This window comes from Triticum urartu, chromosome 5A (genome assembly GCF_056163025.1).
Source record: "Triticum urartu cultivar PI428250 chromosome 5A, HENAU_Tu73, whole genome shotgun sequence".
Classification (NCBI taxonomy): Eukaryota; Viridiplantae; Streptophyta; class Magnoliopsida; order Poales; family Poaceae; genus Triticum; species Triticum urartu.
In genome coordinates, this window is record NC_141877.1 from 129688659 (window position 1) to 129760747 (window position 72089).

General features: G+C 45.9%; 1 protein-coding gene and 2 long non-coding RNA genes across 4 annotated transcripts; all 3 read right to left on the reverse strand.

Annotated features, from left to right (window-relative positions):
* Window positions 1–18583: 18583 nt before the first annotated feature.
* LOC147970563 (uncharacterized) lies at window positions 18584–22049 on the reverse strand. The gene is made up of 2 exons (XR_015604101.1): window positions 21724–22049; window positions 18584–19054 (listed from the first exon to the last, which is right to left on the reverse strand). It is a non-coding gene; the product is annotated as an uncharacterized LOC147970563 (long non-coding RNA).
* A 4735-nt stretch (window positions 22050–26784) lies between these two features.
* On the reverse strand, window positions 26785–30065 carry LOC147970564 (uncharacterized). Of its 2 annotated transcripts, none has more exons than XR_015604102.1 (2): window positions 29684–30065; window positions 26785–27085 (listed from the first exon to the last, which is right to left on the reverse strand). It is a non-coding gene; the product is annotated as an uncharacterized LOC147970564 (long non-coding RNA). The 2 variants fall into 2 exon arrangements; XR_015604103.1 differs by having other exon boundaries at window positions 26785–28414.
* Window positions 30066–33289: 3224 nt separating this feature from the next.
* LOC147970565 (uncharacterized) lies at window positions 33290–34071 on the reverse strand. The gene is made up of 2 exons (XM_087523489.1): window positions 33906–34071; window positions 33290–33828 (listed from the first exon to the last, which is right to left on the reverse strand). Exons 1-2 carry the CDS (start codon window positions 34069–34071, stop codon window positions 33290–33292), a joined length of 705 nt encoding a protein of 234 aa, XP_087379615.1.
* Window positions 34072–72089: the final 38018 nt, after the last annotated feature.

Genomic DNA, 72089 nt, shown 5'->3' on the forward strand with positions numbered 1-72089 from the left:
CGAAACGGACCTCCTACAGTCGAAACGGGGGTCCTGTTCATCGGGAGGGGTGTGGCGTACCGCAAAACGGGACTCCACGGGATACTGTTCATCTCCACCGTCGACCTCCTCCAGCCTCCACGGGCTACCGTCGACCTCCTCCAGCCTCCACGGGCTCCTGTTCATCCAGCCTCCACCGCGCACTACTCCACCGGCTACTGTTCAACCACCCCTCCACGGGCACCCCTCCACCGTCTACTGTTCATCCAGCCCTCCACACCACGGGGTCATGTTCAACCACCCCTCCACGGGCACCCCTCCACTGTCTACTATTCATCCAGCCCTCGACCACACCACGGGGTCTTGTTCATCCAGAGGCAACGCCACCGCTCACTGTTCATCCAACCCCCCCCCCCCCGCAACGCTCACTGTTCATCCCAGAGGCAGCATCGTCGATCGGCTTCAGTTAGCAGCAGTAGCGAAGGAATCGCTCGATCGGGTTCAGTTAACAGTCATCGATTGATCGCTCAGGTTCAGTAACGCGTAGCCTGCAGTGCAATCGCTTGGGTTCAGTTAGAGCCCAACGCCTCGCTCGGGTTCAGTTAGAGCCAACGCCTCGCACACACACGCGTACGTGTACAAGAGAAACACGCATCGCTCGACCCCTGACCTCCCACCGTAACCGGGAACTCCCTGAAATTTTCCTCCCCCTCGCTTCTACCACGGTTTTTTTCATCATGGACGGCCCAAAGAATGTCATGCAGCTGCGTCTCCGGCCTGCCCAGGACAAAAAGCCCATTTTTTGTCATGATTTTTTGTCATAGAAGTAGGAGCCCGCCACATCTATGATGATACCGGGTTTTTCACAATTATCGTCATAGAAGGGTCATATGTATGACAGAAAAAATTCGTTCGGCCCAAAATGTCACGGATGTGTCTTTTTTGTAGTGAGAATTATGTGATGGACAAGACCCATCCGTTAGCTTAGCATTATGATCGTTTAGTTTTATTGCTATTTCTTTCTTCATGACTTATACATGTTCCTCTGACTATGACATTATGTAACTCCCGAACACCGAAGGAACACTTTGTGTGCTATGAAATGTCACAACGTAACTGGGTGATTATAAAGATGCTCTACATGTGTCACCAATGGTGTTTTTTGAGTTGGCATAGATCAAGATTAGGATTTGTCACTCTGAGTATCGGAGAGGTATCTCTGGGCCCTCTAGGTAATGCACATCACTATAAGCCTTGCAAGCAATGTGACTAATGAGTTAGTTACATGATGATGCATTACGGAATGAGTAAAGAGACTTGCCGGTAACGAGATTGAACTAGGTATGAAGATACCGATGATCGAATCTCGGGCAAGTAACATACTGATGACAAAGGGAATAGTGTATGTTGTTATGTAGTTTGACTGATAAAGATCTTTGTAGAATATGTAGGAGCCAATATGAGCATCCAGGTTACGCTATTGGTTATTGACCGAAGATATGTCTCGCTCATGTCTACATAGTTCTCGAACCCGTAGGGTCTGCACGCTTAACGTTCGATAACGATTTGTATTATGAGTTATGTGTTTTTGGTAACCAAAGTTTGTTTGGAGTCCCGGATGAGATCACGGACATGACGAGGAGTCTTAGAATGGTCGAGAGGTAAATATTCATATATTGGAAGGTTGTATTCGGACATCAGAATGGTTCTGAGTGATTCGGGTATTTTACCGGAGTACCGAGGGGTTACTGGAACCCCTCGGGGAAGTAATTGGGCCTTATTGGGCCATAAGGGAGAAGAGGAGGAAGGCCAAGGGAGGAGCCCCCCCCCCATGGAGTCCGAATTGGACTAGGGGAGGCGGCGACGCCCCCCTTGCCCTTTCCTACTCCCTCTCCATTTCCCTTTTTCGCCCTCTGAAAAAGGAAAGGGGAATCCTACTAGGACTTGGGAGTCCTAGTAGGAATCCCCACACTTGGCGCACCCCTAGGGGGCTGGCCTCCTCCCTCTCCTCCTTTATATACGGGGGCACAGGCACCCCAAAGGACATCAATTGTTCCTCAGCCGTGTGCGGTGCCCCCCTCCACATTTTACCACCTCGGTCATATTGTCGTGGTGCTTAGGCGAAGCCCTACGCGGATCACATCACCAACACCGTCGCCACGTTGTCGTGCTGACGGAACTCTCCCTCGATCCTCTACTGTATCAAGAGCCTGAGGGACGTCATTGTGCTGAACACGGAGGTGTCATACGTGCGGCACTTGGATCGGTTGGATCGTGAAGACGTTCGACTACATCAACCGCATTACTAAACGCTTCCGCTTTCGGTCTACGAGGGTACGTGGACACAATCTCCCGTCTCGTTGCTATGCATCTCCTAGATAGATCTTGCGTGATCATAGGATTTGTTTTTGAATTACTACGTTCCCCAACACCCGCGCCCCCGAGCGGCGGCTGTTGGTGTCAAAACCGATGGATCTCGGGTAGGGGGTCCTATTGGGGATATTACTACTGGACATAAACCGGCCAGGAGAGGCCGGGTTATCCCCATAATGATTATTTATTTAAAGCCCATGAAGACAAAGATGGTGGCACTTTATGAAGGCCCAAGGCCCAAAGGCGGGTTAAGGCCTGTAGACATAAACCGACATTGATATGTAACTTGTATTGTAAGATAGAAAGAGTAGAGACCGAGTCGGACACGTTTATGAGCCGGCCTCAGGATTCTGTAAACCGACGGGCGTCGACCTATGTATATAAAGGGGCGACCCGGCGGCGGTTTAGGGACAACAAACAAGAACTCGAGAACCAGACAAAGCAGATTCGCTCCCTGGTCATCGAAACCCAAGCAATACCATCACAACTGGACATAGGCTTTTACCTTCACCGTAAGTGGCCGAACCAGTATAAACTCTTTGTGTCCCTTGTCCTCTTTAACCCCTTTAAGCTAACTCGTTGTGATGGCTCCACGACTAAGTCCTTTCACGAGGACATCTGCCGTGACAAAACCACGACAGTTGGCGCCCACCGTGGGGCTATCGCACAATGGTTTCGAGTTCTTGAAGGGCGGCGTCGAAGGACTTAAGGGATACGTTGTGGGCCGGATGACCAAGAGTCTTCGCGGCAAGCTCTACATCAACGACGCAGGCTGGGGCCCCAAGGCCGGCTCGATCGAGTACGGGTACCAGGTCCCCTTTGGCGGAATACACGTCTTCATTGGCAAGATTGGCGAACCAAGCTCTGAGCCGGACATCTGCACCGACATCATCGAGACGGCTCAGCATGCGAGACCTGCTCGCGTTCAGCCTGCCGTGAAGCGTGCCTTCATGGGAGTCATCCACAAAGCACAATCGGAGGATAGATCGGCATCTGGTGGCCAAACCGTCGTTTACTCTGATGACGAGTCTTCAACCGGAGAAACCGAGTCACTATATCAGCTGCATGATGGTCGGATTAGAGGTAGTTTCAATGGCAATAGTATTCCGGACCTCCTTGAACCGCCGAGCCGAGTTGTGATCTTCATGGACGGTACACAATCGGTGCAGCACTCTTATACCATCACAGCAGTGATTTCCGATTTAGCAGCGGCAACACCAGCCAGAGTAGGGGCCTCTACACCGCCTCCCGCTCAGGTTCTATCCGATTTGTTCGACGCTTTGGCAACGTTGCTGGCAGCGGAGGTTGACGCAGTAAACCGGGATCAGCACAACGCGGAGATTGCAAAGGTGAAAGATCAGATAGCTCAAGCTAAGGTGGATCTGGCAGCGGAGAACACCAGGATGGCCGCTGAGCGGGCCGGATTAGAGGCACAGGCCTATCGGCTTATGCTGGACCAGAGTGCGTCAGATGACGTCATGAGAAGAAGGTACCGATCTCACCTGCCGTCGGTTTATGAAGGAAGAAACCTCTTTAACACACCGAGAGCAGGCACCAGCAACCAGCCAGTGGTAAATTGGGCGGAGGCACCTGGGACAGGGGCACCGGTTCAGCCGCGCGCGATGGATCCACCCCCTCAGCCTCATCAGAACAATGTCCCATCACAGCATGTCTCAACACCTCCAGGTCATTACTCTAACCCGTTGGATAATATCGTTGTCGCCGCTTCATGATTGGCAGCTCTCCCAATCGATGGTGAGTCCCCAGTAGCGGTTGAGACACGACGGGCCAGGGAACTCCTTCAGACGGCCTTGACTCGGCAGCAGGCTTATTCGTATATCTGTGAAAGGATTCATTCTACTCCTCGCTCGAGCCGGAGTTACAGCAGGCATATGGATGAACCGGCCGTATCAAGCAGTACGCGGCATCGTAATCTGCCTCGAGGCCATAACCCAGCGGGTGGCGGGGGTGATGCTCAGGATGTGGTGGATCGCGCTAGGGCACGTCGAGAGGCCTGATGACCCACAAGTATAGGGGATCTATCGTAGTCCTTTCGATAAGTAAGAGTGTCGAACCCAACAAGGAGCAGAAGGAAATGATAAGAGGTTTTCAGCAAGGTATTCTCTGCAAGTACTGAAATAAGTGGTAACAGATAGTTTTGTGACAAGATAAATTGTAATGAGCAACAAGTAACAAAAGTAAATAAAGTGCAGCAAGGTGGCCCAATCCTTTTTGTAGCAAAGACAAACCGGAGCAAACTCTTATAATAGGAAAAGCGCTCCCGAGGACACATGGGAATATCGTCAAGCTAGTTTTCATCACGTTCATATGATTCGCATTCAGTACTTCCATAATTTGATATGTGGGTGGACCGGTGCTTGGGTGCTGTTCTTACTTGAACAAGCATCCCACTTATGATTAACCTCTATTGCAAGCATCCGCAACTACAACAAAAGTATTAAGGTAAACCTAACCATAGCATGAAACATGTGGATCCAAATCAGCCCCTTACGAAGCAACGCATAAACTAGGGTTTAAGCTTCTATCACTCTAGCAACCCATCATCTACTTATTACTTCCCAATGCCTTCCTCTAGGCCCAAATAATGGTGAAGTGTTATGTAGTCGACGTTCACATAAAACCACTAGAGGCTAGACAACATACATCTTATCAAAATATCGAACGAATACCAAATTCACATGACTACTAATAGCAAGACTTCTCCCTTGTCCTCAGGAACAAATGTAACTACTCACAAAGCATATTCATGTTCATAATCAGAGGGGTAATAATATGCATATAGGATCTGAACATATGATCTTCCACCAAATAAACCAACTAGCATCAACTACAAGGAGTAATCAACACTAGTAACAACCTACTAGCACCAATCCCGGACTTTGAGACAAGAATTGGATACAAGAGATGAACTAGGGTTTGGAGATGACATGATGCTAGTAAAGATGTTGATGGAGATTTCCCTCTCCCGATGAGAGGAGCGTTGGTGATGACGATGGTGATGATTTCCCCCTCCCGGAGGGAAGTACCCCCGGCAGAACAGCTCTGCCAGAGCTCTAGATTGGTTCCGCCAAGGTTCCGCCTCGTGGCGGCGGAGTCTCGTGCCGAATAGTTCCTTTTGGTTTTTTCTAATCGAAAGACTTCATATAGCAGAAGATGGACGTCGGAGACCCACCAGGGGGCCCATGACGTAGGGGGGCGCACCCTAGGAGGGGGGGCGCGCCCCCCACCCTCGTGAGCAGGGTGTGGGCCCCCTGGCCTTCATCTTTGGTGAGGATTTTTCTTTATTTATTTTAAGATGTTCCGTGGAGTTTCAGGACTTTTGGAGTTGCGCAGAATAGGTCTCTAATATTTGCTCCTTTTCCAGCCCAGAATTCCAGCTGCCGGCATTCTCCCTCCTTATGTAAACCTTGTAAAATAAGAGAGAATAGCCATAAGTATTGTGACATAAAGTGAAATAACAGTCCATAATGCAATAAATATCGATATAAAAGCATGATGCAAAATGGACGTATCAACTCCCCCAAGCTTAGACCTCGCTTGTCCTCAAGCGAAAAGCCGATAACAATAAATATGTCCTCATGTTTGGAGGTAGAGGCGTCGATAAAAATAAAATACGGACATGAAGGCATCATGATTATTCTCATAACATCAACATGTATAGATTTTGTCATATGATTACTTATGTTCAAGTGATGATCTATTCACAATGCAAAAGTACAAATCATAAACCTTATTGGGCTCCGACAAACTATAATCTCAGTCATTGAAGCAATTGCAATTTATCATAACATCGGAAAGAGTCTATGTCGGAGCTAAAAAGCAAGTCCACATACTCAACTATCATTTAGTCGTTCATAATTGCTAACGCTCATGCAATACTTGTGGTTATGAAGTTTTAATCGGACACAGAGAAAGATAGGGGCTTATAGTTTTGCCCCACAACCTTTTACCTCAAGGGTAATGTCAACAATAATAATTCATGCTCCCCTATATCCAATTAGATATATATATATATATATATCATGTTCTTTCCAACATGTTGAGCTTGCCAGAGGATAAAATGAAAAAGGAAAGGTGAAGATCATCGTGACTCTTGCATAAGGTAGAAGATAATAATAAAAGATAGGCCCTTCGCAGTGGGAAGCAGAGGTTGCCATGCGCTTTTATGGTTGGATGCACAAAATCTCAATGCGAAAGAACGCCACTTCATGTTGCCCCTTGTGATATGAACCTTTATTATGCAGTCTGTCGCTTTTATTACTTCCACATCACAAGATCGTATAAAGCTTATTTCTCCCACACCAATCAATCATACATATTTAGAGCAATTTTTATTGCTTTGCACCGATGACAACTTACTTGAAGGATCTTACTCAATCCATAGGTAGATATGGTGGACTCTCATGGCAAAACTACTTTAAGGGTATTTGGAAGCACAAGTAGTATTTCTACTTGGTGCTGAGAATTTGGCTAGCATGAGGGGGAAAGGCAAGCTCAACAAGTTAGAGGATCCATGACAACATACTTTATCTCAGATATAAGAAAGACATAACTCATTACGTTGTCTTCCTTGTCCAACATCAACCCATTAGCATGTCATATTTTATTGAGTGCTCCCAATCATAAAAGATGTCAATGATAATATATCTATATGTGAAAACCTCTCTTTCCTTATTACTTCCTATTAATTGCAACAATGACCAAAGCTATGTCTGCCAACTCCCAACAACTTTTAATCATCATACTCTTTCTATGTGAAGTCATTACTCTCAATAAGATCAATATGAACTTTTTGTTTCTTTCTGTTCTTTTTCTCTTTCCTTTTATTCACCCAAGATCATTGCAAAATAATCAAGCCCTTGACTCAACACTAATCTTTATTATATATAGCTCACGGACTCGATTGCAAAGAGAGATCATAAAGCAAACTCAAAACTAGATCATGCCATAAACTTTATTCTACTAGATCAAGATACTACTAATAGGATCGAACTAAGAAAAAATGGTAAAGATAGGAGTTGTGATTGTGATACGATACCGGGGCACCTCCCCCAAGCTTGGCAGTTGCCAAGGGGAGTGCCCATACCCATGTGATTATATCTCCTTTATCGGTGAAGAAGGTGGAGGTGTTGTAGATGATGCGGGCCTTGTGTCCATCTTCCAAGGCATAGGTTCTCCATCATAGAAAGATGATCGAGTCTCCGGGATCCTCAAATCTGCAGCCAAACTCATCCTTTTGAATCTATATTCATACTCACAGTTTTGGTTTTGCAGGTCATAGATTTGGGCTTGGAGGTGCTCGATCTTCAACTTGTGGTTGCTAGTGAACTCCGCAATCATCATGTGGTTAGATTTGAGTCCACGTTCCACCATCCCTTGGCACTTGAAAACTTGTTGCTCCACTGCTTCGAGCCTCGTCTCCATGCTTCCGGTCCCCTTTGGTCCCTCTTCATCGCGGATGTGCAGCAACCCATCACGCAACTCAATGGTTTGAGGGTGTCACAGCACCTCCGTGAGGTAAGGGTTGATGACCTTCTCGAAGAACTTCTCCTTGGAGGCGCTTGGGGCTGTCATGATAACCTAGATCTGTCAGAAAAATAGCTCGAAACAAGAACAGAGGAGATTTGCGTGATACGGGAGTCAAAACCTTCTGGAGGTTATATAATGAATTTTTACCGACCAAAATACGTAACGTGCAAGAAAACGGAGTCCGGAAGGCACACAAGGTGCTCAGGAGGTAGGGGCGCGCCCAGAGGGGTAGGGCGCGCCCACCACCCTCATGGGGCCCTCGTGTCCTTCCCGGACTGCTACTTATTTTTCTATTTTTCTAAATATTCCAAAACGGAGAAATATTGCCTTAAAAATTGTTTTGGAGTCGGTTTACTTACGTACCACATACCTATTCCTTTTCGGAGTCTGAAACGGTCTGGAAGGTGTCCCTTATGTATTCCTCCGGGGTTACGGTTTCAATAATATTGGTTTCAATATTTATGGGATTACCTGAGATATAATGTTTGATTCTTTGACCGTTTACCACCTTCGGATTTGTGCCTTCGAAGTTGTTGATCTTTATGGCACCGGAACGATAGACCTCTTCGATAACATAGGGGCCTTCCCATTTAGAGAGAAGTTTTCCTGCAAAAAATCTTAAACGAGAGTTGTATAGCAATACATAATCACCTACATTAAACTCACGCTTTTGTATCCTTTTGTCATGCCATCTTTTAACTTTTTCTTTAAACAACTTGGAATTTTCATATGCTTGGGTTCTCCATTCATCAAGTGAGCTAATATCAAATAACCTCTTCTCACCGGCAAGTTTAAAATCATAGTTGAGCTCTTTAATAGCCCAATATGCCTTATGTTCTAGTTCGAGAGGTAAGTGACATGCTTTTCCATAAACCATTTTATACGGAGACATACCCATAGGATTTTTGTATGCAGTTCTATAAGCCCATAATGCATCATCAAGTTTCTTGGACCAATTCTTTCTAGACCTATTAACAGTCTTTTGCAAAATTAATTTGAGCTCTCTATTTCTCAACTCTACTTGACCACTAGACTGTGGGTGATAAGGAGATGCAATTCTATGATTAACATCATACTTATCAATAATTTTACGGAAAGCACCATGAATAAAGTGTGAACCACCATCAATCATTAAATATCTAGGGACTCCAAACCTCGAAAAAATAACTTCCTTAAGCATTTTAATAGAAGTGTTATGATCATCACTACTAGTTGGAATAGCTTCTACCCACTTAGTAACGTAATCAATAGCAACTAAAATATGTGTGTATCCATTAGAGGCAGGAAAAGGTCCCATATAATCAAAGCCCCAAACATCAAACGGTTCAATAACAAGAGAATAATTCATAGGCATTTCTTGAAGTCTACTAATATTACCAATTATTTGACATTCATCACAAGACAAGACAAACTTACGGGCATCCTTGAAGAGAGTAGGCCAATAAAAACCAGATTGCAATACCTTATGTGCAGTTCTATCTCCAGCGTGGTGTCCTCCATAAGCCTCGGAATGACACTTGCGTAGGATCTGTTCCCGTTCATGCTCAGGTACACAACGTCTAATAACACCATCTACTCCTTCTTTATAAAGATGTGGGTCATCCCAAAAGTAATGTCTCAAGTCATAGAAAAACTTTTTCTTTTGCTGGTATGTGAAGCTAGGTGGTATAAACTTAGCAACAATATAATTAGCATAATCAGCATACCATGGAGTACTACGAGAAGTACTTATAACATTTAATTGTTCATCAGGAAAGCTATCATTAATAGGTAGTGGGTCATCAAGAACATTTTCTAACCTAGACAAGTTGTCTGCAACGGGGTTCTCAGCTCCTTTCCTATCAACAATATGCAAATCAAATTCTTGTAGCAAGAGAACCCATCTAATAAGTCTAGGTTTAGCATATTTCTTTTCCATAAGATATTTAATAGCAGCATGATCAATGTGAATAGTTACTTTAGAATCAACAATATAAGGTCTGAACTTATCACTAGCAAATACAACTGCTAAAAGTTCTTTTTCAGTAGTAGCATAATTTCTTTGAGCATTATCTAGAGTCTTACTAGCATAATGAATAACATTTAATTTCTTATCAACTCTTTGCCCTAGAACAGCACCTACAGCATAATCACTAGCATCACACATAATTTCAAAGGGTAAATTCCAATCACGTGGCTGAACAACAGGTGCAGAGACTAATGATTTCTTAAGTATTTCAAATGCTTCTACACAATCATCATCAAAGACAAATGGTATATCTTTTTGCAATAAATTAGTCAGAGGCCGAGAAATTTTTGAGAAGTCCTTAATGAACCTCCTATAAAATCCGGCGTGACCAAGGAAACTTCTTATACCTTTGATGTCCTTGGGACATGGCATCTTTTCAATAGCATCGACCTTGGCTTTATCAACTTCAATACCTCTTTCAGAAACTTTATGCCCCAAGACAATACCTTCATTAACCATAAAGTGGCACTTTTCCCAATTCAAGACAAGATTAGTTTCTTCACATCTCTGCAAAACTCGATCAAGATTTCTCAAGCAATCATCAAAAGAGGAACCATAGACGGAAAAATCGTCCATGAAAACCTCAGAAATCTTTCCACAAAAGTCAGAGAATATAGCCATCATGCATCTTTGGAAGGTAGCAGGTGCATTACATAGACCAAAAGGCATACGTCTATAAGCAAAAGTACCAAAAGGGCATGTAAAAGTAGTCTTTGATTGATCTCTAGCCGACACAGGTATTTGAGAGAAACCAGAATAACCATCTAGAAAGCAATAGTGTGTATGTTTGCATAATCTTTCTAGCATTTGATCAATAAAAGGTAAGGGGTAATGATCTTTCTTAGTAGCTTTATTTAATTTACGAAAATCAATTACCATCCTATAACCTATAATAATTCTTTGTGGAATCAATTCATCTTTATCATTAGGAACAACAGTAATACCTCCCTTCTTAGGGACACAATGGACCGGACTTACCCACTGACTATCAGCAACGGGATAAATTATACCTGCCTCCAGAAGCTTGAGTATTTCTTTTCTTACCACTTCTTTCATTTTAGGATTCAAACGTCGTTGAGGATCACGAACTGGTTTGGCATCTGCTTCCAAATTTATTTTATGTTGACATAGAGTGGGACTAATGCCCTTAAGATCATCAAGAGTATATCCAATAGCAGCATGATGCTTCCTCGGAGTTTTCAATAATCTTTCTTCTTCATGCTCTGAAAGGTTAGCGCTAATAATAACAGGATATATCTTCTTTTCATCAAGATAAGCATATTTAAGATTATCAGGCAACGGTTTAAGCTCAAACACGGGATCACCCTTGGGTGGAGGAGGATCCCCTAAAATTTCAACAGGCAAACTGTGTTGCAGAATAGGTTCCTGTTTAAAGAATACTTCATCTATTTCCCTTCTTTCATTCATGAACATATCATTTTCATGGTCTAGCAAATAGTGTTCTAAAGGATCACTAGGAGGTACGGCAATAGAAGCAAGACCAATAATCTCATCCTTACTAGGTAATTCTTCCTCACGATGTTGTTCACTAAATTAAGAGAAATTAAACTCATGAACCATATCATCCAACCCAATAGTAACAACATTCTTTTCGCAATCTATCCTAGCATTAACAGTGTTCAAGAAGGGTCTACCAAATATAATGGGACAAAAGCTATCTTGTGGAGAAGTAAGAACAAGAAAATCAGCAGGATATTTAGTTTTCCCACACAAGACTTCAACATCTCTAAAAATTCTAATTGGTGAAATAGTATCTCTATTGGAAAGTTTAATTGTGACATCAATACCTTCTAACTCAGCAGGTGCAATTTCATTCTTAATTTTCGTATAAAGTATGCGGTATAACACTAGCACTCACACCCATATCACATAAGCCATGATAACAATTATCTCCTATTTTAACAGAAATAACAGGCACGCCTACCACAGGTCTATGTTTATCTTTAGCACAAGGTTTAGCAATTCTAGCAGTTTCACCTCCGAACTGAAAAACATGCCCATCAATATTATCAGACAAGAGATCTTTAACAATAGCAATATTAGGTTCTACTTTAACTTGCTCAGGGGGTGTATAAGTTCTAATATTGCTTTTACGAACAACAGTTGAAGCTTTAGCATGATCCTTTACTCTAACAAGGAAAGGTGGTTTCTCAACATAAGAAGTAGGAACAATAGGATCATTATAAGTGACAGTCTTTTCTTCAACTTTAATAGGTGCAGCTACTTTTACTTCTATGGGAGGATGATATTTAAACCACTTCTCCTTAGGGAGATCAACATAAGTAGCAAAAGATTCACAGAAAGAAGCTACTATCTCAGAGTCAAGTCCATATTTAGTGCTAAACTTACGGAAAATATCTGTGTCCATAAAAGATTTAACACAATCAAACTTAGGTGTCATACCTGACTCTTTACCTTCGTCGAGGTCCCAATCTTCAGAGTTGCATTTAATTCTATCCAATAAATTCCATCTGAATTCAATAGTCTTCATCATAAAAGAACCAGCACAAGAAGTATCGAGCATGGTTTGATTATTATGAGAAAGCCGAGCATAAAAACTTTGCATAATTATTTCTCTCGAGAGATCATGATTGGGGCATGAATATAACATTGATTTAAGCCTCCCCCAAGCTTGAGCGATGCTTTCTCCTTCGCGAGGCCAGAAATTATATATATAATTGCGATCACGATGAACAAGATGCATAGGGTAAAACTTTTGATGAAATTCCAATTTCAATATTTTATAGTTCCATGATCTCATATCATCACATAGCCTATACCATATCAATGCGTCTCCCTTCAAAGATAAAGGGAAGACCTTCTTCTTTGCAACATCATCGGGTACACCTGCAAGCTTAAATAATCCACAAACTTCATCCACATATATTAAGTGCTCATCAGGATGCTTTGTTCCATCTCCTGTAAAAGGGTTAGCTAACAGTTTTTCCATCATACCCGAAGGAAATTCAAAAGGAGTTTCATTTTAAATAGGTTCAGTAGGTTGAGGAGCAACTCTTTGCTCTACTGGACGGGGTGGAGATACCCCGAACAAGCCCCTCAGAGAATTACTTTCCATAGTAGCAAGTGATAGTAAATTTCAGCACACTATATAAATTTTTCCTTACCAAATTCCACCTACCAAAGGCGCTACACTCCCCGGCAACAGCGCCAGAAAAGAGTCTTGATGACCCACAAGTATAGGGGATCTGTCTAGTCCTTTCGATAAGTAAGAATGTCAAACCCAACAAGGAGCAGAAGGAAATGATAAGCGGTTTTCAGCAAGGTATTCTCTACAAGTACTAAAATAAGTGGTAATAGATAGTTTTGTGACAAGATAAATTGTAACGAGCAACAAGTAACAGAAGTAAATAAAGTGCAGCAAGGTGGCCCAATCCTTTTTGTAGCAAAGGACAAGCCGGAACAAACTCTTATAATAGGAAAAGCGCTCCCGAGGACACATGGGAATATCGTCAAGCTAGTTTTCATCACGTTCATATGATTCGCGTTCAGTACTTTGATAATTTGATATGTGGGTGGACCGGTGCTTGGGTGCTCTTCTTACTTGAACAAGCATCCCACTTATGATTAATCTCTATTGCAAGCATCCGCAACTACAACAAAAGTATTAAGGTAAACCTAACCATAGCATGAAACATGTGGATCCAAATCAGCCCCTTACGAAGGAACGCATAAACTAGGGTTTAAGCTTCTGTCACTCTAGCAACCCATCATCTACTTATTACTTCCCAATGCCTTCCTCTATGCCCAAATAATGGTGAAGTGTTATGTAGTCGATGTTCACATAACACCACTAGAGGCTAGACAACATACATCTTATCAAAATATCGAACGAATACCAAATTCACATGACTACTAATAGCAAGACTTCTCCCTTGTCCTCAGGAACAAACGTAACTACTCACAAACAATATTCATGTTCATAATCAGAAGGGTAATAATATGCATATAGGATCTGAACATATGATCTTCCACCAAATAAACCAACTAGCATCAACTACAAGGAGTAATCAACACTACTAGCAACCTACTAGCACCAATCCCGGACTTTGAGACAAGAATTGGATACAAGAGATGAACTAGGGTTTGGAGATGAGATGGTGCTGGTGAAGATGTTGATGGAGCCCTCTCCCGATGAGAGGAGCGTTGGTGATGACGATGGTAATGATTTCCCCCTCCCGGAGGGAAGTATCCCCGGCAGAACAGCTCTGCTGGAGCTCTAGATTGGTTCCGCCAAGGTTCCGCCTCGTGGCGGCGGAGTCTCATCCCGAAAAGTTCCTTCTGGTTTTTTTCTCATCGAAAGACTACATATAGCAGAAGATGGACGTCGGAGACCCACCAGGGGGCCCATGAGGTAGGGGGCGCGCCCCCCACCCTCGTGAGAAGGGTGTGGGCCCCTGGCCTTCATCTTTGGCGAGGATTTTTCTTTATTTATTTTAAGATGTTCCGTGGAGTTTCAGGGCTTTTGGAGTTGCGTAGAATAGGTCTCTAATATTTGCTCCTTTTCCAGCCCAGAATTCCAGCTACCGGCATTCTCCCTCCTTATGTAAACCTTGTAAAATAAGAGAGAATAGCCATAAGTATTGTGACATAAAGTGAAACAACAGTCCATAATGCAATAAATATCGATATAAAAGCATGATGCAAAATGGACGTATCAAGGCCGAGTTAGCGGCGCAGCATGAAGCTCGCCAACTTACTCCGGTTTGTCCAACAAAGTCGGTGGAACTAGGGGTTACCTCCAGTTCTTTGGGGGTACCGTGTCTCGTCCCAGCGCTACGCAACGTACGGCTGCCCAGGGATTTCAAAGGCCCGCGTAAGGTGCCTTATTACACCGCCGATTTATCCCCCGGGTCATGGGTTGAAAGCTATGAGATGGCAATGGAGATGCTGGATGTGGATGATGCGCCGTGTGCCAAATACTTTACCATGATGTTGGAAGGAACAGCTCGCACATGGTTGAAAAACCTGCCGGCCAACTCCATCGGGTCGTGGGCCGAGTTAAGGGCCCAGTTTATCCATAATTTCAAGGAAACGTGCAAGCAACCCATGTCAATTGTGGATTTAGCTGCCTGTGTCCAGGAGGAGGGAGAGTCAACAACCCGTTGGGTGCGTTGGGTTTCGGAGATTTCGCATTCATTAGACCGCATCAACGCTGATACGACAGTTTTAACATTGGAAGGCAATTGCCGGTTTGCACCTTTAAAGTTGAAGTTGGGACGGCTGAAACGTCGTTTCAATGACATGGGAACGCTTATGGCAGCTCTGGTGAAGTATGCCGACTCCGATAGTACCAAGGACCCTGAGTCTGACGACGACAAGACAGGGAAGGGAAAGAAGAGCGGCAGCACCAAGGGGCAGCAGCATAACCCGGCGGGTCACGGAAACAGCGGTAAGCGTAAAGTGGATAGCAGTCTAGATTTTGTGGCTAATACCAACGCGCAGGACAAAGGACAGCGTCGTAAGGGTAAACCGCCCCTCATGGTGGAGTACCAAGTCCCAATCCGGAGCGCCTGTCTCACCTGTTAAACCAGCCTTGCCCGAAGCACGGGTCACGGGATAAGCCGGCCATGCACCTCTGGAAGGATTGTTATATTATGCAGGAATTCAAAAATTCAGATTTTTTCGGTATGATCATGGACCGGGAGGCGGCTCAGGCCCCGGATCTCATGGGCCGGGTTATGGAGGAGGTAGCTCCGGTTCAGGTTTTCATGGTAATCAGGGTGGACATGGCAATCAAGGCAATCAGGGCAACCAAGATGGTTATAATCATCAGGGGAATCAACAGCAACAGCAGCAGTCGGGTTACCAGAGCAACCCGAAGCAATTGAATAGTGGGCAGTACCATGTCTTCACCACAAGTCTGTGCAAGCGCGATCAGAAGCTTCATAAAAGGGAAGTGAACTCTGTTGAACCGGCGGTGCCCCGTTACTTGTGCTGGTCTGAACAGCCCATTGTATGGAGTCGAGAGGATCATCCACCTCGGGTTGATAATCTGGGTCATCTGGCCTTAGTGGTGGCACCTCAGGTTGGGGGGTACAAGTTCACCAAGGTACTCATGGACGGAGGGAGCAGTATCAATATCCTTTATTATGAAACCTTCCGTCGCATGGGGTTGACAGATAAGAATCTTAAACCATCGAACACCGTCTTTCATGGCATGGTGCCTGGTAAATCGGCATACCCAGTTGGTAAGATAGCTCTGGAGGTGGCTTTTGGAGATCAGCATGACTCAAGATCAGAAACATTGACCTTTGAAGTAGTAAAGATCAAGAGCCCGTATCATGCCCTGTTTGGACGGCCGGCTTATGCCAAGTTCATGGCAAGGCCCTGTTATGTTTACCTGCAACTCAAGATGCCGGGTGACAAGGGAACCATCACGGTACACGGAAGTCGTAAGATCGCTTTGGAATGCGAAGAAGGTGATGCAGCTTATGTTGAGTCAGTTTGTGCAACAGAAGAGTTGAAGTTCTACAAGGACAATGTTGATCCGGCAGATATGACGTCGTTGAAGAAACCAACTACAGAGCATGGTCCGGCCTTAAAAATTAAATCGGCTGATGAGACTAAACTGGTTGATTTTGTTCCTGGCGATTCATCTCAATAGTTTAGTATCAGCGCTAACTTGGATCCAAAATAGGAAAGCGCGCTCATCGAGTTCATCCGTGAGAACCGGGACATCTTTTCATGGAAACCCTCTAACATGACAGGTGTACCGAGGGAACTCGCTGAGCACACTCTCAATATTGGTCCCATGTTTAAACCAGTTAGGCAATTTCTCCGCCGGTTCAATGAAGAAAGACGCAAGGCTATTGGTGAGGAGATAGCCCGGCTATTGGCCGCAGGGTTCATTATGGAAGTTTTTCACCCTGAATGGCTAGCTAATCCGGTGCTGGTGCTTAAGAAGAATGGCACTTGGCGTATGTGTGTGGACTACACAGATCTGAACAAGGCCTGTCCAGCTGATCCCTTTGCTCTCCCTCGTATTGATCAAATCATTGATGCTACGGCGGGTTGTGACCGTTTGTGTTTTCTGGATGCTTATTTTGGTTATCATTAGATCAAAATGGAGGTTAAGGACCAAGAGAAAACATTGTTTATAACTCCCTTTGGAGCCTTCTGCTCTGTATCAATGCCTTTTGGGCTCAAGAGTGCCCAGGCGACTTATCAGCGCTGTGTACAGAATTGTCTTCATAGTCAGATCGGGCGCAATGTTCATGCTTATGTGGATGATATTGTGGTGAAGTCCAGAAAAGAGGAGACATTGATAGATGATTTAAAGGAGACTTTTGATAACCTCTGGGTTTATAAAATGATGCTTAATCCAGCCTAGTGTGTCTTTGGTGTACCGACAGGAAAGCTCCTGGGCTTTCTGGTGCCTAACAGGAGCATTGAAGCTAATCCAGAGAAAATCAAGGCCATAACCTCTCTAGCTAAACCAAAGTGTATCAATGATGTTCAACGCCTGGCAGGCCGGATTGCAGCCTTGAGCTGGTTTATCAGTCGCCTTGGGGAGAAGGTCATCCCTTTATATCAAATGTTGAAGAAGACGGATGACTTCATCTGGAGTGATGCCGCCAATAAAGCATTTGAGGACTTAAAGCGGCAGTTAACTGAGTCATCGGTCCTTGCTGCTCCTATTGATAAAGAGCCCTTGTTGTTATATGTGGCTGCTAATGCGCGAGTTGTTAGCGTGGTTGTTGTTGTGGAGCGCAAGGAGGCTGGAAAGGAGCATCCAGTTCAACGGCCGGTTTATTATATCAGTGAGGTGCTTATCGAGTCTAAGAAGAGGTACCCACATTGGCAGAAGCTGGTGTATGGAGTTTTCATGGCGAGCCGGAAGCTCAAGCACTATTTTCAGGGTCATCCTATCACCGTGGTCAGTTCTGTCCTCTTGGGGGATATCATCCAAAATAGAGAAGCAACTGGCCGGATTGCCAAATGGGCTATTGAGCTCGGGCCTCACGGGTTAAAATATACGCCTCGCACAGCAATCAAACCCCAAGCACTTGTGGACTTCTTCAATGATTGGATAGAGTTGCAGGCACCGAAGGAAAAGCCAGATAACACTTATTGGACTATTCATTTTGATGGGTCCAGACAATTGGAAGGCTCGGGGGCTGGAGTCATCTTAACTTCCCCATGAGGTGATAAGTTTTGTTATGTTCTTTGTTTAATGTTCCCATGCACTAACAATGCAGCTAAATATGAGGCCTTGCTTCATGGTCTTCGGATGGCTAAAGAGATGAATTTAAGCCAGGTCAAGTGTTTCGGTGACTCGGACCCGGTGGCTCAACAAGTGTCTGGCACTTTGGATTCCAAGGATCCACTCATGGTGGCGTATCGACGAGAGATGGACATAGTAGCTGGTCATTTCAAGGGTTATTAGGTGGACCATATAGACCGGCGAAAAAATGAAGCGGCGGACGCTTTAAGTCGCTTAGGCTCTCATCGTAAACCGCTGCCACCCAATGTTTTCCTGGACGTGCTACATAATCCGTCCGTCAAAATACCTACTGAGGAGGATTTGGTTGTTCCTGACTCGGAGGCACAATTGGTGGCGGCTCTTCACGTTATCCCGGATTGGACAGTCCCATACCTGGCATACATGAACCGGGGCGAGCTACCAGACGATGAAACTTTGGCCCGGCAGATAATCCGGTGATCCAAGTCAATGACCATTATCAATGGGGAGCTACATCATTTGTGACGCCCCCGATTCAATCGTACACTAATCATACACGCAAACGTGTACGATCAAGATCAGGGACTCACGGGAAGATATCACAACACGACTCTACAAATAAAATAAGTCATACAAGCATCACATTACAAGCCAGGGGCCTCGAGGGCTTGAATACAAGAGCTCGATCATAGACGAGTCAGCGAAAGCAACAACATCTGAGTACAGACATAAGTTAAACAAGTTTGCCTTAAGAAGGCTAGCACAAACTGGGATACAGATCGAAAGAGGCGCAGGCCTCCTGACTGGGATCCTCCTAAACTACTCCTGGTCGTCGTCAGCGGGCTGCACGTAGTAGTAGGCACCTCCCGAGTAGTAGTAATCGTCATCGACAGTGGCGTCTGGCTCCTGGGCTCCATCATCTGGTCGCAGCAATCGAGTATAGGAAGGGGGGAAAAAGGGGGAGCAAAGCAACCGTGAGTACTCATCCAAAGTACTCGCAAGCAAGGAGCTACACTACATATGTATGCATTGGTATCAAATGAAATAAGGGTATCATATGTGGACTGAACTGCAGAAAGCCGGAATAAGAGGGGAATAGCTAATCCTGTCGAGGACTACGCTTCTGGCCACCTCCATCTTGCAGCATGGAGAAGAGAGTAGATGGTAAGCTCACCAAGTAGCATCGCATAGCATAAACCTAACCAATGATCCTCCCCTCGTCGCCCTGTGAGAGAGCGATCACCGGTTGTATCTGGCACTTGGAAGGGTGTGTTATATTAAGTATCCGGTTCTAGTTGTCATAAGGTCAAGGTACAACTCCAAGTCGTCCTGTTACCGAAGATCACGGCTATTCGAATAGATTAACTTCCCTGCAGGGGTGCACCACATAACCCAACACGCTCGATCCCATTTGGCCGGACACGCTTTCCTGGGTCATGCCCGGCCTCAGAAGATCAACACGTCGCAGCCCTACCTAGGCACAACAGAGAGGTCAGCACGCCGGTCTAAATCCTATGGCGCAGGGGTCTGGCCCCATCGCCCATTGCACACCTGCATGTTGCGAGGGCGGCCGGAAGCAGACCTAGCCTAGCAGGCGTTCCAGTCCAATCTGGCGCGCGCCACTCAGTCGCTGACGTCATGATGGCTTCGGCTGATACCACGACGTCGAGTGCCCATAACTGTCCCCGCGTAGATGGTTAGTGCGTATAGGACAGTGGCCAGACTCAGATCAAATACCAAGATCTCGTTAAACGTGTTATCTTGAAATAACCGCGAACGCCGACCAGGGCCAGGCCCACCTCTCTCCTAGGTTGTCTCAACCTGCCCTGTCGCTTCGCCACAAAGATCCACTCGTGGGTACTCCTACGAGCCGACCCGTCTTTTAGTCATCACATGTATCATGTATAAAGTATATAGTATACACCCGTGATCACCTCCCGAGTGATCACGGCCCGATAGTATAGCATGGCAGACGGACTAGAATGTAGGACCACTGATGAATTACTAGCAACCTATACTAAGCATGTAGGATTGCAGGTAAGGTATCAACAGTAGTATCAACAATGACAGGCTATGCATCAGGATAGGATTAACGGAAAGCAGTAACATGCTACACTACTCTAATGCATCAACAATGACAGGCTATGCATCAGGATAGGATTAACGGAAAGCAGTAACATGCTACACTACTCTAATGCAAGCAGTATAGAGAAGAGTAGGCGATATCTGGTGATCAAGGGGGAGGGGGGCTTGCCTGGTTGCTCTGGCAAGAAGGGTTCGTCGTCGATGTAGTCGATCACAGGGGTATCGACATCATATCAAGGTCTACCGGAAACAAGTAATGGAGGGGGAACACAATAAATAATAGTGCAATCAAAGCAACTCAAAGCATAACATGGCGATACGCGGTGCTAGAGGTGACCTAACACGGTAGTAGGCGATACCGGCGAAGGGGGGGACATCTGGGAAAGTATTCCCGGTGTTTGACGTTTTCGGACAGTCGAACCGGAGGGGGAAGGTTGCATGTTCACTATGCTTGGGGGGTGTGGTAGACGAACCGACTACGTATTCAGATTCGTCTCGTCGTTCTGAGCAACTTTTATGTACAAGGTATTTTCATCCGAGTTACGGTTATTCTCCCATGAATTTCCAAGTATTAGCTATTCTCAAGATTTACTGAAATTTGGCTAAGTATGAGAATCCCTCCGTTTTGAACATCATGTAGCTATTTTCCAAAGGCTATAGCTAGTGTTCTGCTCATCCTATGTAGGTCTTATATCAATCTTGATCAATTTTATGTTATCTACAAGATGGTATCCATTGCATCACTGTTAGAGTTCATTTGCTTAATTAAAAATTTGCTTGAAAAGTTCCACTTCTTGTTAATTCCAGAAACAGTTAAAATATACGAACATAGGATTTTGTGATTTTCACGGGATTTAATCCATGCCTTATTTGAATTTGGTCCAATGGGGTAACTTGGAGCTTGTCAAGTGTACTACCTGCCATATAATTCTTATCCACAATAGAAGTCGTTTTGATGTTGTTTTACTATAGTACAGAGGGCTAGTCAGTGTAAACGTACCAAAGCTAGCTACTACTTGCTACAGTAACTGAACATTTACTGTAGCAAAGGAGCAGCAGTATTCAGCGGCAACAGCGGCAAGGCAGCTGGCAGCGGCCACGAGCAGCAGCAGTTTCCCCCGCGCACGGGCAAGGGCAGCTGCGGGTGCATCCCACGACGACGAGAGCGGTGGTGTGCGGCCAGGGGACGGCCGGCTCACGGCAGGACGCAGCCAGGGGGTGCGTACGGTGCACCGTGGCGCGAGGCGCGAGCGCGCATCACGGCTAAAGGCCGGAGCTTGGGCGGCGGCAAAAGCAGGGGCGCGGCCGGCGAGTGGATGCGGGACGCGGGCAACGATGGGTGCGGCGCGGGCGCAGGCAGGAGAGCCCGGGGGGCGGGCTGAGCGCGATGACAATAGGCGAGGGCGTGCGGGATCGGAGCACCGTCTATGGCAGCCTCGTCGGGTGCGGGCAACTATGATAACGGGTCAAGGTTGAGGAAGGGGAGGTCGAAGGAGGAGCTCACAGGGGGTGCAACGAAGGGCTCGACAGAGGCGGGGACGCTGCGGTGGTGGAGGATCGAGCAGCGATGCGTGGTGACCGCGGGGAGGAAGAAGATGCGCGCGACATGGGGACGGCTCCACGGCTTCCCTTCGGTGGCGTGGGCGACGGAGACGAAGTTGCTGGACGTCCTGGACGTGATGGCGCAGCATGGGGTGGCCGGTGGCTACGCGGACGGTGAGGCCATGGCTACGGGTGGTTCGGGTTCGTCCAGATCGGGAAGAGGGGCGAGGGGGAGGGGGTTCTGGCGTGCTAGGGTTTGCCAAGGGAAAGAGAGAGAGAGAGAGAGAGAGAGAGAGAGAGCGCGCGCCAAGGGGGGGCCTTATCCATCCCCTCGACCGCGGGATGAACGACAGCAGCGGCATTGGCGGCCATGGCCGGGTGGATGGCCGCCACGCCATCCTCCTGTAAACAGGAGGTTGAAGGGGGGGATGGGATTTGGGTTAGGCCGGTCATTATTGCTAGATGGCCAATATGCACAAGGTTTCGTTTATATTTCTTCTATTCTTCTCCTGCAAAACGATTTAGCTTATGTCTTCCATTTATTTAAAAATAGCAAACAATTTTTGTTTGAGTTGAAGCTTGGCACATAAATCCAGTGCAACATTTCAAGACCACACACAAGGTTTCACATCATTTGGAAAATGTACATATATTTGTTTATTTCGAAAAGGCCAAGATAATTGTTGTTGGACCATTTATTAATTTCCTAGGAATTTATTTGTCAGGCAAATAGAGTTGGTTCCAACATGAGAATTGATCAAGGGGAATTATAGAGTAGCACCAACATTTTTGTTTAGCTGTCTAAAGAAATATTTTTTTTGACTTGCAATTTAAATTTGAAATTGACTTTGATTTTTGGACAAGTGGAAAATTGCATAGTAATCATTATGACATGACCACCATTAGGGGGGATTACTATATCATGATTCCCGGGGTGTTACAAATCTCCTCCACCACAAGAAATCTCGTCCCGAGATTTAAGAGGTGGTGTAAGGGGGAAAGTTCTGGTTACGAAATTCTAACGAGTCTTCTTGGTATTTGTTGCTCTTCTTGGAGAGTTCGATCCATTGCGTTGATGTCTTCATTTCTTTGCTTCATGTAATCATGAAAAAGTCGGCATCCTTTCTTCGGAAACTCCTACGTACTTACGAAAGAATAAAGGGTGGGTATTCCGAGGGAATGAACCTCTGCAAAGGTTGACTATCTGGTCGATAACATCAGGGAAGGTGGCGGAAAGTAACTCTTGAATTGAAACTTAAGAAAGTATCGAGAGCAAAGTAAGAAGGTACCATGAGAAGTTTCAAACGGATATGCAATCGTTCGATGTGTGAAACAAAGTGCGATAGGGGTCCAGAGCAACGAGATTAAGTATTGTGCCTGTTACCAGAATAGATCACTAGGAATGTGGCCCGTAAATTACATACGAAATGAAGCGCAAGGGATAACTTCGAAACAGGGATGTACAGGAGAGTCAGGTTTCGATCCTGTGGAACTGTGGGTTATGGGCCCACCATGTGGGTTAAAAGTAGAAGGAGCAGTGACATCTTGCTCGGTCATGACAGCAAGGAATGTCAAAAGGGTAGCCTGCAATTATGTCGGCAACAACGTCGGTACCAAGGGCGAGGGGCGAAGAGAACTATCTTCCTGCTCGTTGAACGAGGTGGACCAATAGGCAAAGTTCTCGTCCATCGGTGGTTACCAGAATGTCAACAACAATAGTAACAGGGTCTTACTAACAGAGTTGTACACTAAGGTGCTTATAAAAGCAGTGACATATTACTGCTTAGATTATTTAAACCGCAAGAAGGTTAAACAGAACAATGGAAAGGAAAATGTGATTATTAGATTAAACAGATCAATGGGAAGGAAAATGTGTTTAAACACATATTTCAGGGGTATATCCTTCTCAAGAACAAGCAGAGTATGATATCCAAGAGCGGATAGAAGATAGAAAACCACTTAAGTAAGGGGGAGGAAGCTCATGATATTACCCATACAACGGTGTTTGGATAATTGAGCAGGAAACATTTAGCATTAGCTTCAATGTTCTTGTTGAAAATCGGAATACCATAGACATGCTTCGAGATAGCATTGACATGGTCAACGGGTGAAGATCAGACTCTGGAGACACAAAGGATCCATCAGGAATAACTTGAAGAATAGGTCTTACAATTCCCTCATGGAAGAAGGGATAACCTTGCTGAAAAGGAATCTATAACAACAAGTCCTCCGGCCAGGTGTGATAGGCATGACCCCACCTTACCAATGTAATAACTCTTGGAAATATGTTCCAACCATCATATCTGACCGAGATTCAGATCTGATTGGTGCCAGGATGCCTCGGACTCAGGATGCCTGAGAAGAAAAGGTGCAACACAATTGACGAGACGACAATGTAAGATTCTTGGGAAATGTACTATGGAAGCGAGTTCCAAAACAAGAGTTCATCATTAAAACCAAGGGGAGGATGAAGAGGTGGCTGATGAACTCGGCAACAATTCATTGAGATTTTCAAAACATGGATTTCCACACTTATGTGAACAAGGAGTCAACATTTGTCGGATCAAATGATATAAGGATGTATGCTCGAGGAAAACATACAGAATTAAGAATTGGTTGAAAAGTGCACCCAAAATATGGTCTTAGGTAGCATGATCAATGTTAGAAAGGTGATTCAACAACCAATAGTCTAAGAATGAAATATCAACCATTAACTTAAAAGCAATAGGGTGCTAGAGACACGAACAAGTTTGTGTTGAACGGAAGGCAATAAAGTGGTCGATGATAACACAAATCATCAAGGGCAAGGAGGGTACTTCTCATCATGAATTCAATTAATATCTTGGAAGGGGTCAAAATGTTGATGATGATCATGACAAATCTTGTCGAGAGGCTTCATGAGGATGCAATCACTCGGCGATGACATTAAGCCAAGGGAATGGTGAAGCAAAAGGTTATTATAACCATAGATAAGATGCCATCTCAGAATTCAGAGTTGTCTCTCAAGACAAACAATATGATGGTGAAGGTTCGATGTAAGCTTAGAGCACTGTCGGGATTGTGTCCCGAGGATGAAGGACATAGGTAGAATGGTCAAGCAGTCAGCCTGACGACGATGATGTAGTCAATCAGCTGGGAATGACACTATCGAGTACAAACTGTAAGCATTGAAGATTACTAAGAGTTGTTGAATCGCAATGCGGACACGATTCAGTTATCGATGTCCTCGAGTGACTAACAACTCGGAACCAGGAAACATTGGAATCAGTGAGGAATAATACTCGATGAAGGCTCATAATAAGCAACATGGTTCGATGATATTATCAAGATACCAGAGGGTAATACTCGGAGGTAGATCATAATAGAGGTTGTAGAGGTGTATTGATCTGCAAAAGACAAGTGCTTTAACTTGTCCCCGAATATGGAATCAAGGAGAAAATATGGTCGGAACCACGATTGCAAAGGGTCAATTCACCGATACCAAATGATATTATATAAGGGAATAGTTATTACTACAAGAAGCTTCCATGATAGGATATACATCGTGTCCATGGGCATGAACACAAAGTTCAAGGTCGACTCCCACTTCTTCAATGTATAACCTTCCATTCACCTCTCATTTTTTTGAAAATGACATTAGTTGTTGAAAGTTTTACTTGGTGCAATACCAGATAAGTATGACCCGTGAAATCTTTCGGGTTCACACAGATTAGGGAAGGCGTTGGTTCAACTCATCGGGGCATCTTAGAAACATATACCACAAAGTTCATGAGTAAATAATACAAGCTCGAAAGTAGAGCATGCTTAACAAAGCAGAGGATACAATTTACCAAAGGCATTATATACCCATGGAAAGGCTCACAAGGTTATTGAATATGAAGGACACTGTCGGATAATAATCCAACAAGAGGTCTGGTGGTCTACAACGGAGCTGATGTGAGTTTTGGTACTCTATCAAACGAAGAATGAATGCAAGTGCATCGAATTATAGAAACAATTGACTAACTCAAAGCTCAAATGCAAAGGAATTATGAATTCCAAGACAAGGGATCAGAAGCAATGCTCTGATTAGGGATGGGTAAGTTGAATAGCCTTAGGGGTACAATCGATGACAATTTGATTGGTTGAGATCCAGCTCATGTTTAAAATGACGTCTGAGCTAAAAGGATGAATTCTAGGATTCGACTGAGGAATGTCCTCAACATATTTAATCAACGGACTTAAGATCATAAAGACAAGGGATGTCAACAAGATTACGAGACTTATGGGATTAACCATAATGCAAGCAAGCAAGAATTTCAAGATCAATAGGCTGCTCAGGATTTTCAGAAGATCGAATGGTATTTCAAAGACTTTTATGAAATACATGAATCAACTGGGGATGAGCGGATACTCGGTAAGTGCGAGGAATTATCCATAGGGGCATTCAGGCGGCAAAGAACTGCAGGGCAGTAGACACAAGGGATTCTCGGAATATCCGAAGTGTTTTAGGTATCTTGTAATAACAAGACCAAATTGGAGATGAAGTTATGACCGACAAGTGTATGTAGCTTCCCATAGGGATTTACCGGTGGTATGGGATTGCAACAGCGAAGGGCACAAGGGTCTCGAGAAAACACCGGAGAGTATCTTCAAAATTTTCAGGTGTAGCAGGCGATCATCTGGAGTGAAGGGGCTCTCTGGGAGAAGTATTTTCAAGAACCTAAAGTTAGATTTAATAAAAAATCATTTAACCCCAGTAGAAGAGAGTTCAGAGTCCCGGAGTAAGGATCGAGGAGTAAAAGATCCTAATACCACCCAAATGGCGACGTGAGCCTGTAAGGCACACAGCCATGTTAGTAAAAGTTTTGTAATGTCTAGACACGACTTTGGCCAAGGAGTGTGGAAGGGGGATTCCTACAGGCAGTCGGCTCTGATACCAACTTGTGACGCCCCCGATTCAATCATACTCTAATCATACACGCAAACGTGTACAATCAAGATCAGGGACTCACGGGAAGATATCACAACACAACTGTACAAATAAAATAAGTCATACAAGCATCATATTACAAGCCAGGGGCCTCGAGGGCTTGAATACAAGAGCTCGATCATAGACGAGTCAGCGGAAGCAACAATATCTGAGTACAGACATAAGTTAAACAAGTTTGCCTTAAGAAGGCTAGCACAAACTGGGATACAGATCGAAAGAGGCGCAGGCCTCCTGACTGGGATCCTCCTAAACTACTCCTGGTCGTCGTCAGCGGGCTGCACGTAGTAGTAGGCACCTCCCGAGTAGTAGTAATCGTCATCGACAGTGGCGTCTGGCTCCTGGGCTCCATCATCTGGTCGCAGCAATCGAGTATAGGAAGGGGGAAAAAAGGGGGAGCAAAGCAACCGTGAGTACTCATCCAAAGTACTCGCAAGCAAGGAGCTACACTACATATGTATGCATTGGTATCAAATGAAATAAGGGTATCATATGTGGACTGAACTGCAGAAAGCCGGAATAAGAGGGGAATAGCTAATCCTGTCGAGGACTACGCTTCTGGCCACCTCCATCTTGCAGCATGGAGAAGAGAGTAGATGGTAAGCTCACCAAGTAGCATCGCATAGCATAAACCTAACCAATGATCCTCCCCTCGTCGCCCTGTGAGAGAGCGATCACCGGTTGTATCTGGCACTTGGAAGGGTGTGTTATATTAAGTATCCGGTTCTAGTTGTCATAAGGTCAAGGTACAACTCCAAGTCGTCCTGTTACCGAAGATCACGGCTATTCGAATAGATTAACTTCCCTGCAGGGGTGCACCACATAACCCAACACGCTCGATCCCATTTGGCCGGACACGCTTTCCTGGGTCATGCCCGGCCTCAGAAGATCAACACGTCGCAGCCCTACCTAGGCACAACAGAGAGGTCAGCACGCCGGTCTAAATCCTATGGCGCAGGGGTCTGGCCCCATCGCCCATTGCACACCTGCATGTTGCGAGGGCGGCCGGAAGCAGACCTAGCCTAGCAGGCGTTCCAGTCCAATCTGGCGCGCGCCACTCAGTCGCTGACGTCATGATGGCTTCGGCTGATACCACGACGTCGAGTGCCCATAACTGTCCCCGCGTAGATGGTTAGTGCGTATAGGACAGTGGCCAGACTCAGATCAAATACCAAGATCTCGTTAAACGTGTTATCTTGAAATAACCGCGAACGCCGACCAGGGCCAGGCCCACCTCTCTCCTAGGTGGTCTCAACCTGCCCTGTCGCTTCGCCACAAAGATCCACTCGCGGGTACTCCTACGAGCCGACCCGTCTTTTAGTCATCACATGTATCATGTATAAAGTATATAGTATATATCCGTGATCACCTCCCGAGTGATCACGGCCCGATAGTATAGCATGGCAGACGGACTAGAATGTAGCGCCACTGATGAATTACTAGCAACCTATACTAAGCATGTAGGATTGCAGGTAAGGTATCAATAGTAGTAGCAACAATGACAGGCTATGCATCAGGATAGGATTAACGGAAAGCAGTAACATGCTACACTACTCTAATGCAAGAAGTATAGAGAAGAGTAGGCGATATCTGGTGATCAAGGGGGGGCTTGCCTGGTTGCTCTGGCAAGAAGGGTTCGTCGTCCATGTAGTCGATCACAGGGGTATCGACATCGTCTCAAGGTCTACCGGAAACAAGTAATGGAGGGGGAACACAATAAATAATAGTGCAATCAAAGCAACTCAAAGCATAACATGGCGATACGCAGTGCTCGAGGTGACCAAACGCAGTAGTAGGCGATACCGGCGAAGGGGGGAAACATCTGGGAAAGTATTCCTGGCGTTTGACGTTTTCGGACAGTCGAACCGAAGGGGGAAGGTTGCATGTTCACTATGCTTGGGGTGTGTGGTAGACGAACCGACTATGTATTCAGATTCGTCTCGTCGTTCTGAGCAACTTTTATGTACAAAGTATTTTCATCCGAGTTACGGTTATTCTCCCATGAATTTCCAAGTTTTAGCTATTCTTAAGATTTACTGAAATTTGGCTAAGTATGAGAATCCCTCAGTTTTGAACATCATGTAGCTCTTTTCCAAAGGCTATAGCTAGTGTTCTGCTCATCCTATGTAGTAGTGTCTTATATCAATCTTGATCAATTTTATGTTATCTACAAGATGGTATCCATTGCATCACTGTGAAAGTTCATTTGCTTAATTAAAAATTTTCTTGAAAAGTGCCACTTCTTGTTAATTCTAGAAACAGTTAAAATATACGAATATAGGATTTTGTGATTTTCACGGAATTTAATCCATGCCTTATTTGAATTTGGTCCAATGGGGTAACTTGGAGCTTGTCAAGTGTACTACCTGCCATATAATTCTTATCCACAATAGAAGTCGTTTTGATGTTGTTTTACTACAGTACAGAGGGCTAGTCAGTGTAAACGTACCAAAGCTAGCTACTGCTTGCTACAGTAACTGAACATTTACTGTAGCAAAGGAGCAGCAGTATTCAGCGGCAACAGCGGCAAGGCAGCTGGCAGCGGCCACGAGCAGCAGCAGTTTCCCTCGCGCATGGGCAAGGGCAGCTGCGGGTGCATCCCACGACGACAAGAGCGGCGGGGTGCGGCCAGGGGACGGCCGGCTCGCGGCCGGACGCAGCCAGGGGGTGCGTACGGTGCACCGTGGCGCGAGGCGTGGGCGCGCATCACGGCCAACGGCCGGAGCTTGGGCGGTGGCAAAAGCAGGGGCGCGGCCGGCGAGTGGATGCGGGACGCGGGCAACGATGGGTGCGGCGCGGGCGCAGGCAGGAGAGCCCGGGGGGCGGGCTGAGCGCGATGACAATAGGCGAGGGCGTGCGGGATCGGAGCACCGTCTATGGCAGCCTCGTCGGGTGCGGGCGACTATGATAACGGGTCAAGGTTGAGGAAGGGGAGGTCGAAGGAGGAGCTCACAGGGGGTGCAGCAAAGGGCTCGACGGAGGCGGGGACGCTGCGGTGGTGGAGGATCGAGTAGCGATGCGCGGCGACCGCTGGGAGGAAGAAGATGCGCGCGACATGGGGACGGCTCCACGGCTTCCCTTCGGTGGCGTGGGCGACGAAGACGAAGTTGCTGGACGTCCTGGACGTGATGGCGCAGCACGGGGTGGCCGGTGGCTACGCGAACGGTGAGGCCATGGCTACGGGTGGTTCGGGTTCATCCAGATCGGGAAGAGGGGCGAGGGGGAGGGGGTTCTGGCATGCTAGGGTTTGCCAAGGGAGAGAGAGAGCGCCGAGGGGGAGCCTTATCCATCCCCTCGACCGCGGGATGAACGACAGCAGCGGCATTGGCGGCCATGGCCGGGTGGATGGCCGCCACGCCATCCCCCTGTAAACAGGAGGTTGAAGGGGGGATGGGATTTGGGTTAGGCCAGTCATTATTGCTAGATGGGCCAATATGCACAAGGTTTCGTTTCTATTTCTTCTATTCTTCTCCTGCAAAACGATTTAGCTTATGTCTTCCATTTATTTAAAAATAGCAAACAATTTTTGTTTGAGTTGAAGCTTGGCACATAAATCCAGTGCAACATTTCAAGACCACACACAAGGTTTCACATCATTTGGAAAATGTACATATATTTGTTTATTTCGAAAAGGCCAAGATAATTGTTGTTGGACCATTTATTAATTTCCTAGGAATTTATTTGTCAGGCAAATAGAGTTGGTTCCAACATGAGAATTGATCAAGGGGAATTATAGAGTAGCACCAACATTTTTGTTTAGCTGTCTAAAGAAATATTATTTTTGACTTGCAATTTAAGTTTGAAATTGACTTTGATTTTTGGACAAGTGGAAAATTGCATAGTAATCATTATGACATGACCACCATTAGGGGGGATTACTATATCATGATTCCCGGGGTGTTACATCATTGCAGCGTAACAGGGGCGTTTCAGTGTTGTGTGTCTCCTCAAGAAGGTTGTGAGATTTTGCATGAGATCCACGAAGGAGATTGTGGTCACCACGCCGGTTCAAAATCCTTGGTGGCTAAGGCTTTTCGTCACGGCTTCTATTGGTTGACGGCTCATGCTGACACTGAGGATTTGGTAAAGAGGTGTGACGGTTGTCAGAAGTTTGCACGCCACGCTCATGTTCCGGCTCAAGAATTAAGGATGATTCCAATCACGTGGCCGTCTGCAACTTGGGGGCTGGATATGGTTGGACCCTTTAAGAGGTCCAAGGACAAGAAGACCCACTTGCTGGTGGCGGTTGATAAGTTTACCAAGTGGGTACAGGCAGAGCCAGCCAGTAAGTGTGATGCGGCCACGGCGGTTCAATTCATCAAAAAGGTGATCTTCCGTTTTGGTTTTCCACACAGCATTATAACTGATAATGGTACTAATCTGTCCAAGGGTGCTATGGAAGAATTTTGTCAATGTGAGCACATCCGGCTTGACGTATCATCAGTGGCTCACCCCCAATCTAATGGTCAAGCAGAGAGAGCCAATCAAGAGATTTTGAGAGGCATCAAGCCCCGGCTTATGGTTCCTTTAGAGCGGACACCGGGCTGTTGGGTGGAGGAGTTACCTTCCGTGTTATGGAGCATCAACATCACACCGAACAAATCTATGGGTTACACGCCCTTCTTCGTGGTTTACGGAGCAGAGGCGGTTCTCCCTAGTGACATCCGTCATGACTCGCCCCGTGTGGCGGCTTACGTTGAAGCTGATAATGAGAAAGCACGTCAGGACTCACTGGACCTGTTAGATGAGGAGCGTGATCTTGCAGTGGCATGTTCGATGATTTATCAACAAGATCTGCGATGTTATCACAGCCACCGGGTTAAGACCAGAACTTTTCAAGAAGGTGATCTGGTGCTCCGGCTCATACAGGATCAGACTGATATGCACAAGTTGTCCCCACCTTGGGAAGGACCTTTTGTGGTCAGCAAAAATCTGCACAACGGCTCATACTACCTCATCGATGTTCGAGAACATAAAGATTCACGTAAATCGGAAGAGGAGACCCAACGGTCGTGGAATATAGCTCATCTTCGGCCTTACTATACTTGAGCCACAGGCTCTTCTTATGTACATAGTTATGACAATGTATATATTATGATCAATATAATAAACCGGAGCCTCAGCTAAAGCGGGGTATCTGTTGTTTTCTTATATCATGCGTGGTGACATGGGGGCTTCTGTTCATGAGGCGGAGTCCGGTTTACCCCTTGATTCAGCTTATACGGCCTTATATAAAAATCACCCGGGGGCTTGGTCGTACCCGAACCATTGCTACACCTCTTGATCGGCGCAAGGCCACCAGAAAAATCACTTGGGGGCTGGGTCATTTTTTGAACCATAACTACACCTCTTGATCGGCTCAAAGCCAAAAAGAAAATTACTCTGGGGCCAAAGAGAGTGTTATAAAAGAACAACTCAAACATAGGCACCACCGAGCACACCTCAAAATATTGCTTGGGGATTCTTTTCTTCGCAATGAACAAAGAATCTACACTTGTAATAGGCTATCAAGCCATGGCTTGGAAGCCTGGTGTATACACCAAAAACCCCGGGTTAGCCTGCCTTTTTAAGTAAGCCACTCCGTCCAGGTAAACCTAGTATGACCCGTCGAACTTTTGACAAGTCAATCTCATAGACCCTGAACTTGTCAAAGTTAAAACGACGATTGGTTAAAGATTGAGGTCCATCTTAAAAGGCTTTGTAAAATGGTTTAACTCAGCGACCTGGCAGCCCATGAAAAGCCTTGAATTTGGGGCTTGGCAGCCCGTGAAAAGCCTCGACTACAAGTTTTCATATGCTTTTATTTGCCAAGTTTTTTCTCCTTTGATGAGATTTATAATGGTTTTGATAAACTGCCGTTCATTAACCCGGCTAAGATTTCAACTAAAAAAGTTGTCAGTACATGATTAAGTTAACCAACGCTTATTAACCTGGTCTGGTTTTGACTACAAGTCACCAGTATTATATGTGGATACACCGGTGTTTATTATAACCCGGTACGGTTTTATCATAGACCGGCACAACATGGAAGGAGTTGTCAATACTCAAGGTTGGGGTAACCACCCTAAATATACAAAAGTTGGTCAACCAACAGTATGATACGATATCACAGGTATCGCCTTTTTTATCTTTGATTATTCTTTCAAAGTACAGCCTGGGTTATCAATCCATAGGCCATATGTTTGGGCATCATGACCCGTCCAGCGGTAAACCGCCAGGATACTTTCAAATTTCTTGTATGCAGGAACAATTTAAATAACACCGCTACGGATTATCTCTTAAAGCATGGTGGATTCACAGTATCAGGCAAAATAAGTATGCACGATGGCATACCAGACCAAGTGTTCTCAACTAGCCTATTACAAGGCGGTTTACATGCCCGAAAGAATAATTGTTTTCGACAAAGTGTGGCAGTACGCAGCAGGCTAAACCGGCCTCCGGATCATGATTCGTCACCGGGATGAGTTGAAGGTTGTGGATCGTCCTGCGCCGATGCATCTTCCTCCTCTCTACCCAGTGGCTGGAAGTCAATGGTTGCCCAATCGATTCCAGTTAAGGCTTAGAACACAGCTTCATCACTTATAAGGTTTGAGGGGTCAACATCAGGAGCATAGGTGTGCTTACGGATTGGCGGCGTAAGATCTTCTACATCATGTGTTGGTGCAGGAAGTCTTTTATGATCAGAGTCATAAACCGGCTGATAGTAAGAGAGATCTGTTTCTGCGGCCAATTTTCTTGCTATGGGGAACATTTCTTTTGTCAGCCTCCGAAGATCATCATTGTTAAACTCTGAGTCGTCCTCTTTTATGCTAGGATTGCCTCTGGCGACATCCGACGAGTTAAGATCCGGTATCCATGCCTTAGCCCGCATTAGTGCAGTCAGCGCACCTGCCCTTGCACCTGATCTTTTTAATCCATCCAAACGGGCAGGCAACATTGACAGTTTTTCAATGGTCTCCTTTATCAAAGTTGGAGGCGGTTTTTTATGCGCAGCAGTGCAGATGGCTCGTTGAGCTCCGAAATATAACTGCTCTATAAGGGTATAGGCAGCCTTCAGCTTCATCCGCATGTCAGAGCCCAAGTGGGTAATGCGGGTTCCTGTGTCATTGCAAGCATCAGTAAACCGGCAGCCGATGAGATAATGTATATTGCAAAGCTTCACATGAGGTACTTACCAAAAACAGCAGAGGTCATGGCATTGATCTGCCGCTTTAAACCGGTCAGCTCTTCGACCACCGGTTTAAGGGCTGCCTCTGCATCTTCGGCTCTCTTTTGTAAAGCGGTTTTCTCTATGCCCCTGTCTGTCTGTTCCTTCTTCAAAGCTTCCTTTAGCTTCTCCATGGCTGCTAAGGCACTGGTCAATTCTTCTTTGGCTTTGGAGGTCTCTGCTTGCTGGGTTTTGATATTTTCTTGAAAGTCGGCGATTTGGGCTTCCTTTTTGCTCAGCTCAGCCTATAAGAGAAAGATATATTGTGAAGTGGCAGTAAACTTTGGAAGTCCCAAGCACATAACAAGTTATACACTTGGCACTTGGGGGCTAATGCCTATTTGCTTGATTATCAGAATTTTTTTAACAAGTTTCAAGCACAATACAAGTATTATTCTTGACACTTGGGGGCTAATGTATGTTTGCTCAAAGTAACATCGATTAAAGTCCTAGTTCAACTTGGAAAGATAAGCCGGCCCTTAGGAACTACACTGACATAAGTTTCAAGATTACAAAGTTAAAAGTACCAGATCATCATCAAACGATAAACCGGCCCTTGGAAGATAAGCATGCAGAATTGGATGTTGCAAAGTCCCAATTTGGATTGGCATCATAAATTGGCCCTTGGGGGCTACTGGAGTTGGTACTTGAAATTGGACATAAGAGAGAAAAGGTTATGTAGTTACCTCATAACGCTCCTTCATCAGATTCACTAAACCGGCTTCGTAGTCACGGTTTGTGTGCAGACGGTTTAAAAAGCCAGAGTGAAGTTCTTGGGCGTTGAGGTGGGCGTAGCTTGACAAGTTTGTGCTCCATTTGCCTTTGCCCATAGCAGAAATTTCCTCCTTGGCACTATGCTTTGATAATGCAACAGGATTGCCAGGGGTGGTGTGGCCAACACCAGTGATTATAACATCATCTTCCCGCCCACCAGCAGCCTTTACCGGAGTTGACGATTCATCAGCAGCCTTAGCTGGGCTTGACGATTTATCCTTGGTTGGGACCGGGATTACCGGTTTATCAGCCTCAACTGTTGTATCAACTTCTACTTGTTCAGTAAAGTCATGATCTGGGGGTGGCAGATCATCAAGCGTGGCGTCAACATTTGCTCCCTCCGGTTCTGGAATTTTCTCTGGTTCAACAATCACATGGTCGTCAGACGGTTTATCTACACGACCTTTCTTGCTGGGTCTGGCCTTGACTCTGAAAGAGAAAGATATATAGGTCAGTATAACACGTAAGTATAAAGCGTCAAAAAGAGAAAGTTTAAGTTGTTTACCCAGGGACGATCTTGAGGGGCGGAAGCTGTGTGGCCGTTGACTCGCTGGATGATGAAGGAGGCGTTCCCTGATAATTTGAATTGGATGGATTAAGAGGCTGACGGAAATAACCCGCCCTGGGATAAGAAGTATTGGAAGTATTTCAGACCTCAGATCAGCGCTTCCAAACTGGCGTGTTCGGTAGACCGGCCGAAGTGACTACTTGGCCGCTGTGACGGGTTGTGTGGCGAGCTTCATGTTGCTGCTTCTTCAAAAGAAAGTTTGGGTCCAAGTGAGCTAGGGGTGAGAAAATCTTACTTTCCGGACTGCTTGATGGATTTTTTTTGTTGGCAGAGGGTCTGAACCGGAGGAAAGGATAATTACCTCTACGTCGTCAGCTTGGCTGCCCTCAGCATCATCCTGATAATAATCATTGTCAATGAGGTGTATGAAAAATGAACCAAGAGAGTCAAGTTCTACCTCTACGTCCGGATCATCAAGGTCGTCATCGAGGTCTAAACCGATGGTTTCAGCTACCATTCTCTTGGCAGGTCTCTTGACAACCTTCTTCTTAGGTCGAGGGGCCTTAGCCGTTTTCTCTTATGGTTTCTTTTTCCAGAATGGGTCATCACCCTGTTTAAAAGATGGACAGAGGATATTAGAGGTTGCACAGTTAAGAATATCAGGTACAAAGCATAAGCAAGACAACTCTTACAGCTAGCGGTTTGTTCAGTGTGTAAAAGGGGCTTAACCCGGTCCTACTGCAGACAGCTTCCGGTTCATTCAGCATCTTCTTGACAGACTCATTAACTTCATCCTCTGTTAGTTGAATGTCAATATGACGTTGAGAGTCTTTTAAGTTCCCTGTGTACTCACACATTAAACCGGGGCGGCGGCTTAACGGCAAGATACTCCAAGATATCCAGCAACGAACAAAGTCCACCCATGTCAAACCATTGGCCATGAAAGATCTGAGCTTGGCGAGTTGTGGTGCATACGAGGCCCGTTCTTTGGCAGTCAGTCGTTGCGGAAGTGGATGTGTGTTCGTAAGCCGGTGAGCACGGTAACCCGGCAGAGGGTTCTCATCTTCAGGGGAAGTATCCTTACAATAGAACCAAGTCTGGTTCCAATCCTTAGGGTGACTGTGAAGTTTGGCGTGAGGGAAGCTAACATCCTTCCTTTTCTGAATGGAGACACCACCAAGTTCAGTATTGGGCCCGTCTATGAATTCAGTACGACGGTTTAAATGGAAAAAATCCCAGAACAACTCGGCAGTCGGTTCTTCTTGCAGATAGGCTTCACAAAACACTTGAAAGTTGCAAATATTGGACACAGAGTTGGGTCCAATATCTTGAGGGTGGATCTGAAAGCTGGCAAGTACATTGCGGAAAAACTTGGATCCGGGCGGTTTAAAGCCACAGATCATGTGATCATATCACTACATTGCCATCCTTTGGGGTAGGAGGACTTTCTGCTCCGGGAACACGCCAGTGGATCTCACTTTGTTTTGGTAAAGCGCCAGTTCTGACGCATCCATTCAACTCTTCAGTAACCCGGGAAGGGACCCAGTTACAAGCATAAAATTGCTTGGCCATTGCAATGGAAAGCTGGTAAAAGATGAATGTCAGTTTAAAGATCTATGACAGACAAGTATAAGGCGATAAGCAGAAGTAGTGGTATATGCATATTGTTAAACCAGAGTCTGACAATGGTGGAGGTGAAAAGATAAATGAATCGGCGGTTTAAGAGGGGACTAATGGTACCTGCCGGATTATCATGTTTCAAAAAGCTAAATCACCTATATTGGTATGAAAGGTACAGATCTAAAGTACCTAAGTGAGGAAAAACAAGTATCACAGATTGATATGATAATTTCAGATCTGCGATGTGACGAAAAACTAGAATATATTCAGGCCTAAACTTCAGGTGCTTAAACAGTTCGTCAGATTCAGATGAGTTTTTCTATATAAAGGGAATGCTCTAATGAGGAAAAAGGGAGATTATGGCTACGGTCGTGTAATAAATAACATATCCAAACTAGTCGTTTATGCTACTAAGAAGAACAGGAAAGAACGGTGCCGGAGCTTTGATAGACTTCGATGAACACCGAAACCCTAATAGTGGATCTAGAGCAAGGAAAGGAGGAACTTACTGATGCTAATGGAACAGCGGAGGAGCGCTGCGTTTCTCTGGTGCGGTCAGGTTGATGCAGTGGCCATCATTGGGGCAGAAGCAAAGGTCAACGGCGGTGGCAGAGCTCCAACGTTTGGGCGACGCGAGGAAGAAGGCGATGCGAAGGGACACGAAAGGGAAAAATGAAAAGGACCCTTCGGCTTTATTTATAAGGTGACATGGATCAGTGACAGGCGCGAGAATTGAGGAGCCCAAAAATGGGATATGTGACAGCTTTGTTGCCTCGATTGTCGGAGGCTCATTAATGAAGGCAAGATTTAGGCAATCTTTAATAACAGGTGATGTCATGGCGGTTTATCATGATCCTGGAAGATGACGTCATGGCGGTTTATGAGATTTACGTGAGGATGCTGAAGAAGAAATTTTCCTAAGAATTGAAGATTGACATGAACCAGTTCAAATCAATCTGGGGCCTAATGTTGGGGATATTACTACTGGACATAAACCGGCCAGGAGAGGCCGGGTTATCCCCATAATGATTATTTATTTAAAGCCCATGAAGACAAAGATGGTGGCGCTTTATGAAGGCCCAAGGCCCAAAGGCGGGTTAAGGCCTATAGACATAAACCGACATTGATATGTAACTTGTATTGTAAGATAGAAAGAGTAGAGACCGAGCCGGACACGTTTATCAGCCGGCCTCGGGATTCTGTAAACCGACGAGCGTCGACCTATGTATATAAAGGGGCGACCCGACGGCGGTTTAGGGACAACAAACAAGAACTCGAGAACCAGGCAAAGCGGATTTGCTCCCTGGTCATCGAAACCCAAGCAATACCATCACAACTGGATGTAGGCTTTTACCTTCACCGTAAGGGGCCGAACTAGTATAAAGTCTTTGTGTCCCTTGTCTGCTTTAACCCCTTTAAACTAACCCATTGAGATGGCTCCACGACTAAGTCCTTTCACAAGGACATCTGCCGTGACAAAACCACGACAGGTCCCGAGCTGTGGATCTAGGATCAATGGGGAACAAGGGACGATGAACATGTTGTTTACCCAGGTTCGGTCCCTCTCGAAGAGGTAATACCCTACGTCTTGCTTGATTGTATTAGATGTATAATATGGTTACAGAGTAGATCTACCTCGAGATCAGATGAGCTAAACCCTAAGTCCATGAGGTGATGGATGTAGCTCTACCCCTAAAGACTAAAACCCTCCAGTTTATATAGGCACCGGTAGGGTTAGGGTTACACGTGATCGGTTACAATGAAGGAAAGATCACGCTAATATTGACTTGGAGGGCACACCATGACTCCGTAGATCTCCTATCCGGTCACGGGTCGGCACTCTAGCTTGGGCTCCTAGTGGCCCACCAATTCAGCCCATAGGTAATGCATCGATGGCCTGAGGACCCATTAGTACATGACTCACTCAGTAGCCCCCGAACTATCCTCCAACGCTGAGGATCGTCGCCTGGTGTGCTCCAATTCTTCGGCTTGCGAGGTGAGTTCTTCATCTTCTAACTGAATTGTTCGGAGAATGGTTTGATGGCCAAATACTATCCGGATCAATATCGGAGGCTTACTACTTCATATAGTCTAGATCAAAATTGTATCTATGCCCAACCGCTTTGACAATCCGGATGCTTAGGACCACATCGTAACACAGTGGGCCCATTGAAGTTTAATGCTTGCCTCAGGGCGGGGGTTACTTTTGACCGTCACGCAACTTTTTAGAAGGCACGCGTCCCGATGATACTTTTTGCAAGCCCGTACCTTTAGCTTTGAGGAGAAGCGCCTATTTATAGATCCATAGGTACGGGGGACGGTCTACCCATCCCCCTCACCAAAGAACAACACTGAAGAAATCCTTAGGCACCATGGCTGACATTCCTAGTTCATCCTCGCGCCCTCATGGCCTTCTCCCTGGCGATTGGGCGAGCTGTTCAGTCTCGCGCCTCCAGTTGAGCAATCTGCAGACATAGGGCTATCTTCCCGCGGCGGATCTCATTCCCTTCCGTGCAGGATTAATCTCTGTCGATGGCCAGGCATTCACCGAGCCCTCCCCTGCTCTGAGCAAGGAAGAAAGGGTATGCTTTGTGTCCTTCCTTCTAAGAGGCCTAGGTTTTCCCATTCATCCCTTCCTATGGGGTTTATAAGAGTTCTACAGGATCCCGCTCCACAACCTCACCCCAGGGTCCATACTGCATATTTCTGGCTTTGTGGCCCTTTGTGAAATATTCCTAAGATGCGAATCCCACTTTGATTTGTGGATGAAATACTTCTGCCTCGTCCCTCATACCCGCGAGGGGTCAATCTTCGAAGTGGGAGGAGCAGAGGTGTGGCGGATACCCGGGACGGGCTACCCCATTGGGACCCCAAGGAAGGATATCAAGGAATGGACATCAGAATGGTTCTATATCGAAGATGTTCCGCTCTTCGACCCAATCCGAAAGGGTCTCCCTGAATACTTGAGCGCTCCGCTAAGGAAGGGGCTCAAATGGCGACCCTAGAGCCCTTCCCAGCTAGACTGTGAGGAGGTGCACCTTTTGGTCACCAAGGTTCGACTGCTAACCCATAGTAAACTGACTATGATCGAAGTAATGGTCGTCGCCATAACCCGGTGTGTACAACCCCTTCAACAAAGGGGGCATTCTTTATGGTGCTACAACGGGACCAATGATGCGACCCTCTATAAGCAACAAGGGTCAGACGATAAAGCGGCCATGGCCAAGATATTAGCCGACCTCTTTAAAGGAGAGGAGGAAGACTTTGTTCAGTTGAGTATCCGGGAGGGTTGCTCCGGCTATAATCCGGCAGACTGGGTAAGCTTCAATTCTTTATCTGTAGTTCGGCCGCGCCATCCAAACACGTGCTCATTATACTTTGTTCGTACAGAGCTGGAGACATCAAGTCGAGTCCATCTATTGCCCTTGCCCTCAACTAGAGAATCATTCCCGCGCCGACGACCCGGGCTATCATGACGATCTGGAAACGTCGGTTGATTTCGAAGATGGGGTCTTTTACCAAGAAAGCCTTGATGGCACCAAAGTTGTTGTGATGGCTGGTCACCCTGGGGCCCTTCCTTCCTCCACTATAAGTGAAAATAGGAGCTCCTCTCGAACATGGCGGTCACCTCACACCATCCCGCATGCTCTAACTTCTACTCCCAAGGGTCACCGTACTACACGCCGAACAACTATGGGAGGAGCACAGCCTACACCGGCCCCGGCCCCTAATGGGGCATTCAAGAGGGAGGCCTCCGCTGGAGCAGAAGCAACCGCTCCCCCAGCTGCTACTTCTTGAGCTTGCGTTTGTTTTTCCCTTGAAGAGGAAAGGGTAATGCAGCAAAGTAGAGATAAGTATTTCCCTCAGTTAGAGAACCAAGGTATGAATCCAGTAGGAGACAACGCAGAAATCACCAATACATATATATATAGGTGGGAGGGAGAGGGGAGAGGCCAGGAGGATGCCCAAGTAGGACCGAATCCTACTTGGGTTCCTCCTAGGCCGGCGCCCCCTTCCTTATTTACCGGAGGGGGAAGGAAAGAGGAGGGAGGAGGGAAGGAAGGGGGAGGCCGAATCCCCCCTTTCCTTCTCCCTTCCCCTCTTTCCTTCTCCTCTGGTTCGGCCCATATGGGGGGCGTACCAGCCCCTTGTGGCTGGTGTGTTTCCCCTCTTGGCCCATAAGGCCCATATCTTTTGCCGGGGGTGGCCGGAACCCCTTTTGGTGACCCGATATGTACCCGGTACCCTCCGGAACACTTCCGGTGTCTGAATACTATCATCCTATATATCAATCTTTACCTCTCGACCATTTCGAGACTCCTTTTCATGTCTGTGATCTCATCCGGAACTCCGAACAACGTTCAGTCACCAAACCACATAACTCATATAATACAATATCGTCATCGAACGTTAAACGTGCGGACCCTACGGGTTCGAGAACTATGTAGACATGACTGAGACACCTTTCCGGTTAATAACTAATAGTGGAACCTATATGCCCATATTGGCTCCTACATATTCTACGAAGATCTTTATCGATCGAACCGTTATGACAACATACGTTATTCCCTTTGTCTATCGGTATGTTACTTGCCCGAGATTCGATTGTCGGTATCTTCATACCTAGTTCAATCTCGTTACCGACAAGTCTCTTTACTCGTTCCATAATACATCACCTCGTGACTAACTCTTTAGTCATTTGCTTGCAAGATTATGATGTGTATTACCGAGAGGGCACATAGATACCTCTCCCATACTCGGAGTGACAAATCCTAATCTCGATCTATGCCAACTCAACAAACACCTTCAGAGATACCTATAGAGCATCTTTATAATCACTCAGTTATGTTGTGACATTTGATAGAACACAAGGCATTCCTCCAGTATCCGTGAGTTGCATAATCTCATAGTCGAAAGGAATATGTATTTGACATGAAGAAAGTGATGTTGCTTGAAGCTACGTTGGTATTTCCCCCAAAGAGGAAGGGATGATCCAGCACAGCGGCGGTAGGTATTTCCCTCATATATGAAACCAAGGTTAACGAACCAGTAGGAGAACCAAGCAACACAATGTAAACAACCCCTACACACGGATAACAAATCCTCGCAACCCGACGTGTTAAAGGGGTTGTCAATCCCTTTCGGGTAACGGTGCCAGAAATTGGTGTGTGACGAGAGGAAGTTGTAAATATTGATAGATCAAATGCCAAATAAAATAAATAAGAATAAATTGAAGCAAGGTATTTTTGGGTTTTTGGTTTAGTAGATCTGAAAATAAACGCAAAGGAAAATAGATCGCAAAGGCAAATAATATGAGAAAGAGACCAGGGGCTGTAGGTTTCACTAGTGGCTTCTCTCGAGAAAAATAGCAAACGGTGGGTGAACAAATTACTGTTGGGCAATTGATAAAACTTCAAATACTCATGACGATATCCAGGAAATGATCATTACATAGGCATCACGTCCAAGATTAGTAGACCGACTCCTGCCTACATCTACTACCATTACTCCACACATCGACCGCTATCCAGCATGCATCTAGTGTATTAAGTTCATGGAGAAACGGAGTAATGCAATAAGAATGATGACATGATGTAGACAAGATCTATATATGTAGAGATAGACCCCATGATTTTATCCTTAGTAGCAATGATACATACGTGTCGGTTCCCCTTCTGTCACTAGGATCAAGCACCGTAAGATCGAACCCACTACAAAGCACCTCTTCCCGTTGCAAGATAAATAGATCAAGTTGGGCAAACAAAACCCAAATATTGGAGAAGAAATACGAGAGTATAAAGAATCATGCATAAAAGAGATCAAAGAAACTCAAATACTTTCATGGATATAAAAAGAGATAGATCTGATCATAAACTCAAAGTTCATCAGATCCCAACAAACACACTGCAAAAGAGTTACATCATATGGATCTCGAAGAGAACATTGTATTGACAATCAAGAGAGAGAGAGAGAGAGAGAGAAAGCCATCTAGCTACTAACTACGGACCCGAAGTGTTGGGGAACGTAGTATTTCAAAAAAATTGCCTAGACACACGCAAGATCCATCTAGGTGATGCATAGCAACGAGAGGGGAGAGTGTGTCCACGTACCCTTGTAGACCAAAAGCGGAATTGTTTAGTGACGCGGTTGATGTAGTCGAATGTCTTCGCAATCCAACCGGTCCAAGTACCCAACGCACGGCACCTCCGCGGTCTGCATGATAACCCACAAGTATAGGGGATCGCAACAGTTTTCGAGGGTAGAGTATTCAACCCAAATTTATTGATTCGACACATGGGGAGCCAAAGAATATTCTCAAGTATTAGCAGTTCAGTTGTCAATTCAACCACACCTGGATAACTTAATATCTGCAGCAAAGTGTTTAGTAGCAAAATAATATGATAGTAGTGGTAACGGTAACAAAAGGTATATTTTTGGTGTTTTGTAGTGATGATAACAATAGCAACAGAAAAGTAAATAAGCGAAGAACAATATATGGAAAGCTCGTAGGCAATGGATCGGTGATAGAGAATTATGCCGGATGTGGTTCATCATGTAACAATCATAACCTAGGGTGACACAGAACTAGCTCCAATTCATCAATGTAATGTAGGCATGTATTTCGAATATAGTCATACATGCTTATGGTAAAGAACTTGCATGACATCTTTTGTCCTACCCTCCCGTGGCAGCGCGGCCCTAGCGGAAACTAAGGGATATTAAGGCCTCCTTTTAATAGAGTACCGGACCAAAGCATTAACACATAGTGAATACATGAACTCCTCAAACTACGGTCATCACTGGTAAGTATCCCGATTATTGTCACTTCGGGGTTAACGGATCATAACACATAACATGTGACTATAGACTTGCAAGATAGGATCAAGAACTCACATATATTCATGAAAACATAATAGGTTCAGATCTGAAATCATGGCACTCGGGCCCTAGTGACAAGCATTAAGCATAGCAAAGTCATAGCAACATTAATCTCAGAACATAGTGGATACTAGGGATCATACCCTAACAAAACTAACTCGATTACATGATAAATCTCATCCAACCCATCCCCATCCAACAAGCCTACGATGGAATTACTCACGCACGGCGGTGAGCATCATGAAATTGGTGATGGAGGATGGTTGATGATGACGATGGCGACGGATTCCCCTCTTCGGAGCCCCGAACGGACTCCAGATCAGCCCTCCCGAGAGAGTTTAGGGCTTGGCGGCGGCTCCGTATCGTAAAAGGCGATGAATCTTTCTCCCTGATTTTTTTCTCTCCAAACACGAATATATAGAGTTGGAGTTGAGGTCGGAGGAGCTCCAGGGGGGCCATGAGGTAGGGGGCGCGCCCAGGGGGCAAGCGCCCCCCCCCCCCCCACCCTCGTGGCTAGGGTGTGGGCCCCCTGGTCTTGATCTTTTGCCAGTATTTTTATTATTTCCAAAAATACGCTTCGTGGAGTTTCAGGTCATTCCGAGAACTTTTGTTTATGCACATAAATAACACCATGGCAATTCTGCTGAAAACATCGTCAGTCAGGGTTAGTTCCATTCAAATCATGCAAGTTAGAGTCCAAAACAAGGGCAAAAGTGTTTGGAAAAGTAGATACGATGGAGACGTATCACTGCACACGTTCAGCTCGGTGACGTTCCTCGTACTCTTGATCCATCTGAGGTCGAGGGAGAGTTTCGTCAGCACGACGGTGTGATGACGATGATGATGAAGTTATCGGCGCAGGGCTTCGCTTAAGTACTACAATGATATGACCGAGGTGGAAATCTGTGGAGGGGGGCACCGCACACGGCTAAGACAATTGTCAACTTGTGTGTTCTAGGTTGCCCCCTGCCCCCATATATAAAGGAGCAAGGGGGAGGCCGGCCGGCCCCTAGGGCGCGCCCCAAGTAGGATTCCTACTAGGAATAGGAATCCTATTCCTAGTAGGTTTCCAACAAGGAAGAGAGGGGGAGGAAGGACAGGAATAGAGGGAGAACGGAAGGGCCCCCCTTCCCTAGTCCAATTCGGACCCAAGGGGGAGGGGGGCGCGGCCTGCCCTAGCCGCCCTCTCTCTCTCCACTAAGGCCCATGAGTTCCCCCGGGGGGTTCCGGTAACCCTCCGGCACTCCGGTTTTATCTGAAACTTCTCCGGAACATTTCCGGTGTCCGAATATAGTCATCCAATATATCAATCTCTATGTATCGACCATTTCGAGACTCCTCGTCATGTCTGTGATCACATCCGGGACTCCGAACTACCTTCGGTACATCAAAACACATAAACTCATAATACCGATCGTCATCGAACGTTAAGCGTGCGGACCCTACGGGTTCGAGAACTATGTAGACATGACCGAGACACTTCTTCGGTCAATAACTAATAGCGGAACCTGGATGCTCATATTGGCTCCTACATATTCTACGAAGATCTTTATCGGTCAAACCGCATAACAACATACGTTGTTCCCTTTGTCATCGGTATGTTACTTGCTCGAGATTCAATCATTGGTATCTCAATACCTAGTTCAATCTCGTTACTGGCAAGTCTCTTTACTCGCTCCGTAATGCAACATCCCGCAACTAACTCATTAGTTACATTGCTTGCAAGTCTTATAGTGATGTGCATTACCGAGAGGGCCCAGAGATACCTCTCCGACAATCGGAGTGACAAATCATAATCTCGATCTATGCCAACTCAACAAACACCATTGGAGACACCTGTATAGCATCTTTATAATCATCCAGTTATGTTGTGACATTTGATAGCACACTAAGTGTTCCTCTGGTATTCGGGAGTTGCATAATCTCATAGTCATAGGAACATGTACAAGTTATGGAGAAAGCAATAGCAATAAACTAAACGATCATAGTGCTAAGCTAATGGATGGGTCAAGTCAATCACATCATTCTCTAATGATGTGATCCTGTTCATCAAATGCCAACTCTTGTCCATGGCTAGGAAACTTAACCATCTTTGATTAACGAGCTAGTCCAGTAGAGGCATACTAGTGACACTCAGTTTGTCTATGCATTCACACATGTACTAAGTTTCCGGCTAATACAATTCTAGCATGAATAATAAACATTTATCATGATATAAGGAAATATAAATAAGAACTTTATTATTGCCTCTAGGGCATATTTCCTTTACGAAGGTCTACAAAGAACTACCCACGCATCATCGGAGAGGCACCAATGGAGGTGGTGAACCCCATCCGAGATGGTGTCTAGATTGGATCTGGTGGTTTTGGACTCTGCGGCGGCTGGATGAATATTTCGTCGACTCCCCTAGGGTTTTGGGAATATTGGGGTATTTATAGAGCAAAGAGGCGGTCTGGGGGCACCCGAGGTGGGCACAACCCACCAAGGCGCGCCTGGGCCTCCTGGCACCCCTGGTGGGTTGTGCTCCCCTCGGGGCACCCCCCAGGCGCAGCCAGGGCCCATTACGTTCCTTCTGGTCCATAAAAAATCTCCGTAAAGTTTCGTGGCATTTGGACTCCGTTTGATATTGATTTTCTGCGATGTAAAAAACATGGAAAAAACAACAATAGACACTTGGCACTATGTCAATAGGTAAGTGCCAAAAATGATATAAAATGATTATAAAACATCCAAGATTGATAATATAACAGCATGGAACAATCAAAAATTATAGATACCTTGGAGACGTATCAGCATCCCCAAGCTTAACTCCTACTCGTCCTCGAGTAGGTAAGTGATAAAAACAGAATTTTTGATGTGGAATGCTGCCTAACATGTCATATCATATTCTTTTCTTTATAGCATGGACATTTGGACTTTTATATTGTTCAAAGCAATAGTCTAGTTTTGACATGATAATTTAAATACTCAAGCATGTCAACAAGCAACCATGTCTTTCAAAATAACAACGATAAAATAAGTTATCTCTAGCCCATCATGCTCAACCTTTGACCCATTCATGAAACAAACTCGCATATTAGCTACACCCAATACTCAAGTACGGTCATATTGCCTCCTAGTTTGTGCTTTTATAAGACAAGACGGAGACTCGGATTCAAAAATAAAAATTGCATAAAGTAAAAAAGAAAGGCCCTTCGCAGAGGGAAGTAGGGATTTGTAGAGGTGCCAGAGCTCAAAGCAAAAAACTTAGAGATAAAAATATTTTTGGAGGTGTATCCATCCCACCAACGAAAACAACTTAGAGTTCCCAATACTTTCCATGCTTAGATATATCATAGGCGGTTCCCAAACAAAAAATAAAGTTTATTCCTTTTTCCATGGCTAGCCGTATCCACGGTTTCCCTCCATACCAACGCTTTCCAAGGAATTTATTATTTGACAACATAAAGTAAATTCATTTTTCATTTCGGGACTGGGCATCCCTAATACCTTTGCCTTACTCTCGTGCAATGACAAGTGAATAAACACTCATCGTGAGAATAACACATCTAGCATGGAAAATATTAGCCACCCCTCACCGCTCCGCGAGCGAAACGAACACACAAAAGAATAGTTTATTTTGAAAATTAGAGATGGCACATGAAAATTTGCTTAGAACGGCAAAGGAATACCGCATATAGGTAAATATAGTGGACTCATGTGGCAAAACTGGGTTAAAGGTTTTTGTATGCACAAGTAGAGATCATACTTAATGCAAAATGAAGGCTAGCAAAAGGTTGAGAAGCGACCAACCAAGAAACGAATAATCTCATAAGCGAGCATTAAGCATAACTAACACCGAATAATGCACCACAAGTAGGATGTAATTTCATTGCATGGCTATTGACTTTCGTGCTTGCATAGGGAATCACAAACCTTAACACCAATATTCCTACTAAAGCATAATTACTCATCAAGATGACTCACATATCACATCATCATATCTCAAAACTATTACTAAGAATCAAGTTTATTTTGTCCAATGATCTTCATGAAAGTTTTTATTATATCCTTCTTGGATATCTATCACTTCGGGACTAATTTTCATGTGTTTCTTTTCAAAAGCTCAAACAAATATAAGTGAAGATCATGAGCATAATATTTCTTTCTCTCAAATTAATTTAAGTGAAGCAAGAGAGAATTTCTTGAAAATTTTACTAACTCTCAAATAAATCTAAGTGAAGCAAGAGAGCATTTCTCCAAAAATACTAAAGCACACCATGCTCAAAAAGATATAAGTGAAGCACTAGAGCAAGTCCATAGCTCATAAAAGATTTAAGTGAAGCAAGGAGAGCAATTCTAACAACTCATGACATAATTTTGGCTCTCTCAAATAGGTGTGTCCAGCAAGGGATCAAGACTTAAAACACAAAATAAAACAAGCAAAGACTCATATCATACAAGATGCTCCAAGCAAAACACATAGTATGTGACGAATAAAAATATAGCTTCGAGTAAAATACCGATGGTCGTTAGAAGAAAGAGGGGGTGCCACTCAGGGGCATCCCCAAGCTTAGTTGGTTGCTAATTTTTGGATAATAGATTGGGATGCCGGGGCATCCCCAAGCTTAGGCTCTTCTACTCCTTATTCCTTCATCCATCGTAATATAACCCAAAACTTGAAAACTTCAATCACACAAAACTTAACAAAATCATTGTGAGATCCGTTAGTATAAGAAAATAATAAATCACTACTATAAGTGATGTATCAAACAAATTCATATTTTGTTCTTGCATTATATCTACTGTATTCCAACTTTTCTATGGCAAAAACTCATCCAAGAAAACCATAGAGCCATCAAAATAAGCACACAACACAAAGAAAACAGAATCTGTCAAAACAGAACAGTCTGTAGAAATCTGACTATTTCGAATACTTCTGTAACTCCAAAAATTCTGGAAAATTAGAAAGACCTGAGAAATTTGTATATTTATCTACTTCAAGTGGAATGGGTATTTTATCGCTCTCTGGTAAAAAATGAGAATTATTTCCGTGAGCGCAAAAGTTTCTGTTTTTTCAGCAAGATCAAACAACTATCACCCAAGAAGATCCTAAAGGCTTTACTTGGCACAAACACTAATTAAAACATAAAAACACAATCATAACAGTAGAATAATTGTGCTAACACTCAAAAACAGGAAGCAAAATTCAAAAATAAATTTTATGCATTGGGTTGCGTCCCAACAAGCGCTATAGTTTTACGCCCTTAGCTAGGCATAAAGCAAGGATCTAAGTTTTGTCTTCCAAAGTTTTGGAAACTTTTGTAAGGGTTTTTTCAAACCCGGGAGGCTCTTTACGCTTCCCTAAATTCTCTAGAAAAGAAACCATCTTTAGATCCAAAATATCCAATCGCTTGTTGCAAAGAGTAATCAAGGTATTCAGGCGATTGATACTACCATTGAGATGTTTGAGGGGTTCATTATATTTTTGTAATTCAACCATGTGTTTATGCAAATCACCAAGTTTGTCCAGTATTTGAACTCCCACTGGGGTGAAAGTAAGCCCCTTCTTTTGAGGTGGAATCCCCAAAATTCCTTCTAAAATTTCATATGTGGCATTGGCATCAAGCTCAATAAAATTCCCTTTAGCGGCAAAATCTAGGAGTTGTCTATGATGCAAAGCCAATCCTATGTAAAAATTACGAAGCAAGACCTTAGCGTCCCCCTTTAAATTGGAAATACGATAAGATTCCATAAGCCTATACCAAGCATCTTTCAAATTTTCTCCTTGTCTTTGCTTGAAGTAAAGCACTTCAAAATCTGGTGACAAAGGAGGGGTAGGCACGCTAGCCATTAAGACTAGCAAGCAAGAAAATGGATAGATCCGGCAAGAAAAACGACGAACGAAAAAGAGATGTGAATAAAACGGTAATTTTTTGTGAAGTGGGGGAGAGGAAAATGAGAGGCAACTGGCAAATAATGTAAATTGCGAGGAGATGAGATTTGTGATTAGGAACCTGGTATATGTTGAAGATCCTCCCCGGCAACGGCGCCAGAAATTCCTTTTGATGTCACTTGAAGCTACGTCGGTATTTCCCCAAAGAGGAATGGATGATGCAGCACAGCGGCAGTAGGTATTTCCCTCAGATATGGAACCAAGGTTATCAAACTAGTAGGAGAACCAAGCAACACAACGTAAACAACCCCGCCGTGTTAAAGGGGTTGTCAATCCCTTTTGGGTAATGAAATTGGTGCGTGACGGGTGAAAGTTGTAAATATTGATAGATCAAACGCCAAATAAAATAAATAATAATAAATTGCAGCAAGGTATTTTGGGGTTTTTGGTTTAGTAGATCTGAAAATAAACGCAAAGGAAAGTAGATCGCAAAGGCAAATAATATGAGAAAGAGACCCGGGGGCCGTAGGTTTCACTAGTGACTTCTCACGAGAAAAATAGCAAACGGTGGGTGAATAAATTACTGTTGGGCAATTGATAGAACTTCAAATACTCATGACGATATCTAGGCAATGATAATTACATAGGAATCACGTCCAAGATTAGTAGACTGACTCCTGCCTGCATCTACTACTATTACTCCACACATCGACTGCTATCCAGCATGCATCTAGTGCATTAAGTTCATGGAGAAACGGAGTAATGCAATAAGAACGATGACATGATGTAGACAAGATCTATCTATGTAGAGATAGACCCCATCATTTTATCCTTAGTAGCAACGATACATACGTGTCGGTTCCCCTTCTGTCACTGGGATCAAGCACCGTAAGATCGAACCCACTACAAAGCACCTCTTCCCATTGCAGATAAATAGATCAAGTTGGCCAAACAAAACCCAAATATCGAAGAAGAAATATGAGGCTATAAGCAATCATGCACAAAAAATATCAAAGAAACTCAAATACTTTCATGGATATAAAAAGAGATAGATCTGATCATAAACTCAAATTTCATCGGATCCCAACAAACACACCGCAAAAGAGTTACATCATATGGATCTCCAAGAGACCATTGTATTGAGAATCAAGAGAGAAAGAGAGAGAAAGCCATCTAGCTACTAACTACAGACCCGAAGGTCTGCAAAGAACTACTCACGCATCATCGAAGAGGCACCAATGGAGGTGGTGAACCCCATCCGAGATGGTGTCTACATTGGATCTGGTGGTTCTGGACTCTGCGGCGGATGGATGAATATTTCATCGACTCCCCTAGGATTTTGGGAATATTGGGGTATTTATAGAGCAAAGAGGCGGTCTGGGGGCACCCGAGGTGGGCACAACCCACCAGGGCGCGTCTGGGCCTCCTGGCGCGCCCTGGTGGGTTGTGCTCCCCTCGGGGCACCCCCAGGCACAACCAGGGCCTATTACATTCCTTCTAGTCCATAAAAAATCTATGTAAAGTTTCGTGGCATTTGGACTCTGTTTGATATTGATTTTCTACGATGTAAAAAAACATGTAAAAAACAACAACTGGCACTGGGCACTATGTCAATAGGTTAGTACCAAAAAATGATATAAAATGACTATAAAATGATTATAAAACATCCAAGATTGATAATATAACAGCATAGAACAATCAAAAAATATAGATACATTGGAGACGTATCAGAAAGCAATAGCAATAAAACTTAATGATCATTATGCTAAGCTAACGGATGGGTCTTGTCCATCAAATCATTATCCTAATGATATGATCCCGTTATCAAATGACAACACATGTCTATGGTTAGGAAACTTGAACCTCTTTGATCAACGAGCTAGTCTAGTAGAGGCTTACTAGGGACACGGTATTTGTTTATGTATTCACACATGTATTTAAGTTTCCGATCAATACAATTCTAGCATGAATAATAAACCTTTATCATTAATTAGGAGATATAAAAATAACCATTTTATTATTGCCTCTAGGGCATATTTCCATCACTTTTGACCGTCACACACCTTTTTAGAAGGCATGCGGCCCAGTGCTACTTTTTGCAAGACCATCCCTTCAGCTTTGAGGCAAAGCCCCTATTTATAGATCCAGAGGTACGGGGGACGGTCTACCCATCCCCCTCGCCAATGAACAACACTGAAGAAATCCTTAGGCACCATGGATGACATTCGCAGTTCATCCTCGCACCCTCATGGCCCTCTCTCTGGCGATTGGGCGAGCTGTTCAGTCTCGCGCCTCTAGCTGAGCAATCTGCAAACGCAGGGCTTTCTTCCCGCGGCGGATCTTGTTCCCGTCCGCGCCGGATTAATCTCTGTCGATGGCCAGACATTCGCTGAGCACTCCCCCGCTCCAAGCAAGGAAGAAAGGTATGCTTTGTGCCCTACCTTCTAAGAGGCCTAGGTTTTCCCATTCATCCCTTCGTACAGGGTTTATTAGAGTTCTACTAGATCTAGCTCCACAACCTCACCCCAGGGTCCATACTGCATATTTATGGCTTTGTGGCCCTCTATGAAATATTCTTAAGCTGCGAACCCCACTTTGACTTGTGGAGGAAATACTTCTGCCTCGTCCCCAGTACCCGCGAGGGGTCAATCTTCGAAGTGGGAGGAGCAGAGGTGTGGCGGATAGCCGGGATGGGCTACCCCATTAGGACCCCACGGAAGGATCTCGAGGAATGGACCTTGGAATGGTTCTATATCGAAGACGTTCCGCTCTTCGACCCAATCCGAAAGGGTTTGCCCGAAAACTCGAGCGCTCCGCTAAGGAAGCGGCTCAACTGGCGACCCCGGAGCCCTTCCCAGATAGACAGTGAGGAGGTGCACCTTTTGGCTGCCAAGGTACGACTGCTAACCCATAGTAAATTGACTATGATCGAAGTAATGTCCATCACCATAACCCGATGTGTACAGCCCCTTCAACAAAGGGGGCATCCTTTATGGTGCTACAACGGGACCAGTGATGCGACACGCTATAAGCGACAAGGGCCAGACGATAAAGTGGCCATGGCCAAGATATTAGCTGACCTCTTTAAAGGAGAGGAGGAAGACTTTGTTCAATTGAGTATCCGGGAGGGTTGCTCCGGCTATAATCCGACAAACTGGGTAAGCTCAATTCTTTGTCTGTAGTCCGGTTGCACCGTCCGAACACCTGCTAATTATACTTTGTTCATACAGAGCTGGAGGCGTCAGGTCGAGTCCATCTATTTCCCTTCCCCTCAACCGGAGAATCATTCCCGCGCCGACGACCCGGGCTATCATGACGATCTGGAAACGTCGGTTGATTTCGAAGATAGGGTCTTTTACCAAGAAAGCCTTGATGGCACCAAAGTTGTTATGATGGCTGATCACCCTAGGGCCCTTCCTTCCTCCACTATAAGTGAAAAGAGGAGCTCCTCTTGAATGAGGTGATCGCCTCACACCATCCCGCATGCTCTAACTTCTACTCCCAAGGGTCGTCGTACTACACGCCGAACAACTGTGGGAGGAGCACAACCTACGCCAGCCCCGACCCCTAATGGGGCATCCAAGAGGAAGGCCTCTGCTGGAGCAGAAGCAATCGCTCCCTCGGATCAAAGGTAACATGCTTTGGGACCACGAGAAGGGGTCGTTTCTCAATTTCTTTCGTCTAGCATTTGCTTAATTGCGCAGAAGAAGAGTTCCGGCGCACCAGTTCGAGGTCTCTCCGGGCACGCCGAGGTGTGATTCCAACCTTGAGCCCTCGGCGCAGGCCAGGGACCCTGTCGAACACACAGCAGCTGGCGCACCCCTAGAGGACCCCGACGACGTTTCGGTGACCAACTCCGAGGTCGAAAGCGTAATGAATCATCACCGTTTGAGAGAATCCTTGTGCCATGTTGCCTTCACCAATCAGGAGTTTAACGCATTTAATTCGGTGGACGCATACCTTGGAGCGACCCGAACTGGGCTCGAAGGGATCGCCAGTCTCTTTTCATCAGAAATGCAGGTGAGAGATAGCTTAAAAGCATTTTATAGTTCCTAACCTAGCAGCCCCCAAGCCTTAATTTGGGTGGGACAACCGAGTTAAGGATCCTTGTATTGTCTTGATTTTGCAGGCTGTGAGGGAGCAGAACAACAAGTTGTCCGAAGACCTTAAGCTAAGCCAAACACTGTTAGCCAGTGCTATGGTCGATCTAGAAGCGGCCAAAAAGGCTGCCATCGAAAATACTGTTAAGTGAAAAAGCTTTAGGATGCTACAAACTATATAAAGTCATCTACATATTGATGCCATGCTTTCCTTGCAGCCATCGAAGTGATGAGTCAACTATGGAGGGAACTGGAGGTTGGCAAACGAGTGTTGACACAAAGTCAGGAAGAGAAGAATGGGCTCAAGGAAGAAAATCAGCGAAAAGCCGAGGAAATCGAGCGGTTGAAGTCTCAATTGGCTCAGGCCTTGGAGGAGAACCAGAAACTAAAAGGTGGTATATTCGGTAAGTCATGAATTTTATATCAGGCGAATGTGGGTGATCACAATGTTTTGAAACGCGTGCTACCCCTGTTTGCTAGGTCTCCCGATAGGGCGGCCCAAAGAGGAGGTGGGTTCCTTTAGTGGGAACCTTTTAAAAGAGCTGACCAAGGCGCATGAAAGAGCCCGGAAGGCCATGAAAAGCATGGTTAAAGCACTATGGCCGGAGGAGGTGCCATGAGAGAGCATGGCTGAGCTGGCTAGCCGCTTTAAAGGGGCGAATCAACGATTTGAATTGTGGAAAATGTCAGCCTGCCGGGAAGGGGTGCGCGAGGCCTGGGCGATGGTGAAGACCTGATTTACCAAACTCGACCCCGAACATATGGCTCGGGTGGGACCCCTGGGGCCGGATGGGCAGGAAATACCTCTTAGCTTAGTATACGACCAGGTGATGCCCGCTGCTCGGTACTCCCAGAAGGATTGTGCCTTGGACAGGTTGATAGATGGTATTGATAAAGAGTAGGGTGCGTGATTCTATGTATACATGTACCTTACATCGCGCAATTCTCAAGCAATGTTATAAACGTTGTCTTAACCGGCCATCGGCTTCCGCCTCCTTGACCAGTGATCGGGGAGTGTTTCGTACTATATGCCCTGACGAACAGGGGATAATTCTGGAACCAGGCAATCCGGCCCTTTGGTGCGAACATACAAAACATGTGCACCGAGCAATGTTATATTACTTTTTAATGTAAGAAACATCTTCCGAAGAGAATAGTTCCTCCAAGGGTTCCTTTCTTCGGGCGAGGTATGTTGACCATTAGCCGTGGGTTCGGAAGTCAGTGACACATGGATGCTTTATGGTTTTTAGGAACCGAGAATAGTTGGGTGGCAGCTAGCGCCTGTTTATTTTTACTTCCCCGGGGGTCCGACCCATTATTTTCTATAAGAACGCTAGCTTTTGGCTTCACCCATCTGAGGTACGTATCCGGATTACCCGGGCGTAGCAATCGCAGAGGTGCTCCCTTTACTTCCTAGTCAAACAATCGGAAACGTAGGTGTAAACACAGGAGCCAGGCAACCCAGCTTGGCAAAGGACTTAAGTCAAATAGGTGCATATAATGGCTTGAAAGATGTGGGAGGGTTTCATTTCAAAACAACAAAAACAAGGTTGTATGAAGTATATTGCAATTAGCTCCTTTTAAAAGAAGCCCCCAGGTAAAGCTAGGTAGTACATCACATGATGTGTACAATGGTGACCTACCATATTACGGTTTATTCGAACTCTAGGTCAGGGAGGCTAAGGCTCCAAAGGTTAAAACAAAAAGGGAAAGACAAGGACAGTGCAGGGAGTGTTGATGACGATGCCGGATTAGGCATAGAAACGTCAAAGCCGAGCGACATTCCATGGGTTCGGCTTGGGTCGGCTATTTGACGGGTTGCGGAGGTGATACGCTTCACCTGTGAGCACTTCATCTATGATGAAGGGGCCTTCCCATTTGGGTGATAGCTTATCTTTCTGCTTCTCCGGAAGCCAGAGGACGAGTTCTCCCACGTTGTATGCTTTTGCCCAAACCTCCCGATTTTGGTAGCATCGTGCTTGATGTTGATAGAAATGCGGAGCTTGCCCGTGCAATGTGCGTTCTCCACTATAAAAAAAGACACATCCGTGACATTTTGGGCCGAACAAAAAAAAAGCTGTCATACATATGACACTTCTATGATGATAATTGTGACAAAACCCGGTATCATCATAGATGTGGTGGTCTCCTACTTCTATGACAAAAAATCATGACAGAAAATGGGCTTTTCGTCCTGGGCGGGCTGGAGACGCGGCTGCATGACATTCTTTGGGCCGTCCATGATGGAAAAAACCGTGGTAGAGGCGAGCAGGAGGAAAATTTCGGGGAGTTCCCGGTTACGGTGGGAGGTCGGGGGCCGAGCGATGTGCGCTTCTCTCGTACACGTACGCGCGTGTGTGCGAGGCGTTGGCTCTAACTGAAGCCGAGCAAGGCATTGGGCTCTAACTGAACCCAAGCGATTGCACTGCAGGCTACGCGTTACTAAACCCGAGCGATCGATCGATGGCTGTTAACTGAACCCGATCGAGCGATTCCTTCGCTACTGCTGCTAACTGAAGCCGATCGATGCTGCCTCTGGATGAATAGTGAGCGTTGCGGGGGCGTTTGGATGAACAGTTCCCAGTGGGGGTGGATGAACAGGACCCCGTGGTGTTGCCTCTGGATGAACAGGACCCTGATGGATCGAATCGGTTGGGGCTAGATGAACAGGACCCCGTGGAGGGCTGGATGAACAGGACCACCCCGTGGAGGGCAAGATGAACAGTAAACGGTGGAGGGCAGGATGAACAATAACCCGTGGAGGGGTGGTTGAACAGGAGCCCGTGGAGAGGGCTGGTTGAACAGTAGCTGGTGGAGTAGCGCGCGGTGGAGGCTGGATGAACAGGAGCCCGTGGATGAACAGTCACAGGTGGAGGCTGGAGGAGGTCGACGGTGGATGAACAGTAGCTTGTGGAGGCTGGAGGGGGTCGACGGTGGAGATGAACAGTATCCCATGGAGTCCCGTTTTGCGGTACGCCACACCCCTCCCGATGAACAAGACCCCCGTTTCGACCGTAGCGCTCCAACACAAGTCTGCTTCCTCCGTTTTGCGGTACGCCACACCCCTCCCAATGAACAGGACCCCCGTTTCGACCGTAGGAGGTCCGTTTCCTCCGTTTTGCGGTACGCCAGACCCCTCCCGATGAACAGGATCCCATTTCAAACGTGGCCGGTCGAACACAAGGCCGTTTCCTCCGTTCTGCGGTACGCCAGGCCTCGTTTCCATCGCCTGTTCCGTCCAAGCCCTCCTGATGAACACGACGCATTCTGTTGCCTCCCCATGAACACGATGCATTCCGTTGCCTCCCCATGAACACGACGACGACGCTATTTCTATGTTCCGACCCAGCCATGTACACGAGCCCTAGCCGTACGTATGCGCGAGTAGGTGTTCGAGACCCCTCCCGTATGTACACATACGTGGCCGTATTTTATTTCTTGCACCCTGGCCGTTGTACGTACGTGTGCATGCTACGTGCACGCCTCTACTACGACACGTGCGCGCCTCTACATCCACCAGTATATATGTACGTACACGTTCGCGACCAAAATGACAACGCTACGTACGCTTCGACCAGGTGGGTCCCGACTGTCAGGCACTTCCTTGCGTGCGAAGATGTAGCTGGTGGGTCCCAGCAGTCAGGGGCAAATGTCTTTTTCGTGAAATATGGTGGCCCGTCCGACGGGTCCCCGCTGTCAGGTGGAGGAATAATTATTTTGCACGTAATAAGGAGGCACTTCCTTGCTGCGGCCGTGGACCCAGCTGTCAGCCTCTCCACGTACAGTCCACGTCCGATGGAAGCTGTTCCTTGACCACGTTGACCACGCCGCACCGAGAGCACCAGGGTGGTGGACGACGGCGAGGCCTAGGAAGGGGACGACGCGGAGCCGGGGAAGACACGGCAGTGGATGCCCACGCGTAGAGGAGTACGAGGGTTCACTGGTTCGCTGCGGTGTGAGGCTGCCGTCGCCGCAGAATAACAGGGGGTGTGGGTGAGTAGAGGGATGGCCTGGCCAGCGGTGGGAGTAGTAGGGGGCGGTGAGGCCTCCGCAACATCGCAGCCGACCACGGGAGGCGGGAGCACGAGGCACGACCGATGCTGGTTTGGGCGGCTGGAGCAAGAAGACCAGAGGTTGAAGAAGCACTACGGCCGTTGGATGGACATAGTACGGTCACTGGAGCTAGAATCGTGCATATTGACTAAGTTGACAAAGCCCTTCGTCCCCGTCAACTTAGTAGGCCCACAAGTCAGCCTCCCACCAAGGTGGGTCCTAGCTAGCAGGGGGTATTCATTTTTGTACGTAATAAGGAGGCACTTCCGGTGGGTTCGAGCTGACAGCAAGGGGAACGTTTTTTTCATGAAATACGGTGGCCCGTCGGGTGGGTCCCAGCAGTCAGGGGCAAACGTTTTTTCGCGATATACTGGTGGGCGTCCGGTGGGCCCCTGCTGTCAGGTGGAGGAATAATTATTTTCCGCGTAATAAGGAGGCACTTCCTTGCAGCTGCCATGGACCCAGCTGTCAGCCTCTCCACGTACAGTATTCTTCCAATGGAATTCGGTCGTTGACCACATTGACCACGCCGCGCCGACAGCACCATGACGGTGGACGACGGCGAGGCCTAGGAAGGGGACGACGCGGAGCCGGGGAAGACGCGGCAGTGAATGCCCACGCGAAGAGGAGTACGAGGGTTCACTGGTTCGGCTGCACTGTCGTCGCCACAGAATAATAGGGTGTGTGGGTGAGTGGAGTGGAGGGATGGCCTGGCCAGCGGTGGGAGTAGTATGGGGGCGGTGAGGCCTCCGCGGTAGCACAGCCGGCCATGGGAGGCAGGAGCAGGCGGCACGATGGCGCTGCTTTGGGCGGCTGGAGCAAGAAGACCAGAGGTTGAAGAAGCACTACGGCAGTTGGATGGACATCGTACGGTCAGTCGAGCTAGAATCGTGCATATTGACTAAGTTGACAAAGCCCTTCGTCCCCGTCAACTTAGTAGGCCCACTATACTGGGTCCCAGCTAGCAGGGAGTATTCATTTTTTTGTGCGTAATAAGGAGGCACTTCCTTGCGTTCGAATATATAGCTAGTGGGTCCGAGCTGTCAGCGGCGGTAACATTTTTTCGCTAAATACAGAGGCCGTTTCGGTGGGTCCCAGATGTCAGGTGGAGGAAATCATTATTTTGCGCATAATAAGGAGGCATTTCCTTGCGTGCTGCCGTGGACCCAGCTGTCAGCCTCTTCACGTACAATCCACTTCAGATGCATGTCGGTCGTTGACCACGCTGACCACGCCACGCCGAGAGCACCAGGGCGGTGATCGACGGCGAGGCCTAGGAAGGGAACGACACGGAGGCAGGGAAGACTCGGCCGTTGTTTTTGTTTCCCACGCGGAGGGGAGTATGACTATACGAGGGTTTACTGGTTCGTCTGCCGTCGCCGGAGAATAACAACAGGTGTGGGTGAGTAGAGGGATGGCTAGGCCAGCGATGGGAGTACAGTGGGGCGGTGAGGCCTGTGCGGCAGCACAGCCGGCCGCGGCGGAGGGAGCAGGCAGTCCCGCCGGCGCTTGTTTGAGCGGCTGGAGCAGGAAGAGCAGAGATTGAAGAAGCACGACAGTCGTTGGATGGACATCCAACAATATACAGGCCATCTGTGGAAAGCCTCAAATCTGTGGAAAACAACATACAGCCCATCTGCCATTATTTCAAATAATTTACAGTCCATTTGCTAATTCTTACGGGTTTTTTTGGAGCCCATATTCTTTATGTTAGCATTACAGCCCATATTGTCGCCACGGTTAAAAAATTATACGAAATTTTGCATATGTCGGTGCGGTCTGAACTGTTTTTAATCCTGAAATTTCAATTCACATTCAGACTGATTTTAAAAATAAATGTATATCAATATAAAATCCAATAAATTGTCCACGCATAAAAATCAATGCAATTTAAAATCTTGAAATGAAAAAAAGATATTTGAAAATAATTGCCGTTTTGATGTGTTTTAAAAATGTACAGCCCATTTCTCATTACTGATAGGCCATTTTCTCGGCCAGCCGAATGAAGCTCTCCTCGTCTTGAAAGATGTGCAGCCCAACAGGCCTGATAAAGCGACTTACTTGACAAATCACAAAAGAACTCGGCTAGCCATTTTCAGAAAGAAAAAAAACTACTGGGCTGGTCTATGGTAAACATAAAAGAAAAGGCTGTCTAGACATGCCAGAGTGTCATGCACAGCCCAGTTGACACCCTGCTTCCGTCTCAAAAACAAATTAGATAAATGCCACTCCAATTATGGCGATTCAAAAAAATGCCACTGCAATTTCCAAACTTTGCAAAATGCCACTACAATTTTTGCAAACTTTGAAAAATGCCACTACAGTTTGCAAAATTTGAAAAACGTCACTCCAGACTTCGAAAAATGCCACTAGAAATGGCATGAAATGGCATTTTTCAAAGTTTGGAAATTGTTGTTGGGGATCGTAGCAGAAATTTAAAATTTTCTACGCATCAGCAAAATCAATCTATGGAGTAATCTAGCAACAAGGGGAAGGGGAGTGCATCTACATACCCTAGTAGATCGCTCAGCGGAAGCGTTGCAAGAACGTGGATGAAGGAGTCGTACTCGCAGCGATTCAGATCGCGGTTGATTCCGATCTAAGCGCCGAACAACGGCGCCTCCGCGTTCAACACACGTGCAGCCCGGTGACGTCTCCCATGCCTTGATCCAGCAAGGGGAGAAGGAGAGGTTGGGGAAGACTCCGTCCAGCAGCAGCACGACGGCATGGTGGTGGTGGAGGAGCGCGGAACTCCAGCGGGTCTTCGCCAAGCACTACGAGAGACGAGGAGGGAGAGAGGTAGGGCTGCGCCAAGAGGGAGATGATCTCGTGTGTCTTGCAGCCCCCAATACCTCAAGTATATATAGGGGAAGGGGAGGGGCTGCGCCCGCATCTAGGGTTCCCTCCCTAGGGGTGGCGGCAGCCCCAAAACCCATCTAGGGTGGCGGCCAAGGGGGGAGAGAGGGGGCGCACCCAGGGTGGGCCTTAAGGCCCATCTGGACCTAGGGTTTGCCCCCTCCCACTCTCCCTTGCGCCTTGGGCCTTGGTGGGGGGCGCACTAGCCCACCTGGGGCTGGTCCCCTCCCACACTTGGCCCACGCAGCCTTCTAGGGCAGGTGGCCCCACCTAGTGGACTCCCGGGACCCTCCCGGTGGTCCCGGTACGTTATCGATAGCACCCAAAACTTTTCCGGTGACCAAAACGGGACTTCCCATATATAAATCTTTATCTCCGGACCATTTCGGAACTCCTCGTGACATCTGGGATCTCATATGGGACTCCGAACAACATTCTGTAACCGCCTACATACTTTCCCTATAACCCTAGCGTCATCGAACCTTAAGTGTGTAGACCCTACGGGCTCGGGAGTCATGCAGACATGGCCGAGACAACTCTCCGGTCAATAACCAACAACGGGATCTGGATACCCAAGTTGGTTCCCACATGCTCCACGATGATCTCATCAGATGAACCACGATGTCAAGGATTCAATGAATCTCGTATACAATTCCCTTTGTCTATCGGTACGATACTTGCCCGAGATTCGATCGTCGGTATCCCGATACCTTGTTCAATCTCGTTACCGGCAAGTCTCTTTACTTGTTCCGTAACACATCATCCCGTGATCAACTCCTTGGTCACATTGTGCACATTATGATGATGTCCTACCGAGTGGGCCCAGAGATACCTCTCCGTTACACGGAGTGACAAATCCCAGTCTCGATTCGTGCCAACCCAATAGACACTTTCAGAGATACCCGTAGTGCACCTTTATAGCCACCCAGTTACGTTGTGACGTTTGGCACACCCAAAGCACTCCTACGGTATCCGGGAGTTGCACAATCTCATGGTCTAAGGAGATGACACTTGACATTACAAAAGCTTTAGCATACGAACTACACGATCTTGTGCTAGGCTTAGGATTGGGTCTTGTCCATCACATCATTCTCCTAATGATGTGATCCCGTTATCAACGACATCCAATGTCCATGGTCAGGAAACCGTAACCATCTATTGATCAACGAGCTAGTCAACTAGAGGCTTACTAGGGACATGGTGTTGTCTATGTATCCACACATGTATCTGAGTTTCCTATCAATACAATTCTAGCATGGATAATAAACGATTATCATGAACAATGAAATATGATAATAACTAATTTATTATTGCCTCTAGGGCATATTTCCAACAGTCTCCCACTTGCACTAGAGTCAATAATCTAGTTCACATCGCCATGTGATTAACACTCACAGGTCACATCGCCATGTAACCAACATCCAAAGAGTTTACTAGACTCAATAATCTAGTTCACATCACTATGTGATTAACACTCAATGAGTTCTGGGTTTGATCATGTTATGCTTGTGAGAGAGGTTGTAGTCAACGGGTCTGCAATATTCAGATCCCTATGTATTTCGCAAAACTTTATGTCATATCGTAGATGCTGCTACCACGTTCCACTTGGAGCTATTCCAAATTGTTGCTCCATTATACGTATCTGGTATCTCTACTTAGAGCTATCCGGATAGGTGTTAATCTTGCATCGACGTAACTCTTTACGTCGAACTCTTTATCACCTCCATAACCAAGAAACATTTCCTTATTCCTCTAAGGATAATTTTGACCGCTATCTGGTGATCCACTCCTAGATCACCTTTGTACCCTCTTGCCAGACATGTGGCAAGGCACACATCAGGTGCGGTACTCAGCATGGCATACTATATAGAGCCTATGACAAAAGCATAGGGGACGACCTTCATCCTTCCTCTTTCTTCTGCCGTGGTCAAGCTTTGAGTCTTACTCGACTTCACACCTTACAACTCTGGTAAGAACCCCTTCTTTGACTGATCTATTTTGAACTCCTTCAAAAACATGTCAAGGTGTGCGTTCTTTGAAAGTATCATCAGGCTCTTGATCTATTTCTATAGATCTTGATGCCCAATATGTAAGCAGCTTTATCCAGGTCTTCCTTTGAAAATCACTCTTCAAACAACCGTTTATGCTTTCCAGAAATTCTACATTATTTCGAATCAACAATATGTCATCCACATATACTTATCAAAAATGTTGTAGTGCTCCCACTCACTTTCTTGTAAATACAAGTTTCTAGCAAACATTGTATAAACCTAAAAGCTTTGATCACTCCATCAAAGAATATATTCTGACTCCGAGATGCTTGCTCTAGTCCATAGAAGGATTGCTGGAGCCAGAATACCTTTTAGCATCCTTAGGATCGACAAAACCTTTTATTGTATCACATACAACTTTTTCTTACGAAAACTGGTAAGAAAACTTGTTTTGACATCCATCTGTCGGATTTCATAATCGAAAAATACAGCTAATGCTAACATGATTCCGACGGACTTAAGCATCGCTACGGGTGAGAAATTCTCATTGTAGTCAACTCCTTGAACTTGTGAAAAGACTCTTTCCCACAAGTCGAGCTTCATAGACGGTAACATTACCACCCACGTCTGTCTTCTTCTTAAAGATCCATTTATCTCAATGGCTCGCCGATCATTGGACAAGTCCACCAAAGTCCATACTTTGTTCTGATACATGGATCCTATCTCGGATTTCATGGCTTCTAACCATTTGTCGGAATACGGGCCCACCATCGCTTCTCCATAGCTCGTAGGTTCATTGTTGTCTAACAACATGATATTTAAGACAGGATTACCGTACCACTCAGGAGTAGTACATATCCTTGTCGACCTACGAGGTTCGATAGCAACTTGATCCGAAGCTTCATGATCACTATCATTAACTTCCTATTCAACAGACGTAGGCGCCATAGAAAACAACTTTCTGTGTTGCATCACTCTCTGGTTGAAGTAAAGGTTCGACAACCTCATCAAGTTCTATCTTCCTCCCACTCAATTCTTTCAAGAGAAACTCCTTCTTGAGAAAGGACCTGTTCTTAGCGACAAACAATTTGCCCACGGATCTGAGATAGAAGGTATACCCAACTGTCACCTTTGGGTACCCTATGAAGATGTGTTTGTCCGATTTTGGGTTCGAGCTTCTCCGGCTGAAGCCTTAAGCATCGCAGCCCCAAACATTAAGAAACGACAATTTGGGTTTCTTGCCAAACCATATTCATACGACGTCGTCTCAACGGACTTAGATGGTGTCCTATCTAAAGTGAATGCAGCTGTCTCTAACGCATATCCTCAAAATGAAAACGGTAGATCGGTAAGAGACATCATAGATCGCACCATATCTCATAAGGTTCGATTACGATGTCCGGACACACCATTACCCTGTGGCGTTACAGGTGGCTTCAACTGTGAAACAATTCCACAATGTCTTAAGTGATTGCCAAACTCATAACTCAGAAATTCTCATCGATCAGATCGTAGGATTTTGATCTTCTTGTTATGATGGTTCTTAACTTCACTCTGAAACCACTTGAACTTTTCAAATGTTTCAGACTTGTGCTTCATTAAGTAAATATACCTATATCTACTCAAATCGTCAGTGAAGATGAGAAAATAGCGATATCCACCGCACGCTTCAATTCTCATTGGATCACACGCATCAGCATGTATGATTTCCAACAAGTCACTTGCCCGTTTCATTGTACCTGAAAACGGGATCTTAGTCATCCTGCCCATGAGGCATGGCTCGCATGTGTCAAGCGATTCAAAATCAAGTGACTCCAAACATCCATCGACACGGAGTTTCTTCATGCATCTTACGCCAATATGACCTAAGCGGCAGTGCCACAAGAAAGTGGTACTATCTACATCTTTTGGCGTGAACATGTGCATTACCACGACCGAGATTCACTGAACCATTCACATAGGGTGCATGACCATGAAAGGTATTATTCATGTAAACAGAATAACCATTATTCTCTAACTTAAATGAATAACCGTATTGCAATGAGCATGATCTAATCATATTCATGCTCAACGTAGACACCTGATAACATTTATCTAGGTTCAATACTAATCCCGAAGGCAGATGGAGCATGCGATGGTGATCTCATCAACTTTGGAAACACTTCCAACACACATCGTCACCTCGCCCTTAGCCAGTCTCCGTTTAGTCCGTAGCTTTTGCTTCAAGTCACCAATAATAGCAACTGAACCGGTATCCAATACCCACGTGCTACCAGGAGTAGTAGTGAGGTACACATTAATAACACGTATATACTTTGTTGAAGTTGTCAGCCTTCTTATCTACCATGCATTTGGGGTAATTCCGCTACCAGTGACCGTTCCCCTTACAATAGAAGCACTTAGTCTCGGGTTTGGGTTCAACCTTGGGTTCCTTCACTGGAGCGGCAACTGGTTTGCCATCCATGAAGTTTCCCTTCTAGCCCTTGCCATTCTTGAAACCAGTGGTCTTGTTAAACCATCAACACTTGATGCTCCTTCTTGATTTCTACCTTTTGCGGTCTTAAGCACCGCGAACAGCTCCGGGATCAACTCCATCCCTTGCATATCATAGTTCATCACGAAGATCTAGTAGCTTAGTGATAGTGGCTAGAGAACTCTATCAATCACTATCTTATCTGGAAGTTTAACTCCCACTTGATTTAAGTGATTGTAGCACCCAGACATTCTGAGCACATGCTCACTAGCTGAGCTATTCTCCTCCATCTTGTTGGCAAAAGAACTTGTCAGAGGTCTCATACCTCTCAACACGGGCATGAGCCTAAAATCCCAATTTCAGCTCTTGGAACATCTCATATGTCTTAGGGCGTTCAAAACATCATTGGAATCCCGATTCTAAGCCGTAAAGTATGGTGCACTAAACTATCAAGTAGTCATCAGGATGTGTTTGTCAGGTGTTCACAACATCCACAAACGACGTTGTAGGGGTTTGCACATCGAGCGGTGCATCAAAGACGTAAGCCTTCTGTGTAGCAGTGAGGACACTCCTCGGACTATGGACCCAGTCCGCATCATTGCTTACAATATCTTTCAACTTGGTCTTTCTCTAGGAACGTATTGAAACAGGGAGCTACAATGTGAGCTATTTATCTACAACATATTTGCAAAGACAATTTAGACTATGTTCATGATAATTAAGTTCATCTAATCAAATTATTTAATGAACTCCCACTCAGATAGACATCCCTCTAGTCATCTAAGTGAAACATGATCCGAGTCATCTAGGCCGTGTCCGATCATCACGTGAGACGGACTAGTCAACATCGGTGAACATCTTCATGTTGATCGTATCTTCTATACGACTCATGCTCGACCTTTCGGTCTTCCGTGTTCCGAGGCCATGTCTGTACATGCTAGGCTCATCAAGTCAACCTAAGTGTATTGCGTGTGTAAATCTGGCTTACACCCGTTGTATTCGAACGTTAGAATCTATCACACCCGATCATCACGTGGTGCTTCGAAACAACGAACCTTCGCAACAGTGCACAGTTAGGGGGAACACTTTCTTGAAATTATTACGAGGGATCATCTTATTTAAGCTACCGTCGTTCTAAGCAAATAAGATGTAAAACATGATAAACATCACATGCAATCAAATAGTGACATGATATGGCCAATATCATTTGCTCCTTTTGATCTCCATCTTCGGGGCTCCATGATCATCATTGTCACCGGCATGACATCATGATCTCCATCATCGTGTCTTCTTGAAGTTGTCTCATCATCTATTACTTCTACTACTATGGCTAACGCTTTAGCAATAAAGTAAAGTAATTACATGACGTTTATGTTGACACGCAGGTCATAAATAAATTAAGACAACTCATATGGCTCCTGCCGGTTGTCATACTCATCGACTTGCAAGTCGTGATTCCTATTACAAGAACATGATCAATCTCATACATCACATATATCATTCATCACATCCTTTTGGCCATATCACATCACATGGCACATGCTGCAAAAACAAGTTAGACGTCCTCTAATTGTTGTTGCAAGTTTTTACGTGGCTGCTATAGGTTTCTAGCAAGAACGTTTCTTACCTACGCCAAAACCACAACGTGATATGCCAATTTCTATTTACCCTTCATAAGGACCCTTTTCATCGAATCCGATCCGACTAAAGTGAGAGAGACAGACACCCGCTAGCCATCTTATGCAACTAGTGCATGTCAGTCAGTGGAACATGTCTCACGTAAGAGTACGTGTAAGGTCGGTCCGGGCCGCTTCATCCCACGAAGCCGCCGAATCAAGATAAGACTAGTAACGGCAAGTAAATTGACAAAATCGACGCCCACAACAACTTGTGTTCTACTCATGCATAGAAACTACGCATAAACCTGGCTCATGATGCCACTGTTGGGGATCGTAGCAGAAATTTAAAATTTTCTACGCATCACCAAGATCAATCTATGGAGTAATCTAGCAACAAGGGGAAGGGGAGTGCATCTACATACCCTAGTAGATCGCTCAGCGGAAGCGTTGGAAGAACGCGGATGAAGGAGTCGTACTCGCAGCAATTCAGATCGCGGTTGATTCCGATCTAAGCGCCGAACAACGGCGCCTCCGCGTTCAACACACGTGCAGCCCGGTGACGTCTCCCATGCCTTGATCCAGCAAGGGGAGAAGGAGAGGTTGGGGAAGACTCCGTCCAGCAGCAGCACGACGGCTTGGTGGTGGTGGAGGAGCGCGGAACTCCAGCAGGGCTTCGCCAAGCACTACGAGAGACGAGGAGGGAGGGAGGTAGGGCTGCACCAAGAGGGAGATGATCTCGTGTGTCTTGCAGCCCCCAATACCTCAAGTATATATAGGGGAAGGGGAGGGGTTGCGCCCCCATCTAGGGTTCCCTCCCTAGGGGTGGCGGCAGCCCCAAAACCCATCTAGGGTGGCGGCCAAGGGGGGAGAGGGGGGGCGCACCTAGGGTGGGCCTTAAGGCCCATCTGGACCTAGGGTTTGCCCCCTCCCACTCTCCCTTGCGCCTTGGGCCTTGGTGGGGGGCACACCAGCCCACCTGGGGCTGGTCCCCTCCCACACTTGGCCCACGCAGCCTTCTAGGGCTGGTGGCCCCACCTGGTGGACCCCCGGGACCCTCCCGGTGGTCCCGGTACGTTACCAATAGCACCCAAAACTTTTCCGGTGACCAGAACGTGATTTCCCATATATAAATCTTTACCTTCGGACCATTCCAGAACTCCTCGTGACGTCTGTGATCTCATCTGGGACTCCGAACAACATTCTGTAACCGCCTACATACTTTCCCTATAACCCTAGCGTCATCGAACCTTAAGTGTGTAGACCCTACGGGCTCGGGAGTCATGCAGACATGGCCGAGACAACTCTCCGGTCAATAACCAACAGCGGGATCTGGATACCCATGTTGGTTCCCACATGCTCCACCATGATCTCATCGGATGAACCACGATGTCAAGGATTCAATCAATCCCGTATACAATTCCCTTTGTCTATCGGTACGATACTTGCCCGAGATTCGATCGTCGGTATCCCGATACCTTGTTCAATCTCGTTACTGGCAAGTCTCTTTACTCGTTCCGTAACACATCATCCCGTGATCAACTCCTTGGTCACATTGTGCACATTATGATGATGTCCTACCGAGTGGGCCCAGAGATACCTCTCCATTACACGGAGTGACAAATCCCAGTCTCGATTCGTGCCAACCCAACAGACACTTTCGGAGATACCCGTAGTGCACCTTTATAGCCACCCAGTTACGTTGTGATGTTTGGCACACCCAAAGCACTCCTACGGTATCCGGGAGTTGCACAATCTCATGGTCTAAGGAAATGACACTTGACATTAGAAAAGCTTTAGCATACGAACTACACGATCTTGTGCTAGGATTAGGATTGGGTCTTGTCCATCACATCATTCTCCTAATGATGTGATCCCGTTATCAACGACATCCAATGTCCATGGTCAGGAAATCGTAACCATCTATTGATCAACGAGCTAGTCAACTAGAGGCTTACTAGGGACATGGTGTTGTCTATGTATCCACACATGTATCCGAGTTTCCTATCAATACAATTCTAGCATGGATAATAAACGATTATCATGAACAATGAAATATGATAATAACTAATTTATTATTGCCTCTAGGGCATATTTCCAACAATTGCAGTGGCATTTCTCGGATACACCAGATTTGGAGTGGCATTTATCAAATTAACCCAAAACAAAAATAACTGGGCGAGCTGCTGGGTCCCTGGTGTCAGCCGCTCGTTGTGAAATTCTCTTGTTTATTGACTACGTTGACAATGGCATGGGACCCAGATGTCAGAAATCCACTATGAGGAGCCATTTTTTTATTGGCTTGAAATAAGGAGGCACTTGCTTGTGTACTGCCATGACCTTGGCGGGTCCCTGCTGTCATCCTCTCCACATACAGTACCAGTTACTCGTGCTTCAAAACTGATCGGCACGCCATTAAAAAAATAAAGGTCGATAACTAATGCGGCACTTCGGGCCAACGCGGCCAGATCACATTTTGCACGAGAAATTACACACCATGTTTCGTTGACATGTGGTCCCATTCCAACATATCAGTGAGACGACGGCGAGTAGTAGGAGTATTTCCGAACGGACGTGTAGGCCGGGGCGCCTCTTCGTGAACCGTGGCAAACTCGCAACCGTCCACCGACTCTTCGCCTTTCCCTCTCGATTTGGAACTACTGTCGCACGCTCTTCCTCTCCCTCCTCCATTTTCCTTTAGCTCTTCACCCTTTCTTCTGCCATTGTTCGATTGTCTTCTCCATGGAGGGAACAGGCCGGAAACGACCCCGTTATTCTTGCCCCGATCTGAAAGATGACGTGGTGGAGGAACTCATTGATCGGTGCGACGTCATCACCTCAGCTAGCATGGCAGGTTCGTTCAAGCCCATTCTCGACTCAACTAATAACATCATTACAAAGAACCCAAGAGTCAAGGAGCGGTTTGATCTCCCCTATCTTCTTCGTCGTGACCCTGATGACTGGCGCCGGCACGACGGAGGCCTCGCCCTGTGCCAGTTGATGCCGCTTGATAATGATATGTATGATGTTAAGATGCCATCGCTTGAGGGCAAGCCTTGGGCGGGCGCAAATGGAGATTGGGTTGTTTACATTGGGTCCAACTACGAGTGGGAACTTGTGAATGCGTACACTCGTCACCGGGTTCCACTTCCAAAAATCTCAGCACACTGCCCAGAGGTTGAGCACACCGGTAATGTACGCACATTCAAATACGATCATGGTGACTGTCTTCTACGGAAGATAGCAATTTGTCGAGTTCCCAACCGCTCTTGGAATTACAACAACTATCAAGTTTTTGCTATCTTCGACAAGCTTGTTGCCGTCCTTCGTGGTTCGACTCGATGGATATTGCTCAAAAATCAGTTTCTCTACACGGATGAGTACTGTGATGCAATTCAATACGAGGGCCTTGCGTTTGCTGCCACCACTCGTGGCACTGTTTTTGCATGGCATCCTAGTAGTTTCGGTACGTTTGTCTTCCACCATAATTATAATTGTTTCATCCACATGCATGCGGGTTAGCAAGTTTCCCATTACTAATTAACCTTCTTCTTGTGTTTCGAAGGTCCCGTGAACATCCCACCACCTATACTTGAAAATTTTTATAACCAAGGGGGAGATGCCGATGGTGATGATCACGAGCAGTGCCCATATACTCTGTGGCGCCTGGCAACTAATTCCGATGGATCACCTCTTCTTGTGTGTATACAGCCCACTAATGATGTTACTGCTAAGGAAGCAGGTGTCTCCCATGGTCACACTCTCTGGACCTATTCCAACACCCGTTGCATGGTATTCGGGATGGATACTAGTGTGCTAGCGCCAACTCCTTCTCCCTGGCACAGAATTGATAGTCTTGGAGAAAACTCGCTCTTCCTTGGACAAAACTATCCGATGATGGTGAAAGGCGATCCAACTGCTGTTGATACATTTATGAGAAGCAATTGTGTCTATACCTCAGACATTTGGGTGGTTCCCTACCCTGGTACTGATATAGTAGGCCGCGTCAGCCTGGATGATCAGTCCTGCGTTGGTCTCCAGATCGACAACGGATGGCCCGTCCCAGAGAATCACTTGTGGTTCAAAGCAAGCGTTTCCAACGCCACGGAATGGTTGAGTTGAAGTTCATTTCATGGCTTGTTATTTGTTGTGTGGTGAAAACTTTAGTATTTATAATGTATCCTCATTGTCGATGTGGGTTGATGACCTATTGTATGTAATAAAATGATATGCCTGTGATAAACTTACTAAATTTATGAATGGCTTTCGAGTCGCTTCTCTGAGTGAGTGGTGCGACGAGGCAAAAAAATATTTTCCGGATACATAATTGTACGTGCATTGCAACAGGTTATCGGATGAGGCCAATCAACAATAGTACATGCCACCACCATGACATCCATCTAACACCATATTATTTCTTGGAGTCCGTGCTAGAGCAATCTCTTCAACCTCGTCGTTTCTCTAACTTCAGCCATCGCGCGGCGGGCGAGGTGGGGGTTTGCCAATAGTCGGTTTCCTTAACTGCGGTCCCATTTGTAAGGCCAACTCCAACGCACGACCCCAAACACACCTCCGTTTTGCACGAACTCCAACAATAATTTTGACTAGAAAAGCAAGACCAAAGAAAACAAGAACCACAAGAATACATTTTACTACTCCTGTAAGTTGGATTAGTGCCTTCTCGATGCATTCATTGTTGATCTGCGAAGGCTCGATCTTGCATCTGTGCTAGCTAAAAGTGATAGAACATCTACTAAATTGCACTCTATCAATATATGGATGTACTCTTCTTCCCAATACAAAAACTTGCATCCATTCTACACCCTCCGTTGCACAATACATGCCTTCTATTTGTCAAAATATATATGTATCTAGACATGTCTTAGTATATAGGTACATCCATTTTTGGACAAATGGAAGTCAAGTATTTTGGAACGGAGGGAGTACACAATAAAAAATTTAAGTTAGCACAACTAGTCTAATCCGAGAGCAGAACCGAAGATTTGGTCGGGTTCTTCCTTCTTTTGCCGACACGTGGGACATCCAGCATCTAGGTCATGTCATGAAAGAAAATAGAGTGGTAGTTGAACCCACGAGATGTGTATCTTGGGTTAAACTGTAAATAGAATCTTACTACTCTTGAGTAACTCCAAAAGCGGCCACCAAAGATCTTTATTGGATTTGTTTTTCATCACCAGCACATCGAGGTGAAAGATGTGCAGGTTCAGTGGGTCCTCTTGCGTTTTCACTGACATGTGGGGCCGCATGTGAGCAAACAGACGATGGGCTCCGCGCGTTCGTTGGCTGGCTGAGAAGAGAGATAGAGGAGGGCTGAGCATGGACTACAGGAAATTTGTTCTACGTACCTCGATATAGGCTCGATATAGTGGGGTGGCATGGGCCATAA

Excerpts from the sequence above, each read along its gene's own strand:
- LOC147970565 (XM_087523489.1), bottom strand. The coding sequence starts at position 34,071 with ATGGAGAAGCTAAAGGAAGCTTTGAAGAAGGAACAGACAGACAGGGGC. Across the intron at positions 33,829-33,905 it reads CATGACCTCTGCTGTTTTTG|GAACCCGCATTACCCACTTG; the intron begins GTAAGTACCTCA and ends GCAATGACACAG.